General features: G+C 38.9%; 2 protein-coding genes, 1 long non-coding RNA gene and 1 pseudogene across 3 annotated transcripts; 3 read left to right on the top strand and 1 right to left on the bottom strand.

Moving 5' to 3' along the window:
* The first annotated feature begins 435 nt into the window (after positions 1 to 435).
* LOC115573398 (myosin-6) lies at positions 436 to 13,889 on the top strand. Its single transcript, XM_030404180.1, has 37 exons — positions 436 to 636; positions 884 to 1,027; positions 1,141 to 1,297; positions 1,390 to 1,417; positions 1,931 to 2,036; positions 2,133 to 2,225; positions 2,299 to 2,362; positions 2,440 to 2,538; positions 2,644 to 2,747; positions 3,199 to 3,337; positions 3,460 to 3,578; positions 3,692 to 3,841; positions 3,983 to 4,153; positions 4,258 to 4,567; positions 4,707 to 4,783; positions 4,874 to 5,079; positions 5,179 to 5,302; positions 5,929 to 6,065; positions 6,168 to 6,423; positions 6,525 to 6,767; positions 6,860 to 7,036; positions 7,151 to 7,296; positions 7,411 to 7,501; positions 7,610 to 7,999; positions 8,098 to 8,224; positions 8,440 to 8,558; positions 8,655 to 8,851; positions 9,082 to 9,265; positions 9,815 to 9,980; positions 10,065 to 10,189; positions 10,274 to 10,582; positions 10,673 to 10,876; positions 11,029 to 11,325; positions 11,903 to 12,007; positions 12,121 to 12,216; positions 12,656 to 12,790; positions 13,764 to 13,889. The coding sequence occupies exons 1-37, from the start codon at positions 436 to 438 to the stop codon at positions 13,782 to 13,784; spliced, it is 5,817 nt and encodes a 1,938-aa protein (XP_030260040.1). The 3' UTR covers positions 13,785 to 13,889.
* On the bottom strand, positions 13,431 to 43,097 carry LOC115573402 (uncharacterized). Its single transcript, XR_003982265.1, has 7 exons — positions 43,046 to 43,097; positions 34,128 to 34,214; positions 33,806 to 33,881; positions 23,092 to 23,234; positions 17,059 to 17,159; positions 16,605 to 16,747; positions 13,431 to 13,857 (listed from the first exon to the last, which is right to left on the bottom strand). It is a non-coding gene; the product is annotated as an uncharacterized LOC115573402 (long non-coding RNA).
* On the top strand, positions 19,334 to 30,052 carry LOC115573401 (myosin-7-like; annotated as a pseudogene).
* LOC115573397 (myosin-7) lies at positions 38,241 to 50,049 on the top strand. Its single transcript, XM_030404179.1, has 37 exons — positions 38,241 to 38,449; positions 38,536 to 38,679; positions 38,773 to 38,929; positions 39,027 to 39,054; positions 39,140 to 39,248; positions 39,357 to 39,449; positions 39,554 to 39,617; positions 39,814 to 39,912; positions 40,003 to 40,106; positions 40,968 to 41,106; positions 41,604 to 41,722; positions 41,808 to 41,957; positions 42,074 to 42,244; positions 42,336 to 42,645; positions 42,784 to 42,860; positions 43,004 to 43,209; positions 43,329 to 43,452; positions 43,533 to 43,669; positions 43,998 to 44,253; positions 44,340 to 44,582; positions 44,674 to 44,850; positions 44,973 to 45,118; positions 45,200 to 45,290; positions 45,385 to 45,774; positions 45,905 to 46,031; positions 46,108 to 46,226; positions 46,312 to 46,508; positions 46,635 to 46,818; positions 46,934 to 47,099; positions 47,186 to 47,310; positions 47,401 to 47,709; positions 47,822 to 48,025; positions 48,125 to 48,421; positions 48,587 to 48,691; positions 48,778 to 48,873; positions 49,371 to 49,505; positions 49,934 to 50,049. The coding sequence occupies exons 1-37, from the start codon at positions 38,249 to 38,251 to the stop codon at positions 49,952 to 49,954; spliced, it is 5,820 nt and encodes a 1,939-aa protein (XP_030260039.1). The 5' UTR covers positions 38,241 to 38,248; the 3' UTR covers positions 49,955 to 50,049.
* The last annotated feature ends 10,416 nt before the right edge of the window (positions 50,050 to 60,465 follow it).

Below are 60,465 nucleotides of genomic sequence, written 5' to 3' on the forward strand. Positions count from 1 at the left end.
AACCCTCGTCCATATTTGGCAGAGAGGCTTTGTTTAAAAGGAGAACTCATGGTGAAACCCCCAACAGGTCACCATTCTGTCTTAAGGTAAGGTACAGGGACAATGGCTTATAGATCAACAACTGCACTTAGATATTACAGCATTACCTGTGTTGCTGTGAGCTGCAGACTTGTCTCATCCATTCTTTCTTTCCTCAGGACCATTACACCTCAGTCTCCTCAGCAGGGATTGGAAAGGTAAGTGCATCTGAAAAATGAAAATTGGTTTGATTTAAAAACATTTTAGGGCAATATATAACCAATGTAATACATTGATTTAAAAAAAACTGACTTTACACTGGCATATGCATTCTTTATCCTGCAATTACCTTAAGATAAATAGGAAACAAATGTGAATTTCAATTGAGATCCCTTCTTTCTGTAGACACTGTGAAAAATGGGTGACGCTGCCATGGCAGAGTTCGGGGCAGCAGCCCCGTACCTGAGAAAGTCAGACAGGGAGCGTCTGGAAGCCCAGACCCGTCCCTTTGACATGAAGAAGGAGTGCTTTGTTCCTGACACTGATGAGGAATATGTTAAGGCTTCCGTTGTCAGCCGTGAGGGGGACAAAGTCACTGCTGAGACTGCAAAAGGGAAGGTCAGTGAGCTGGCAGGCACAGCTGCCCTAGATGCAACTGGTTTTCTGACTAAGACACAGTGGTAATGCAAGGGATTATTCAGGTCCATTTGTCCTTCAGTCATATGTAGCAGGGAAGCAAAACAAAAAAGCCAGAGACTCAGAGGCACAACGAGCTCATTTTTCTTCTCACTGTGCATTCATAGAAGTAGCTAAAATTCTGAATGATTAATAATTGTATATTAATTCTGACTATTTCCATTTTCAGACTGTCACAGTGAATGAGTGTGATGTACACCCTCAGAACCCGCCAAAGTTTGATAAAATTGAAGACATGGCTATGTTCACCTTCCTCCATGAACCCGCTGTGCTGTTTAACCTCAAAGAGCGTTATGCAGCATGGATGATCTATGTGAGTTGGAAGCTGACCTTCTATAACCTTCATCTATAAACTGCATTCTTCATTCATATATCAGAGGCTAATACAATCGTACATTGAACAGTTATCATTTCTCATTATCATAGACCTACTCGGGGCTGTTCTGTGTGACCGTCAACCCCTACAAGTGGCTGCCAGTCTACAATCAAGAAGTGGTTGTTGCCTATAGAGGAAAGAAGAGGAGTGAAGCTCCTCCTCATATCTTCTCCATCTCTGACAATGCTTACCAGTACATGCTAACTGGTAATTTACCTTCAATTATCGTATAATCATAGAAATGCAAAGCAGAATTTTACCAAATAATCATCCAATGTCTACTTTCTTCTCTCTCCCAGATAGAGAAAATCAGTCAATTCTCATTACGTAAGTTATGCTCATTTGACTCTTTTATACATCGACTTGGAATTATTTCATGCTATGAGAACTTCCAAAAGTGGCAACCTACAGCCTTTCATGGAAGATGTTGTTTTTGCCGATATATGTTAATAAAAGATTGGACTCAAACACTTGACCATGAACAACAACTATGATCATGGTTTTAATGACAAAAAAAACAAAAAACGTCATAATTAAACAACAGTGAGTATACATTCTTTTGGGCAGTTTTAACACATGTGATTATGTTACAAGCAGGACATTTATGCCATCACTACTGTATTAATTTGCAACTATTTTTATAGTTTCATCAGGCCAAACACCGAACAACGAGCGTTAAAAAGGATTAATATTATAGAGAATAGGATAATAACAGTCTTTGTGGTGGCAATGTAACTTAATTTTTGTTGATTGATCAAATGCCTAAAAAGGTGTGTGATATGATGAACTGTATGTTGCCAACTTGTATATTTATCAAAACAATACATTTTTTGACTTCAGTGGAGAATCTGGTGCTGGTAAAACTGTCAACACCAAGAGAGTCATCCAGTACTTTGCCAGTATTGCAGCTGCTGGCGGGAAGAAGGATGTAGGCTCTGAGAAAAAGGTTAGAATACATATCAAATAACTAAATAGACCCTAAATGGTACATTTCTTTAGTGTGTACAAGTTTCCATGAATGTTGCACTCCTGTGTACTTTAGGGTACTCTGGAAGATCAAATCATCCAAGCTAACCCAGCTTTGGAGGCCTTTGGTAATGCCAAAACCATCAGGAATGACAACTCCTCTAGATTTGTGAGTATCTGTCTGTAATGAAACAGCCCTCTGTGCCATTTCGATTGTAATGTTTTGTTGTCATACATTTTAGGGCAAATTCATCCGAATTCACTTTGCAGCCAGTGGAAAACTGGCCTCAGCTGATATCGAGACATGTAAGCAGTCTTTTTTCTAAACTTTTCATCTTCGTACTGATCACCTTCCAACTTACATGATGCAAATGTCTTTACAGATCTGCTGGAAAAGTCCCGTGTCACCTATCAGCTTAAGGCTGAGAGAGATTATCACATCTTCTATCAGATCCTTTCTCAAAAGAAACCTGAGCTGCTTGGTAAATAAAATGAATTGATCTTTGGACCACTAATAACTAGTAGTTGCAATGTTGCCTAATCACTATCAAAAAATCATTATCAAAAACATTCTGTTTGCTTTCCAGAGATGCTGCTTATCACCAACAACCCCTATGACTACTCCTTCATCTCCCAAGGAGAGACGTCAGTAGCCTCCATCAATGATGCTGAAGAGCTGATGGCCACTGATGTTAGTAGAGACGCAGAATCATGTATTCATATAATTATTTCAACAGCCACTTACATGACAACTTAAAGTAAAATGTGTTAATGTGTGGCAAATTGAAATCCATCTAACTTAAAGATTCTATAGTTAGACATTGTACAGTTTGCTGAAAAATAAGTGTTAATTAATGCAGTTGAATAGCCAGATCTATTGCTATTGTTCCAAATGTTATTTTGTATTTAGCTGTTGGTATAGCATTGTAAAACTTAATGATGTCACCTTGTAACCCAGTATGGCTGTCTCCCTAGATGAGAGTGAAAACTATTTGCTTGGTCTGGATTAAAGGTCTGATGTCAGATTGTCATTTATGGTTTGATGTGGAATCCTGGTGGCTCAGAGAGCACACACTCTACTCTGTAGCCTGATATGATACAACAACTTTACAACATAATATAATACCCCTCTTCTCATTCAGGACGCCTTTGATGTTCTTGGCTTCACTCAAGAGGAGAAGAACGGCATTTACAAGCTGACTGGTGCCATCATGCATCATGGTAACATGAAGTTTAAGCAGAAGCAGCGAGAGGAGCAAGCAGAGGCAGATGGCACAGAAGGTGAGAGAAACTCTCTGGAATATAATATGATACACTGGATATAAAACATCAGGATGTAAGGCATTTACCATGATGTTAAGCTTTTTTGAGAAAAAATTTCACATTTACATGTATTTATTCAGATGCTGACAAAGTCGCATATCTGATGGGGCTGAACTCTGCTGACCTCATCAAATGTCTCTGTCACCCAAGAGTCAAAGTAGGAAATGAATGGGTCACTAAGGGACAAAATGTCCAGCAGGTAAGAATAGAACTTGAGAGTTAAATTCATTACAGGGTATCAAAGTTCAATTGATGAAGTGGCACAACAAGTGCTATTTACTATAACTTTTACATATTTATATTTTTCGTTAGGTGAACTATTCTATTGGTGCACTGTCTAAGTCGGTGTACGAGAAGATGTTTCTGTGGATGGTGGTGAGAATCAACCAATCCCTGGACACCAAGCAGCCACGCCAGTACTTCATTGGTGTGCTGGACATTGCTGGATTTGAGATCTTTGATGTGCGTTTCTTACACTTATGTTTATATAATTTATGCATATTACAGGCAAAGATATGTATTCAGCTCCATTGTTTTTAATATGCAGGAAAAAAAAGTTCTGACTTTGAAAATGACTTAAACTTTTGTTAATTTACATTACAGTTCAACACCTTTGAGCAGCTTTGCATCAACTTCACCAATGAAAAACTGCAACAGTTTTTCAACCACCACATGTTTGTGCTGGAGCAGGAAGAGTACAAGAAAGAGGGCATTGAATGGACGTTCATTGACTTTGGTATGGACTTGCAGGCCTGTATTGACCTGATTGAAAAGGTGAGAGACTATGTCACGTTCAGCGATACATAAAGATTGATTTAAAATGGTATGATTTTTGTTTTTGCTTTTGTTTTTCTCATTTAAAATACTTTTGCCCTCAGCCCATGGGTATCATGTCCATCCTTGAAGAGGAGTGCATGTTCCCCAAAGCCTCTGATGCCACCTTTAAAGCTAAGCTCTATGACAACCATCTGGGAAAATCAAACAACTTCCAGAAGCCCAGAGTTGTGAAAGGGAAACCAGAGGCCCATTTTGCCCTGATGCACTACGCTGGAACTGTTGATTACAATATCAACAACTGGCTGGTGAAGAACAAGGATCCTCTGAATGAGACCGTTGTAGGACTATACCAGAAGTCTAATCTTAAGCTATTATCTTTCCTCTTTTTAAATTACGCTGGATCAGAATCAGGTAAGAATAAACTGAATGTACAACATTAACCTCCACTGAGAATGTAAATATTTTATAAAGTTTGTATCAGAACGATGACACAGTTCTTTCTTGCTGCGTCTGTTAATGCAATCTAATAAATTACACACTGGTTTATTAGCTGATGGTGGAAAGGGCAAAGGAGGAGGAAGCAAGAAGAAGGGTTCTTCCTTCCAAACTGTGTCTGCTTTGCACAGGGTTAGTAACAACACCTAATTATGTGTGAATCGCTATCTCATAGGGAAACCTTAACTGGGTGTTAAACACAGAATTGAATTACCTCCACAGGAGAACCTGAACAAGCTGATGACCAACTTGAGGTCTACTCACCCTCACTTTGTACGCTGTATCATCCCCAATGAGACCAAGACTCCTGGGGCCATGGAGAATCCTCTGGTGATGCACCAGCTGCGCTGTAACGGTGTGCTGGAAGGCATCAGGATCTGCAGGAAGGGCTTCCCCAACAGGATCCTCTATGGAGATTTCAAACAAAGGTACTGTCTTATAAGAGCCATTTTTAGCCACATACTTATAACTACAAAAGGAAAAGTAAATGCTGTTTTCTAAGATATTGTTTCTTTTTTTTTTTCCAGATATCGAATCCTAAATCCTGCTGCCATTCCCGAGGGCACATTCATTGACAGTAAGAAAGGAGCTGAGAAACTTCTTGGCTCTCTGGATATTGACCACAACCAGTACAAGTTTGGACACACAAAGGTAAGTAATACAAGAGAAATTCTAAAGCACATGTATCATGAAATTCAAATCTATATCCAGTATAAAGTTGTAGTAGCACAAGTAAAATAATCATCAAGTTAGTAAAGCCACTGACTTAAGAACAATGCCAGTTATATGGCAGTATTTATCTTAGGTTTGTGAACAATAGCTAATATCAACCATAATGTAAAGTGACTTGTTAAACTAGACCCAAAAGGCTGGTAGCAACAATTGCACTGAGCCTAGATTGAAGCCAATAGCTGCTTTTAACAGTCTTTTCATTTCAAACTGAATTGCGAAACACTCTGTAAAGTTTCAATGTTAGCTTTATAGATTAATCATTGAGCATCCATCTGATACTTAATAATGATGATGAGACATTACTGTGATAATGGTTTAGAGGGATATGTCTTGAATTAATGGTACCTTGACAGGTCTAAAAAGTGGTGGAGTAGGCACGAGTTTCCATAATCAGATGTTTAAGGGCGTCTTTACATCCATTAATGCATAATTATGGGAGTAGAAATGAAGCATGTGCCCGTTTGCCTGTTTCCATAATGACTGAGAGAGAGTTTTACGCATCTGCCACTTGGTGGATATTTACATGCCATTCCATGCTCCTAAAGGTGTTCTTCAAGGCTGGTCTTCTTGGACAACTGGAGGAGATGCGGGATGAACGTTTGTCACTCATCATTACTGGAATCCAAGCCAGAGCAAGAGGTCTGCTGGCAAGAATGGAATTCCAGAAGATTGTGGAAAGGAGGTCAAAATAATTTAAAATAAAATAATACCAAGAAAATGATAATAATTGGCTGATATGGTTTTGTGTTAAGTGTTAGTAATAACTTTGGTTAATCTCTGACAGAGATGCATTGTTGGTGATCCAGTGGAACATCCGTGCCTTCATGGGGGTCAAGAATTGGCCCTGGATGAAGCTGTTCTTCAAGATAAAACCTCTGCTGAGATCTGCTGAGGCAGAAAAGGAGATGGCCAACATGAAGGAAGAATTCCTGAAGCTTAAAGAGGCTTATGCAAAATCTGAAGCTCGTAGAAAGGAGCTAGAGGAGAAAATGGTCAGTCTTCTCCAAGAGAAGAATGATCTGCAGCTCCATGTCCAGGCTGTAAGTCCAACAGCAGCATTCTTAATTTTTTGATGTAATTATTTTACAATACAATATATCACATAGACATTAATCATACATTAATGACTATTTCCTTTTAGGAGCAAGATAATCTTGCAGATGCTGAAGAAAGATGTGAAGGGCTGATCAAAAACAAAATTCAAATGGAGGCAAAAGCCAAAGAGCTGACAGAAAGACTGGAGGATGAGGAGGAGATGAATGCTGAACTAACTGCTAAGAAGAGGAAGCTGGAGGATGAGTGTTCTGAGTTAAAGAAAGACATTGATGACTTAGAGTTGACTCTGGCTAAAGTGGAGAAAGAGAAGCATGCCACAGAGAACAAGGTACGACAACAACTTTACTATTCATATAGTGCATGTTTCTAACCTTTACACTTTTCATTCATCATTTTTAACACTTATTACTCATTTCACAGGTAAAGAACATGACTGAGGAGATGGCCGCTCTTGATGAAATCATTGCCAAGCTGACCAAGGAAAAGAAGGCCTTACAAGAAGCTCATCAGCAAACACTGGATGATCTGCAGAGTGAAGAAGACAAAGTCAACACTCTGACCAAGGCCAAGGCGAAGCTGGAGCAGCAAGTCGATGATGTAAGAATTCTACTGCTTGTCATCTCCACCCAAGTGTGATATGTCTAGTAAGATCATATGTTTCTTGCATATTGGGAAAAATAATTTGTGACTTCCTGTAATGGTATTGCCCAGCTTGAAGGTTCACTGGAACAAGAGAAGAAGGTGCGTATGGACCTTGAGAGAGCAAAGAGGAAGCTGGAGGGAGACCTGAAATTAACTCAGGAGAGTGTGATGGACCTGGAGAATGACAAGCAACAACTTGAAGAGCATCTGAAAAAGTAAAAACATTATTCTACTAAATACCAAATATGTCTAATACATGACACAGCTGTACAGATACAAGACAAACAGATGACCAGCTATTCTAATTCCAACTGCTGTTTTCATTGCAGGAAAGATTTTGAACTCAGTCAGCTCAACAGCAAAATAGAGGACGAGCAGGCCATAACTATTCAGCTTCAAAAGAAACTGAAAGAGCTCCAGGTAATCACCATTTATGTTTAGTATTGTTAAAAAAATTGGAAAAAAATAACAAAACAAAACAAAAAAACCTCTATTTTAAGTGGCAACTAAATAATTCTGCCTTTAAAGGCCCGCATTGAGGAGCTGGAGGAAGAGCTGGAAGCAGAGCGAGCTGCCCGAGCCAAGGTGGAGAAGCAGAGAGCAGACTTAGCAAGAGAGCTGGAGGAGATCAGTGAGAGGCTGGAGGAGGCTGGTGGAGCAACATCTGCTCAGATCGAGATGAACAAGAAGAGGGAGGCTGAGTTCCAGAAACTCCGCAGAGACCTTGAAGAGGCAACTCTGCAGCATGAAGCCACCGCTGCAACACTCAGGAAGAAACAAGCTGACAGTGTTGCTGACCTGGGAGAGCAGATTGACAACCTGCAGAGAGTTAAGCAGAAACTGGAGAAGGAGAAGAGTGAGCTCAGACTGGAGCTGGATGATGTTGTTTCCAATATGGAACATATTGTGAAGATAAAGGTTGGCTAAACAGACAAACTATTTCTTTCTTAGTAGTTAGTGGTACACCAATTTTAGGTAAAATGAGTGTAATTATATATTTTTTATTTTAAATCTAGACAAATCTAGAGAAGACATCCAGGACTGTGGAAGATCAGATGAATGAATACAAGACCAAATTTGAAGAGGCTCAACGCTGCATCAATGACTATAATATGCAAAAAGCAAAACTCCAAACGGAAAATGGTATATTTCTTACTTTAATACAAATTGATATCTTCTTATGTGTGTGATAGCTGAAAGTTTAAATATATATATGTGTATATATATATATATATATATATATATATATATGATATATATATACACACACACACACACACACATATATATATATATGTATAAAAACAGCATTTTTGAAAATATTAACTACTTTGTGACATCTTTTGCCAAAATACTAGGTGAGCTCTCAAGGCAGCTGGAGGAGAAGGATTCTCTGGTTTCTCAACTGACAAGAGGAAAAATGTCATACACTCAACAGATTGAAGACCTAAAGCGACAACTGGAAGAGGAGACCAAGGTGAAATTAATTTAAGTGACAGCACCGGACAGTAAATTTGTAACTGATGTACAGTCTATTACAGTGTCATTAATTCATATAATTTATTTTTGACAGGCAAAGAATGCCCTGGCTCATGCAGTGCAGTCTTCTCGGCATGACTGTGACCTGCTCAGGGAGCAGTATGAGGAGGAGCAGGAGGCCAAGGCTGAGCTGCAGCGCAGCATGTCCAAGGCCAACTCTGAGGTGGCTCAGTGGAGAACTAAGTACGAGACTGATGCCATTCAGAGAACCGAGGAACTGGAGGAGGCAAAGTAAGACAGTTTGAGGTCCAAATTTATGATTTGCTATGTAAAGAGACATTCTACTTCGTCTAGCAGATCAGCTTTTTGTTTGTGTTATGTTCCTACTAAAATGTAAGACGAACAAAAAGTTTGTCTGTTAGATGATCAAGCAGCCAGTCATATTAGTTGAATTTATAATAATTTATAAAGGAAGTACAACTGCGGGGAAATTAAATCATATAAATAACTGCTTTCTAAAGGAAAAAGCTGGCTCAGCGTCTGCAGGATGCTGAGGAGGCTGTTGAAGCTGTGAATGCTAAATGTTCCTCTCTGGAAAAGACCAAACACAGGCTGCAGAATGAGATTGAAGATCTCATGGTGGATGTGGAGAGGTCTAATGCTGCTGCTGCTGCTCTGGACAAGAGGCAAAGAAACTTTGACAAGGTGAAGTACTACATTTTAAGTAGTATTTAGGTTGGAAAAGCAACAATTGGTACTGTAGAATCTGAACATTAGGACAAGCAAAAATACCAAGATTCATTTTTTAGTTTGACCTCTTACCATGATATTTTAATAATTAGGGGTTGTTGGTGGCACAATGTGTAGAATCTGAAAAAAATCTAACCTTGGTGCCACCCAGTGGTAGCATTGGAAATATACTGAGATAGACTGCTGAGACAAATGGTCTTAAGGGCAACACATTGCACCATTTTCACCAGCATTCAAACCTTTCCTCAAACATAAACTAATGTCATTGGTAAAAGACACATGGCACTGGCTTTTACAGGGGACTGTAACTCTCCATTACACAAAATATGTCTATTTAACACCTATTGAGCTGGCTTGGTGTAAACCTTTTACTTTCTCCACCTCAGAGGACTGTTTTCAATAATGGGAGAAATTCACATAAAGATAACTCCTCAAAGCCTGACGTATTTTTTTTAATTCAGCTGGCACGTGTACACTTATTGCTGACCTGTCTTTTCACTGCAGGTGCTGTCTGAGTGGAAGCAGAAGTATGAGGAGTCTCAGTGTGAGCTGGAGAGCTCCCAGAAGGAGGCCAGGTCTCTGAGCACTGAGCTCTTCAAACTGAAGAACTCTTATGAGGAGTCTCTGGATCATCTGGAGACAATGAAGAGAGAGAATAAGAACTTACAGGGTAAGGTGTACTGCCAGTTTCTGCAGACACACTTTACAAATTAAAGTGTAAACCATCTTAATCACAGTGCTTGACCTTCCACAGAGGAGATTTCTGACCTCACTGAGCAACTTGGTGAAGGTGGAAAGAACATCCATGAACTGGAGAAATTACGGAAACAACTGGAACAGGAGAAGAATGAGATTCAATCTGCTCTAGAGGAAGCTGAGGTGCAGGCTTGCTTAGATGAATGAATTTTCTTTTTTAACACAACTGTCTGCTGTTATCTATAACTGTACCATCCTGTCCACCAGGCCTCCCTGGAGCATGAAGAGGGTAAGATTTTAAGAGCACAGCTAGAGTTTAATCAGGTTAAAGCTGAAATTGAACGCAAACTGGCTGAGAAAGATGAGGAGATGGAGCAGTGCAAGAGGAACCTGCAGAGGACAATTGACACCCTGCAGAGCTCTCTTGAGGCGGAGTGTCGCAGCAGGAATGAGGCCCTGCGTCTGAAGAAGAAGATGGAGGGAGACCTCAATGAGATGGAGATCCAGCTCAGCCAGGCCAACAGGCAGGCAGCTGAGGCCCAGAAACAACTTAAATCGGTTCATGCACATCTAAAGGTAAACTGGAAAAAAATTGCTTTCTTTGTAAGATGTTTCTAATTCCAACTCATTATCAATATAAATGTGGTTATCGGTCATCCAATTAAGGATTGCCAAATTCAGCTGGATGAGTCTGTTCGGGCCAATGATGATATGAAGGAAAACATTGCCATTGTTGAGAGACGCAACAACCTGCTTCAGGCTGAACTGGAGGAACTGAGGTCAGCTCTTGAACAAACTGAGAGAGGTCGTAAACTTGCTGAGCAAGAGCTGCTGGATGTTAGTGAGAGGGTGCAGCTACTGCACTCACAGGTGAGGCCTAATCATGTATTGCATACACCACAGATGACTGACTGTTATTCTTGGACATTACACAAAGAATTCAAAAGCTTGACTATTTCTATGTGTAGTAACAGTTAAATACATGTAATAATTTTCTCAACTCTCACGTTTCAAATATGTAGAACACTGGCCTGATAAACCAAAAGAAGAAACTTGAGGCTGATGCTTCCCAGCTTCAGACTGAAGTGGAGGAAGCAGTGCAGGAATGCAGAAATGCTGAGGAAAAGGCCAAGAAGGCCATTACTGATGCTGCCATGATGGCAGAGGAGCTGAAGAAAGAGCAGGACACCAGCGCTCACCTGGAGCGTATGAAGAAGAACATGGAGCAAACCATTAAAGACCTGCAGCACCGCCTGGATGAAGCTGAACAGATCGCCATGAAGGGAGGCAAGAAGCAGGTGCAGAAGCTCGAGGCCAGGGTAAGAAACATTTTCCAACATACAAATATCACGTGTAAAAAAAATGGTTATGACCAGCATTACTTTTGTATTTTTAAAGCTGCACTTCTTGTACTGCAAAACAAGCTGATAACCCTGATACATTACAGCCTTATACATTTGTTACGGGTTATAACAGCCTTTGTGTACACCCAGCAGACACCGAACAACATTATTATCCAATCAAGGTTTTGTTTCAAAACGCCCAACAAAGACAGTCTGTTCATCAATCCTTTGCTTTTTAAACCTGGCTTGGGCTCCACCAAATCCTGAGCAAACAATGATGTTTAATTAATTTACTAGATGATCCAATTTATACACCAAATAGTCATTGACTTTGTCTTGATTGCTATAAAACCAAAACACTGAACAAAAAAGCCCAGCAGAACTGCAGGGTGAATTGATCATTTTCTTGGAGTTTGCCCCCTTTCACATCTTACAGTTATTTTAATAAATGTTACAAAATATATTGAATTCATATTTGGATGGAGTGAGAGATTTGAGCTGAGCTCATTATGGATTGGTGAATTTCCAGAAAATAATCTTTTGATGTTCTCAGGTGAGGGAGCTGGAGAATGAGGTGGAGTTGGAGCAGAAGAAGAGCAGTGAAACTGTGAAAGGAATCCGTAAATATGAGCGACGCATCAAGGAGCTCACATACCAGGTTTATACCAGTATACAGTATATACAGAACTATATAAGCATCATAAATATGCAAATTGAGATAATACTTAATTAAACTTGAGATACTCTTTCCTATTCCTCTGATTTATTCAGACTGAAGAAGACCGCAAGAATACCGTTCGTCTGCAGGATCTGGTTGACAAGCTCCAGCTGAAAGTTAAAGCCTACAAGAGAGCTGCTGAGGAGGCTGTAAGTGTGGGCTAAAAGTTGTCTCTGGTCTGTTACAGGGGTTCAGCCTTCATTCATAATTTACTTCCCTTTCAAGAATGTTACCTGAGGCTTAAAAAAAGCAACTTTGTAATCCATGATAGTTCATAGCAGCAGTTCATATCACATATTAACATTACACAGTCATACTTTGTCTATGCAATAATACAACCTTACATAAGTGGATTTGAGTTTGACCCTGGAAACATGTCGGCCTCCCCTTTGACTTGTTTTAGACCTAGCTGGTAAACTACAAACCAATGCAGAGTTTTTTAAATAATACAAAGAGACTGTGGTTCTACTGTAGCTGTTTCTGCACCTTCACTCGCAGACCATGTGGCCTGAAGAATTTCCTTAGAGGTTTGTCCCCTAATGTAAAGTTATATCATATTTTGGCCTGTCTTTATGTTTAATTCTGTAGGAAGAGCAGGCCAATACTCATCTGTCCAAGTTCCGTAAACTGCAGCACGAGCTGGATGAGGCTGAAGAGCGAGCTGACATAGCTGAGTCTCAGGTCAACAAGCTGCGTGCCAAGAGCCGTGATGTGGGCACAAAGGTGAGAGGCTACTTTAGATTTCAACACAACAGTTAATATACACTCTTACTGCCTTTAGAACTACTGCACACTTTTTTTCTTTATATATCCTCATAATTTTCATATCAATTCAATGTAATTCATTTTTATTTTATTCGTAATGCATAGCCAGTAAGTACAGAACTGCTCATCATTTTATTGGGAATAAATAAAACAGACCTGTTTTTGCATACATCATTTTATTTTGATATTTTTAAATGGATTCGGTAAGTTGTATCAAAGTCATTTAATAGGTTAGTAGAAATGCAATCTTTATCTCTCGGAGGACACATTGATAATTTAATTATGTTGATCTGCAAAATGATTGCTTAACATTTGACAATACAAAGACATCAATAAATGCTGTCAACCAGTCCAATTTAGTTTATCTAAACTAAATATTATTCATATTTCCAATTATAAAGACACAAAACACTTTGTCAGTTTCTCAGATAAATCTTGTTAGAGCATTTACTTTGTGTTTGTATGTGTACCTGCTTGTGGACAGTTTGTACTGTATTATTATATTATTAGCCTTTATGCAGTGACTGGAGCATGCTACTGTAACGCTGTGTCTGTATACAGCCTATTGTAAAAGATAAATGATTTCATATGATTTTTGAAAAAAAGTAGCTGTCAGTAAGAGAAAATAATGCTACATTGTTTGGATTCAACCAATCCTAGACAAAAAGATGAATTTGCAAACATTTCAAATTATTTCTTTATAAGCTTACGTACTGTACAGTAAATTAATGCTAAAAAAGAAACTTATTCATGTACAATTACTGTCACGATCAGTTACTTGTCCCATGAGCGATTTGTAACAAATTAATCATATTCCACTCAATTCTGTGCAAAATCTAGTTCCCATGTATACCTTGTGGACACTAGATGAGTCTTGAAGGTTATCTGTCACTGATTTCTCTTTCTTTGTCTTTATCATTCTTCACCACAGAAAGGACTAGAGGAGGAGTGAAACTCACAAACAGCCACCTAAGACCTTTGGGATGACTTATGATGTTGTTCCTCTTGTCTTCAAAGTACTGTAACTGTAGAATAAAGCAAAGTGCATTCAAATTAACGTGTAGATACTTCTTTTATTTTGGGCAAAAGGGAGACCTGTCATATAATGTTTAAGTCAATATGGTAAATTCAAAAGCTTTCACTTTATTACCATTGAAAAATATCACCCAGTGGATAGCTGCATCACCAGTATATCAAATAATGTCCGATGAAGTCATGAGAAGGGTGAGCTAAAAACAAACACACACACACACACACACACACACACACACGCAGGCACGCACCTACGCACAAGTGCATGCACACACATGCTCACACACAAACACACACACACACACTTGCATTTCAATAAAAAACTAACATAGTGACAATGTGTTCAGCCAATCAATATCTGACATAAAACTTATTTAACTAGCTATCTATGGGTCACAAATGGAGAAGGGTTATTCATGTAAGTCTGCCACCTTGACTATTTATTGTTGCAGGGCTGCTTTTACTGTCAAGAAACCCATTAATCTTGCTAGTGTCATTACGTGCTAGTTATTGATCATAAGTATCTAAGTTGGTATATTTAACTATAAGTTAGTAAGTTATTTTTCTTTTTTTTCTTTCAGTACATTAACATGAATCCAACATATTTGCACTTAATTAACACAACAATAACTAAATAATTATAATTAAAAAAAATCTTTCTACCGATTAATAGTCTACCCATTATTTCATGCAATCACGTGAACAAGATAACATAACCATATGCTTAATTACTGTGTGGCCCATAACCATAATGACAAACTTCTAAGTTAACCAGGCATTATTCAAATATATTGACCAGTTATTTGTATTATAAAAGCGGACAGATATTGTTATGAACCACAATGGATCGTAACATAACTTACTATGCAAAAGACCTTACACCACCAGAGACATTGCAAAGGGTGTGGCTAACTCACCTAACATTAGCCTTTACCCTATACATTAGTGTAGGTTGAATATATTATATTATATTATAATAATATTTATATCAGTTTCATATGCATCAGAATTGTATGAATAAATAGTGTAAGAGCTCCCGACATAGAGCCGACAAGTCCCCCCGATATATCCCAGAATTAAAACAAAGGGAGATTTTGTTCTCTGTAAAACATCAAATAGTGGATACATCAGGTTATAATAATATATGGACAAATATTGGCACTTTTCTAGTATTGTTAATCAGTTAGCAAAGGCCCATTCCTGGGGAAACATGTATTCCTCGCTATTTAAAAGACACTGACATTGTGATGCCTTTTTAAAAAAAAACAGTAGATGAATGCAAAACATCTTTCCTTTATGGTGTTTTATTAGATTCTGCCATTACCAGAAAATATATTTATAGGTTTTTGCCAAATGTTATGGGGTGTCATGATAGTCTCCGCAACATCAACAGATTGTTGATATCCAATTTATGAACAAATTTCAAAAAGGCTTAGAAACAACAAAGTATGACATCTCTGTTTTATAGGTTTGAAAAATAGCAACTTTTTTGTAGATGTAGCTGTAGCTTTTTAATGGAAGTAATATTCAACTAATGTGACTAAAATGTCGAAAGACCCTGGGTCTGTGTCATCATCCATTCATTCAATTATCTAGTTTGATCCGGCAAATGAAAAATGGGTGAGAATTTCATGTTTTTGTCTTTCTTTATCCATCAAAGATTAAAAATTAATTTTAATAATTGTAAGGACCACACTATAGTACTATCTACCTGTGTGTTCAGTTACATATTGGAATATTAGATTAGACACATTCTTTAAAGGTGCAAAGAACGAGTCTGAAGAAAGATAGTTAATTGTTTAGTCTCATTGAAACTGATGCTTTTGGTTGGTAGGTTGGGCCTGCACTTTGCCCTTTAATGGTGATACAGTTGAGAAGAGGTTTTTATATTACTCAGCATATACATGTTCACCAACACCAATGCTCCAGCCACTTCCGGCTGTTGATAATTCAATAATGTTAATGATCAAATTTCAGCAGTATTTTATCAGAATGATGTAATCTTCCCATGTCATTGTTCTACAAAAATTCTGTCAGCCAAATTATTGATTCAGAGCAAGCTGACAGTTACTTTAGTTTTAGATCACAAATATGGCCTAATCAAATCAAATCAAATCAAATCAACTTTATTTATATAGCACCTTTCATACATAAAAAAATGCAACCCAAAGTGCTTTACATTAAAAGAAAAGAAAATGAAACAAACCCCCGTAACATCCCCACTCCACGCACCCTCATTCATGTAACACATACACATGTACACACTCCCCATACACATGATACATACACCCCTCCACCCCGCCACCCCCCCGCAAGATACAATGGAATATGGCTGTATGCGTAACAGTGAAAAATATTTCAAGTGATTTCAACAATAGCTTACTAGCCATTTGCCATACTGTATTCATATACATATATCGATTACATACAATTTATTAATTATAATTAATTTCAAACCATGCTGCCCAGCTACATTATGTAACATGCAGTAAAACAATAGAGCGCCGGGTCTTGACTATTGCTTAAGATAGCACATGCAATCTTTATACACTATGAACAGCTTTTTACAATGAAATAGATAGAATGAATTGAAATTTTAACAAAATCCAGTTCAAAGAAATAAAAAGCAGATTTAAAATGTGTGTTTTTATGGAATGTGGAAAATAAATGTATTTTAATCAGCATTGTTCACACTTAACATGCCTGCTAGGTAAATCTAGCTGAATTTGGCTTACCATACCTGATTCATCCGCAGCAGCAGGAGGGACTGAGGCTCCAGTTGTGCTGCTTGGCAAAGGGAGCCTGGTGATGGGTGGATATCAACTTGACACTCATCTCACACTGCATGCTGACCTTGATCTCACATGGTCAGTCCTTAAAGGGCTACAGTAATTTTAAGATTTTAAGATTATAAATACATTGCAAAGTGTTATCTTTTGTTATTCACATAGTAACACAGACAAAACTATGCAACTTTTATTCTGTCCTGCTGACCCTTTGAGCCTTAAAAACCTTTTATCATTATTACATTTGTGCTATAGGCTCCTGTGTGTCTACTTAAAATGAAGGACTGTGATATTTAGAAATACTTTAGGATTAACAGACACCACCAACAATAGCATATCAAGGTGACACCATTTGTTCTTTCCATCAAAGATTTAAGCTGCCAACAATGCAGCATACAATGGCCCCACCTTTGAGGAGTTTGGTTACAACTCTGTGCCCATACACCGAAAAGGGGATGAAATCCAGGAAGGGAACTGAAGGCAGAAGATTCCTGCAATGATTTAGACAGCTGAAAATGAAAATGAGTCAAGCAATTTCAAAGTAAATTCTGATCAACTCATGCAAGGTCCATTGTAAAATTGGTCAGTACTCATTCTCATTTTCAACAACATTTTAATGTATGGCCTACTTTGTTAAGGGATGACAATGGATAGCTGGCTATCTTCCATCCATCCATTTTCTTTGTTTTCTCCTTGAAGTACTTATATGTCTTTTCGATTAATGTCTCATTCATTAGATTGCCTAAAGGCTACGGTCTCCCTACCACATCTTTTCAGATGGAAATCAATTTTTAAAACTGCATGGATTCAGAACACAAAAAATTACTATAAATTATCATATAACCCAATGGAATTAAGTTGTAATGAAAAAAAAAACAAAAAACGATGTAAACTTGTCCTCTAGAAGAAAGGAGGGTTTCTTTTGGTAAATTTGCACCTGTTACCCTTCATCCATTTTGACATTGGTGACTCTGCTCTTCAGCTATACTGCTGCCCTTCTCAATCAGAGAGAAAAAATCCAGGCAAGAATTTCACAGGGTTATCTTTGTCCTCAAGGCCAAAAGAAAGGGAACAATGCCATGACGACACCATGAGACAAAGGGTGTAGACCTTGCTGGGCAGAACAGTGATGAGTGATAATTTAAAGTCCCTGACCTTAGCTCTCACTCAACAACAGCTGCAACACTTTATTGTCTCAGCTGAGGATACAGAAATGCTTTCATCACCCTTCACATGACTGACCTTCCCTGAACTTTATCTTTTTGATTAAGAATCTTAACAAAGCCAGATCTATTCTCAAAGCAAGAACAAATTAGTTTTATGAAGTCATTAATCTTTCTGTTCTATCACCCGACTGGGATTTAGAATAGACACTAAGTTGACCAGAGCTGTAGAGAGAAAATAAATAATAATGGAAAATGAAATGGATCCTGTTGATTCTCAGTAATGCTTTAACATTGTGTTTTCACATGTAAATATGAATCTAAATACATTGTTCTAACCCCAACTATGTTTGAATTTTTCCTGTTTTTTAGTAGTGGTTATCAAAAATTGCAGATGCTAGAAAACTAAAACAGATCATTTGCCAAGAATCATCCCTCTAAAGGTTGAAATATACAGTTTAACACAGGAAATGTCTTTGACATCAGTTCATTAAATCCATCATACACACAAGTCATTAATTTTAAAAGTATATGGTTTAAGGTAAACATATAAATGCCCTTTAAAATTTTGAAATATTAAATGTTGAAAATGTGAGTATTTTTTTGGTAAAAGTTACCAATATATAATCAAAGCTAAATATTGAAACTATGAAATCACGGCAAACAGATCTAACTGAAAAAAGGTCATTAGGTAGTAAGAAATAAACACAACATATGTACTATAAACCTATTACGATTTGTATAAAAATAAAATAAAAGTCACTTGATATCAAGCCTGTCCCTGATCTCCACCTCTTGCCCTCCCCTTTCTTTGTACCATCTATTGTCCTAGCCTTGTTTGTCACAAGGTGAAAGCAACAAATAGCAGCAGGATATTCTGCCCAATTAGAAGAACGCTTTTTTTAATGTGCCACCTTTCTTTAAAAAATCATCCCATATTTGGCGCATAAACAACCTTTATTAATGGAGGGATGGCTGCTGTCAGCTATGGAGCTCATCATTTTGCTTGATTAAAGGTTGGGATTTAAAGGTAAGCAAGACATTTATATCAGTGGTAGGTAAAAGAAATGTGACAAGACATTTGCTGCCTTGGCTGTAACATGTTTTGTGTATATCATATTATTTGCAATGACATATTGTTTTGCTTTGTTATTGGGTTTTAATAGCAATACCTGGCTGACTGATTGACCCTGGTCACATTTGGACTCCAAACCCAAGGTAAGAGTCACTATTGACTATCTGAAAAGTCTTTAATCTGGACTATAGCACCTGCTACATCAGAAGGGAATAACACTTAATTGTTGCTATTTTATGTACATGGTATAAATCAAGGGATCAAGGTAATTTGCATAACATTGAGAGTTTGCACAGATGGTGATTGTACTAGCTACATTATTATTATTATTGCATGTGTTATACTTATGGCTTATGTAATGCATTAAAAGTAATCAAAATAATGTTGATATCTTTATCTGATATCTATCATCATTAATAGCTCACCATTTGTAAATCCATAACAGCTTGAAAAATGGGTGATGCTGCCATGGCAGAGTTTGGGGCTGCTGCTTCTTTTCTGAGAAAGTCAGATAAGGAGCGTTTAGAAGCCCAAACCCGTCCCTTCGACATGAAGAAGGAGTGCTTTGTTCCTGACCCAGAGGTCGAGTACGTCAAAGCTACCATTACCAGTCGTGATGGTGACAAAGTCACAGCTAACACTGAATTTGGAAAGGTAAATAAATTATTTGCAGGAGAGTACTAATTTACATGTTTTACAGGGGCATTTGATTCATTTTGATGTGACTGTAAAATGTGCATTTTTTCCCCCTAGACCGTCACAGTGAAGGAGTGTGATGTACACCCTCAGAACCCGCCAAAGTTTGATAAAATTGAAGACATGGCGATGTTCACCTTCCTCCATGAGCCTGCTGTGCTGTTTAACCTCAAAGAGCGTTATGCAGCATGGATGATCTATGTAAGGCAATACAATGTGTACATAAAACCTTGTCTACATTGATAAAGCACTTAATAATTTAAGTTAATAAGCAACATACTTATGATTGAGTAACACATGATGTTATCATCCTATTATCTGTACTCCTCTTACCATGCAGACCTACTCTGGGCTGTTCTGTGTGACTGTCAACCCCTACAAGTGGCTGCCAGTCTACAACCAGGAAGTGGTTGATGCCTATAGAGGAAAGAAGAGGAGTGAAGCTCCACCTCATATCTTCTCCATCTCTGACAATGCCTACCAGTACATGCTGTCAGGTAAATAATCTATTTCAACTGTCATCTTGTTAAAATACTCAATTTTGACATCATTCCATTTTTTTTACTGATAATTTGGAAAATCTCTCTCACTGACAGATAGAGAAAACCAGTCAATCCTTATCACGTAAGTCACACAGACAACAAAAACTTCTTCAGTATCTATGGGTTATAGGTGTTGGCCTAAATATCTCTGTCTTTCTTCTGCTCAGTGGAGAATCCGGTGCTGGAAAGACTGTCAACACCAAGCGTGTCATTCAGTACTTTGCCAGTATTGCAGCTGCCCCTACTGGAAAGAAAGATCTAGCTGCAGAGAAGAAGGTCTGTATTACTGAATATATTTCTGAATATTTCATAAAGCGTAATTTCACTGCTTTACTTCTACACTATGCAGTTTTAATTGTCTATACTTGGCACTGAACCTGCAGTTGTTTCTGTATTTGACAAAATCAGGGTACCCTGGAGGATCAAATCATTCAGGCCAACCCTGCTCTGGAAGCCTTTGGTAATGCCAAGACCATCAGGAATGACAACTCCTCCAGATTTGTGAGTGTCTGTGGAATTGCAAATGGTAATTTCTGAACTGAAGTGAATCAACTGAACTAACATCAGCTTTCTTCCTCTTAGGGTAAATTTATCCGCATTCATTTTGATAACCGAGGAAAGCTGGCCTCTGCTGATATTGAAACTTGTAAGTAATAAGGTTTATATAACACATTAAAGGTATCACCTATCAACTTATCAGTTTAAACAACAACAACCTATTTCTCTAACAGACCTTTTGGAAAAGTCTCGTGTGACTTTCCAGCTCAAAGCTGAGAGGGACTACCACATTTTCTACCAGATCTTGTCTCAGCAAAAGCCTGAACTTCTGGGTATATATCTGACATAAATGACATTAACAAGAGCCATTAACAAGAGCCATTACCACTGAGAGTTATTACTGTATTTGAAGGTTATTTTGTAACATATTTTTTCATCCCTCCTTAGAAATGTTGCTTATCACCAACAACCCCTATGACTACGCCTTCATCTCCCAAGGAGAGACAACAGTAGCCTCTATCAATGATTCTGAAGAGCTGATGGCCACTGATGTGAGATGAATTTTCAAATCCCAGTCTGTAGAAATCAATTTTCATCACACCAAAAATGCATTTTGAGCTTTTTTTCCCCAGGATGCCTTTGATGTTCTTGGCTTCACTCAAGAGGAGAAGAACGGCATTTACAAGCTGACTGGTGCCATCATGCATCACGGTAACATGAAGTTTAAGCAGAAGCAACGAGAGGAGCAAGCAGAGGCAGATGGCACTGAAGGTGAGAGATGGTTCTCAATTACAAACAAAAGAAAATACAGCTAAAGGAATCAGGGATATAGGCATGACATTGACATTGACAGACACTGATGACACTGTTGAATAAGTACCACGATGTCAACAGATGCTGACAAAGTTGCATATCTGATGGGGCTGAACTCTGCTGACCTCATCAAAGGTCTCTGTCACCCAAGAGTCAAAGTAGGAAATGAATGGGTCACCAAGGGACAAAATGTGGCTCAGGTAAAAGAAAGCGATTTTTTTGTATAGATGATCAAGCTTTAAATAAGTCTAGTAAGATTTACTAGGATGTTTATTTGGATTTTTTTGTTAGGTAAACTATGCTATTGGTGCACTGTCTAAGTCCGTGTATGAGAAGATGTTTCTATGGATGGTGGTGAGAATCAACCAATCCCTTGACACCAAGCAGCCACGCCAGTACTTTATCGGTGTGCTGGACATTGCTGGATTTGAAATCTTTGATGTGAGTTTAAAAATAACACACAATCTGTATGAAGTAGTTTTTGTTTGAGGTGAAATCATTGAGCCTGGTCTTACTGTGCATCATTTTATTACAGTTCAACACCTTTGAGCAGCTTTGCATCAACTTCACCAATGAAAAACTGCAACAGTTTTTCAACCATCACATGTTTGTGCTGGAGCAGGAAGAGTACAAGAAAGAGGGCATTGAATGGACTTTTATAGATTTTGGTATGGATTTGCAGGCCTGTATTGACCTGATTGAAAAGGTAAAGTACCTAAAACTACTGTCATTTAAGTATGTTACTGCTTTGTTCATTTCATTTTTAAAACAGTTACGTGACATTTGTCTTTATACTATGATGATCTTACAGCCCATGGGTATCATGTCCATCCTTGAAGAGGAGTGCATGTTCCCCAAAGCCTCTGATACCACCTTTAAAGCTAAGCTCTATGACAACCATCTGGGAAAATCAAACAACTTCCAGAAGCCCAGAGTTGTCAAAGGGAAACCAGAGGCCCATTTTGCCTTGATGCACTACGCCGGAACTGTTGATTACAATATCAACAACTGGCTGGTGAAGAACAAGGATCCTCTGAATGAGACCGTTGTTGCACTGTACCAAAAATCTACTGTTAAGCTACTTTGTACACTCTTTGCAAATTATGCTGGAGCTGATTCAGGTTTGTATTTAGAAAGGAGACAGAATCTTAGTTTGAAAGTTTTATCATTGTAACATGTCAAAGAGTTATAGAAAAGGTAAACATTGAACTGTAAAATGAAGAAGCTTTAAAGGTAAAAGCTAAATTTGACATGTATCCTTATTATTTGTTTTTCTGAGTGTAACCTGCACAGTTTAAAACTTTCTTAAACATATATTCTCTATATCTTTTCTTTTGAAAATCTAATGATTCACATTGTATTTAGCTCAAGAGTCTGGTGGGAAGGGCAAAGGCACCAAGAAGAAAGGCTCATCTTTCCAAACTGTATCAGCTTTACATAGGGTGAGATCAATATCATACAGTGTGGGACACATTAGCGAATTGACAGGTTCTTTCTTAGATTTAAGACAATATCCTCAACCATATGTCATTATGCTGTTTATACTGATAATGGTACACCTAATGACAATGGCAAATGGCAACCAATCCTGTTATCTTGGGTGCACTTACAGGAGAACCTGAACAAGCTGATGACCAACTTGAGGTCTACTCACCCTCACTTTGTACGCTGTATCATCCCCAATGAGACCAAGACTCCTGGGGCCATGGAGAATCCTCTGGTGATGCACCAGCTGCGCTGTAACGGTGTGCTGGAAGGCATCAGGATCTGCAGGAAGGGCTTCCCCAACAGGATCCTCTATGGAGATTTCAAACAGAGGTTTGCATATGATGAAAAATTATTACTCTAATTTATATCAAATTAGAGGAAAATACATCAAGTCTCCAAGACTGGGGTCAACCATGACTGGCTAAAGCAGGTTCAGGCTGACTTGTCATAGATTGTCCAAGTTTCGGGCACTATGCTGATAGGGTGGACACCATTCTGCAAAAAGATATGCCCTTATTGAGAGCTTGACAGTGAAGACCACTGTCTAACATATTGTTCCACAATCTCCAAAAGGGGTTAAATTGTGTCTAGATCTGATGACTTTAAAGGCTCGAACATATGATTCACATAATTTTGATATGGACCAAACCATTCACTTAATCTTCATGCCCTGCATGCATTTGATATATTTTTCTACTGTTTTTGTTTATACATTTTTTTCTTAAGAGTTTGCTATTTTATATAACATGAAACTAAAATAATTTCTTATCTGCGTTACAAAGATACCGAATTTTGAACCCAAATGCTATCCCTGAGGGACAGTTCATCGATAACAAAAAAGCTGCAGAGAAGCTTTTGGGCTCCTTGGACATAGACCATACCCAGTACAGACTGGGGCACACCAAGGTAAGCATTGTTGATATACATGTAATGTATATAGTATAAAGCAAATGCCTCGATGTGATAAGGAATTGAATAGGGTGAAAGTGTACTTTTGGTTGTTGTCACAATATCTGTGATAGGTCAGAAAAATGTGGCTATCCTAAGTAAGGCATCAGTCTTCAGTCTTCAACACACATACTTACACATGTCTTCACCTGTGTGTGTTGTGCTTGCAAATGTTGATCTAATCTGTTGTCAAAAATCAGGTATTCTTTAAAGCTGGGCTGCTTGGTCTCCTGGAGGAGATGCGAGATGACCGTTTAGCTTTAATCATAACCAGGATCCAGGCAAGGTCAAGAGGTGTTTTGGCAAGAATTGAATTCCAGAAGATTGTTGAACGCAGGTACATGCACGATCAAATGCCTGATGCATACAGAAGCAGATTCAACATTTGCATTAAATAACAAGTAGAGTACCACGAAAAAATTGACTCAAAATACAGACTTAGTGTTAAGGAAATAAATACTTGTATTACTTCAATATCTTAATCAATCAATACTCACAGGGATGCACTACTAGTGATCCAGTGGAACATCCGTGCCTTCATGGGGGTCAAGAATTGGCCCTGGATGAAGATGTATTTCAAGATTAAACCTCTACTGAAGTCAGCAGAAACTGAGAAGGAGATGGCCAACATGAAGGAAGAGTTTACCAAGCTAAAAGAGGCTTATGCAAAATCTGAAGCTCGCAGGAAGGAACTAGAAGAAAAAATGGTCTCTCTGCTCCAAGAGAAGAATGATCTACAGCTCCAAGTCCAGGCTGCAAGTCTAAGCATTGTTATTTTGATGTCATGATATTAAAGTACATACTGTAAGAATGAGTATAAATAACAGAAACATTAATCGTGTATATTACTGCTGATGATATGTTATCAAATTAATGACCATTTCAATTTAGGAGCAAGATAATCTTGCAGATGCTGAGGAAAGATGTGAAGGGCTGATCAAGAGCAAGATTCAGCTGGAAGCAAAAATCAAAGAGTTAACAGAAAGACTGGAGGACGAGGAGGAGATGAATGCTGAACTAACTGCTAAGAAGAGGAAGCTGGAGGATGAGTGTTCTGAGTTAAAGAAAGACATTGATGACTTAGAGTTGACTCTGGCTAAAGTAGAGAAAGAGAAGCATGCCACCGAGAACAAGGTAATGAAACACTAAATATGTGAAATCACTCCAACGTGTCCCAATGACCATTTGTCCTTGATAAAAAATGTTTTTAAGAACTCTGCTGGCCATAGGTTAAGAACCTGACTGAGGAGTTGGCAGCTTTGGAAGAAATCATTGCCAAGCTGACCAAGGAAAAGAAGGCCTTACAAGAAGCTCATCAGCAAACACTGGATGATCTGCAGAGTGAAGAAGACAAAGTCAACACTCTGACCAAGGCCAAGGCGAAGCTGGAGCAGCAAGTGGATGATGTAAGAACATAGAAAATGAGAGTGTGTTTGCATGTTTTTAAAATTATTGAGAAATGTGTATGTGATAATATAATATATATTCAATGTTATATGTAATTTATATAATAAATTGAAAGCTGGAGCAGCAAGTCGATGATGTAAGAATTCTACTACTTGTTATCTCCACCCAAGTGTAATATTTCTAGTAAGATCATATGTTTCTTGCATATTGGGAATAATAATGTGTGACTTTCTGTAATGTATTGCCCAGCTTGAAGGATCTCTTGAGCAAGAGAAGAAAGTGCGTATGGACCTTGAGAGAGCAAAGCGGAAGCTGGAGGGCGATCTTAAGTTAGCTCAAGAGAGCATCATGGATCTGGAAAATGACAAGCAGCAACTTGAAGAGAGGCTGAAAAAGTAAAATTAAACCTGCTCTGCACATATGTATTCAAAGATTTGTGTCTGTTGGTACATTTTACCTCTTTCTATCCACAGAAAAGATTTTGAAATCAGCCAACTCAATGGCAAAATAGAAGATGAACAAGTAATGAGTGCCCAGCTCCAGAAAAAACTGAAGGAGTTGCAGGTAATGAAAATAAGATAAAGATGTAGGGATGTGACATTTAGATAATACAAAAAAAAAAAAATCCCCTTTTATGTCATAGGCCCGGATTGAGGAGCTGGAGGAAGAGCTGGAAGCAGAGCGAGCTGCCCGAGCCAAGGTGGAGAAGCAGAGAGCAGACTTAGCAAGAGAGCTGGAGGAGATCAGTGAGAGGCTGGAGGAGGCTGGCGGAGCAACATCTGCTCAGATCGAGATGAACAAGAAGAGGGAGGCTGAGTTCCAGAAACTCCGCAGAGACCTTGAAGAGGCAACTCTGCAGCATGAAGCCACCGCTGCAACACTCAGGAAGAAACAAGCTGATAGTGTTGCTGACCTGGGAGAGCAGATTGACAACCTGCAGAGAGTTAAGCAGAAACTGGAGAAGGAGAAGAGTGAGCTCAGACTGGAGCTGGATGATGTTGTTTCCAATATGGAACAAATTGTGAAAGCCAAGGTAAAATACCTAAAGTATGAATATGTTTTTCTATTAGTAAAGTAGTTTATGTGCTGTTGTTAATATTACTTGTTTTCAGAACAATTTGGAGAAAATGTGCAGGTCTCTGGAAGACCACATGAATGAATATAAAGCAAAGTCAGAGGAGGGACAGCGTTCCATCAATGACTTCACCATGCAGAAAGCAAAGCTTCAAACTGAGAATGGTAGGCATTTGATTAGAAAAGTGTATTTTGTGTGGAACATAATAAAACACTAATTGTATTATTTTATCAAAACTAGGTGAACTTGCAAGACAGCTTGAGGAAAAGGATTCTCTGGTGTCTCAACTCACCAGAGGAAAACAATCCTACACTCAACAAATCGAAGACCTTAAGAGACAACTGGAGGAGGAAATCAAGGTAGCACACACATTCTAATGAGATGCTCATTAAGTGTAGATGAAATGTTGTACATGACAGGCATTGAGGTATGCTTTCATTTCAGGCCAAGAATGCATTAGCCCATGCAGTGCAGTCTGCCAGACATGACTGTGAACTGCTCAGGGAGCAGTATGAGGAGGAGCAGGAGGCAAAGACTGATCTGCAGCGCAGCATGTCCAAGGCCAACTCTGAGGTGGCTCAGTGGAGAACTAAGTACGAGACTGATGCCATTCAGAGAACTGAGGAACTGGAGGAGGCAAAGTGAGTAAAAAAATGTTTTGGTTCAAACAACACTGCATCATTTAAAAGCAATGAACCCGAATAAAATTCACTGTAAATTATCAAATCAATACTTCATACTCAAAATCCAGAAAGAAGCTGGCTCAGCGTCTGCAGGATGCTGAGGAGGCTGTTGAAGCTGTGAATGCTAAATGTTCCTCTCTGGAAAAGACCAAACACAGGCTGCAGAATGAGATTGAAGATCTCATGGTGGATGTGGAGAGGTCTAATGCTGCTGCTGCTGCTCTGGACAAGAGGCAAAGAAACTTTGACAAGGTTGAATTACAATAATGTTGCTCTTCTCGATGTAGAATTAAAGTATAATGACCTTTAAGCAGACATATTATCCTTAATATAAAATCTGAACATCTCTCAGATCTTGGCAGAATGGAAACAGAAGTATGAGGAGTCTCAAACAGAGCTGGAAAGTTCTCAGAAAGAAGCCAGGTCTCTGAGCACTGAGCTCTTCAAACTGAAGAATTCCTATGAAGAATCTCTGGAACATCTGGAGACCATGAAGAGAGAGAACAAGAATCTGCAGGGTAGGATTAACATCAGTAACAACAGTATACTGCAGTGACTGCTCTCTTGACTAAACCATTGATCATTTTGCCTTCTTCATTCTCAGAGGAAATTTCTGACCTCACTGAGCAAATTGGTGAGAGTGGAAAGAGTATTCATGAGCTTGAGAAGATTCGAAAACAGTTGGAGCAGGAAAAGTCTGAGATACAACAAGCCCTGGAGGAAGCAGAGGTATGGTGAATGTTCTCATGCTGGACTCACATCGGCTTTTGTTATGTGGAAATAACTAGTTACCTATTTGATTTTCAATTTTCATGATAGGCTTCACTGGAACATGAGGAAGGGAAGATTCTCAGAGTTCAGCTTGAGTTCAACCAGGTGAAGGCTGATATCGAGCGCAAGCTGGCTGAGAAAGATGAAGAGATGGAGCAAGCAAAGAGAAACCAACAGCGAACTGTGGACACTCTTCAGAGCTCTCTTGAGGCTGAAACTCGCAGCAGGAATGAGGCCATGCGTCTGAAGAAGAAGATGGAGGGAGACCTCAATGAGATGGAGATCCAGCTCAGCCAGGCCAACAGGCAGGCAGCTGAGGCCCAAAAACAACTTAAGGCTGTCCATGCACATCTGAAGGTATGTACTTTATCAAAAAAGGATACCCAGTAATTATCCAATAGGAGGCTCTTACCTATTTGCTTAGTTAAATCCAGATGGCAACTTTTTTTTTGGCCAGGCAGGCAATTGATTTAACCTGATTTACAATGAATATTGCACCCTTCCTCAGGATGCTCAGCTCCAGCTTGATGACTCCCTGCGAGCCAATGATGATATGAAGGAAAACATTGCCATTGTTGAAAGGCGCAACAACCTGCTTCAGGCTGAAGTGGAGGAGCTTAGGACAGCTTTGGAGCAAACTGAGAGAACTCGCAAACTTGCTGAGCAAGAGCTGCTGGATGTTACTGAGAGGGTGCAGCTACTGCACTCACAGGTAAGACGCAGGATTATTGATAAATTCTTTGTTTTAGATTCACTTTTTTACAGTTAAAATTCCTCTCTATTTATGTCAAACTAGAATACTAGCCTGTTAAACCAAAAGAAGAAGCTGGAGGCTGATACATCCCAGCTTCAGACTGAAGTAGAGGAAGCAGTGCAGGAATGCAGAAATGCTGAGGAAAAGGCCAAGAAGGCCATTACTGATGCTGCCATGATGGCAGAGGAGCTGAAGAAAGAGCAGGACACCAGCGCTCACCTGGAGCGTATGAAGAAGAACATGGAGCAAACCATTAAAGATCTGCAGCACCGCCTGGATGAAGCTGAACAGATCGCCATGAAGGGCGGCAAGAAGCAGGTGCAGAAGCTCGAGGCCAGGGTGAGTATAAATTGGCTCTGTGCATGATCTAAACAACAATAAATACCTGTTTGATGCCAGTTGGTTGATTTTTGTTATGACTGCATCCTTCATCCTGCAGGTCAGGGAACTTGAAAATGAGGTGGAAGGTGAACAAAAGAAGGCCAGTGATGCTGTAAAAGGAGTAAGAAAGTACGAGAGACGCATCAAGGAGCTTACCTATCAGGTAACTACTATAACATTACAAATCTGGCAAAACAGACCAGATTCACAACAAATGTGACACTCTTTCAGGTTGACCACCTCAAGCTTGTTGAGATCAAGTATCTGTAGATTACCTTTGGCCGGAGTTAAATGTCAGAATATTACATTCAGAATTAAGACACATATCCATTTTTATTTTGTTGTTTTTACACGATTTAGACTGAAGAAGACCGTAAAAATCTAGCACGTCTTCAAGATTTGGTGGACAAGCTGCAGCTAAAGGTCAAATCCTATAAGAGGGCTGCGGAGGAGGCTGTAAGTAATGTTAAATTCAAATGCCAATCATGTATCTCACCAGTGAAAATAAAAATTTTCTGAGCAGATATGTAATATGTAACACGTGGTGTGATTCTTCTACAGGAAGAACAGGCTAACAGCAATCTTACGAAGTTCCGTAAGCTTCAACATGAGCTTGATGAAGCTGAAGAGAGAGCTGATATTGCAGAGTCTCAGGTCAACAAAGCTTCGCGCCAAGAGCCGTGATGTGGGGTCAAAGGTCAGTATACACATAGTGCCCATACATTTAAAAACAAAAGATCATCTCATTGCTGTTTCCACACACAGAAAAAAATCTGTTGCCTTGCAATGTGAATCATCTGACTTATATACTGTTCAACAATGTGGCACTGGTCTTCCACTGATATCACTGTTGTCTTCTCGCATCTTTTATTACCACATTTAAAGTACTCCTATCAAGTGGCGTAAAGGGTGAAATATGGTTGAAATAACACATGTGATAAAACATTTATTATTGTATTTTCTGTCTTTTTTGTTTCAGAAAGGACTTGATGAAGAGTGATGCTCATTCAAAAATGAGCATTTCTGAGGCACCTGTTGCCTGTGTAGTGGTGTCTCCCTAAACATGTTTTTTTGTTGTTGATTAGAATAAATGTATGTGCATCTGAAACAGTTTCTAGACTTTTTATTGAATTTTCATTCTCTGCATTGACAATTACACAGAAATCACTTTACTTATTTCTAAAATGAATAAAGTCAGTAAATTACTTTCTGAATAAAAAAGAGAAATAAAATAAATTTAACACTAGTATAATGCTAAGTTGATCTTCAAGTGGGGCTGTCAAGCCATTAAGCTTTGTGATTGATTAATTAAAATTAATTGCATAAGCAATAATTGGAATAAATGGACATCCCTAACTTTAAAAGGAGATGATATTTTAAGCTTGTACATCTTGCATGGCTAAATAATTCCTTGCAGTATAACTTGCACAAACCGATACTCCTGTCAACAGTTCCCTAATTGAGCTTCATTTTCTGCTTAAACTTTGGAATAGACTGCAGGAAAATCGAGGACTTTAACGTCATCCACCAAGTTTGGCTTCTGGTGTCTTAAGAGTGAAGTAGCTCCTTTAAGAACAGGGCTGTTTGTAGAGACAGTGGCTGGCTGAAGTAGGACTTTTCCATTCAGTCAGCTAAGCAGCGTTGAGTTATCTGCCTCCATCATGTTTACAAAGCTGCAATGGAACTGGTTCAGTGATGTAAGGTTAAGGGGTGTCATAAAGCACAATAAATCTGCATGACTTTTTCTGTAATTAATTAATGGAAATGAACATGTTTTTTGACAGCCCTAATTTCAAGAAATGTATTTTCCTTCAGCTACAAAGTATTTTTTTTCAATATGAAAAAATATAGTAATACTAATACTCGAGATAATAGAGAGGGGGATGACACACAGCAAAGGGCCACAGGCTGGGACTCAAACCCGGGGCTGCTGCAGTGAGGACAAAGCCTCTGTGCATGACGCCTGCTCTACCCAATGAGTTAATGGGCACCCCTATTTACCTTATTTTTAACAGAAATTCAAAGTCCAAGATGAGCACATCCAGCTTTCACTGTTCTGAGCGAAACTTCCTGTCAAGCATTTCTGCCCACTAACTAGCTAGTAGCCAGCTGTCTTATCACCGCAGTTGCTCGAAATCACGTAATAACACACTGCTTACTACATACTCAATCAGTATGTACTGCACAATGCCTACCAAACGAATGATAAATATGTTATTACCAGCAGACTGTTCACACTAAAGTATAATGAAGCATATGTCTTCTCTGCATCACAGGACTGCTTTCACAAACATAAATCAACATCATGTCACCCACTCAATGTTGTATTTCCCAGTATTATTTCAAGGCAAACTAGAGAAAAAAAGGAGGGACCCTTGATGATAGAGGGGTCTGTAAGCGACTAGCTAGGCAGTTAGTTTAGCTAGTTACCACTGTAGACACTTACAACACCACTCAACTACAAAAACAGTGGAGCATATTTTCCTCATGTGCAGTAAGCTGACTCAGAAATCTTTGCAGTTTAAACGCACTACATACAAAATTTGACATCATTGTTACTACAAATAGTACGTAAGAATGCAATGTTCATCTATGGGCCAACTTTCACTTCACTAACCCGTGTTCAAAAATAAGGTCAATTGGTCGCTTGGGATTGGAAATAAACAAATCAGTGTCTTGTTATCTAATGAACTGCTTACCAGTGTGTTTAATAATTCTAACAATGTGTGTGGTAAGTTTATGTAAAAAATAGGAAAAAAAATATTTATTATAAATTCAACTATATAACTAATCCTGATCCTAAACTCTAAAAAATACGGAAGAGGATTAGGGCCACATGTGAATTTTTTTTTTACTTCTGACTTTAAAGTCAGAATTCTAAGAAAAAGTCAGAATTCTGAGAAAAAGTCAGAATTCTGAGATTAAAGTCAGAATTCTGACTTTTTTCTCAGAATTCTGAGATTAAAGTCAGAATTCTGAGATTAAAGTCAGAATTCTGAGAAAAAAGTCAGAATTCTGAGAATAAAGTCAGAATTCTGAGAAAAAAGTCAGAACTCTGAGATTAAAGTCAGAATTCTGACTTTTTTCTCAGAATTCTAAGAATAAAGTCAGAAGTCTGCACATTTAAATTTGTTTTGAGTTCTGACTTTATTCTCAGAATTCTGCCTTTTTTCTCAGAATTCTGACTTTAATCTCAGAATTCTGACTTTAAAGTCAGAACTAAAAAAAAAATTCACATTTGGCCCTTATCCTCTTCCGTAAAAAAAGGGGTCTACATATAGCTGATTAATTAATTTAGTCATTCATGTATTTTTTATTTTCTTTTTTTTCAAAAACATAATTTATGGGACTAGATAACCCATAACCTGAGAACAACTTTGTCAAATATGCCGAACTGATTTAAATAATAGGTTTCGAAAGAATACAAGATGGGGAAATACATCTTTTTTAGATGTATTATTTGTATGTTTATAATTTAATTCTGTATGTTTGCCAGGGACTTGGTAAACATACTAATGGTGACATCTTACAAGTATCTGGGAGTTCACCTGAACAATAAGCTGGACTGGACTGATCACACTGCAGCTACATATAAGAAAGGTCAGAGCTACGGAAGAGGATTAGGGCCACATGTGATTTTTTTTTTTAGTTCTGACTTTAAAGTCAGAATTCTGAGATTAAAGTCAGAATTCTGACTTTTTTCTCAGAATTCTGAGATTAAAGTCAGAATTCTGAGAAAAAAGTCAGAATTCTGAGATTAAAGTCAGAATTCTGAGAATAAAGTCAGAATTCTGAGAATAAAGTCAGAACTCAAATTTTTTTTTACATGTGCAGACTTCTGACTTTATTCTCAGAATTCTGAGAAAAAAGTCAGAATTCTGAGATTAAAGTCAGAATTCTGAGAAAAAAGTCAGAATTCTGAGATTAAAGTCAGAATTCTGAGAATAAAGTCAGAATTCTGAGAATAAAGTCAGAACTCAAATTTTTTTTTACATGTGCAGACTTCTGACTTTATTCTCAGAATTCTGAGAAAAAAGTCAGAATTCTGAGATTAAAGTCAGAATTCTGAGAAAAAAGTCAGAATTCTGAGATTAAAGTCAGAATTCTGAGAAAAAAGTCAGAATTCTGAATTTTTTCTCAGAATTCTGACTTTTTTCTCAGAATTCTGACTTTAAAGTCAGAACTAAAAAAAAAAATTTAACATGTGGCCCTAATCCTCTTCCGTACAGAGCAGACTCCATCTGTTTCTCCATCTTTTTTTAGGAACAGACGTTTTCAATCCCTCCCTGAAAGAGCTGTTTTAACACAGAGTAGCACTGCACAGATAAGATCTTTTCTGTATTAAACCAACAAACCAAGAAACTTGAAAGTAATTCTTTTTAGTTGACTATTTACCTAATTACATAACCTTTTGAGTTCACATGTGTGCTTAAACTCAACATCTGGAACTATTTGATGAGGATCTGGGGTAGCCAGCATGAGCAACATGGCTGCCTACAGAGCAGTACTGCCAACATTGTTTGTGTATAAGAAGAACTATCAGAAGTTTCAGAAAAAACAGAGCAAAAAGCCTGAACACATACATGAGATACATAGCACAATAAAATACGAATCTTACCAATTACCTCTTTAAAATGTGTAAACTGTAAGCTGTAAAAATTGCAAGGAAGTTGCAATGGAAGCATAACCATCTACAAATGTTTTTAATTCTTATTGTGGACATATAAAACTTGACATTATCCTGGTGTGAGTCAACCTATGCTTTTAATATAAATGTATCTGATAATGTTTACCTCCATTTTGAAACCATTAAAGACTAAAACATCTAGACATATATACAAGTCAAGTTGAAACCACTAACCTTCATATTAGTAGTGGAAGTCAGACTTACTCGAGTAACAAGCAAATCTTTTCAAAGCCAGCTGAGGGAGGGCCATCTGGAACACAGAAAACAGGCAGACTTGGCAAAGATGTCTTAATGACAGCAGATACTCTTGATTTTGTGTATCCAGGGGTCCTTCAAAATCCTCCAAGATAAACCAAGACATAAAGAAAAAAATTCTTATCAAAATGTGACACTGAATTTAACCTTTATCATTTTTTTGAATAAGCAGATTTTTCAATAGATCTGAAGTTTTGCATCAAAAAAGTACACAATAAAAGCTTGAAATCGTCAACTGTACCTTTCCATCATTTTGCCATGTCCTGGTCTTATCCTTATCAGAAGACAAGCAGAACTCAGTACAAGTGTCCTGATAGAGGTCCACAGTCTGAGTAAGAGGGGAGAAGACAATGCAAGAGAACAATCAACTCCAAGCCTCTACCATAGATCAACACCCACTTAGATGTGACCTTTCACAAAAGCAAAGAACAAATACTAACTATAGCTATGTTGGCTCAAGTTTCAAACTTAAGTGAGGCAAGGTGCCTCAAACCTTCCCTTGTGCGTTCATGTGATTGTAAAGTCAGAGACACAAGTGGTGTGAACAGCTGGGAATGAGACCTTTGATGAACGGTTGAGTGCCCTGCTAGAGCATTGAATACACTGAGGGATAAGAAAGGGCAAACAGGGACAAGATCCGATGAGCTAGAGTCTCATAGAAAAGACACCAGTTGAGGTAATGCTTGTATCACTGATGAGCATGTTTTTTAAGGTTTAATTTTTACCATAGTATTTCACTGTACCTAGGTTAAAATTCTGTGTCACGGCAAAATAAATAAATAAATAAATGAAAAAAAATTATGACCTGGTTGGTTTGCCTCATTTTGGACAGAGTATGACACACCTGAGTTGTTTTAAAATTTCCTATGAACACAGATTAATTTACCCTATTCTTGTATATAGATGATTGAGTATCAACATTATACTACATAGAGTTCATAGAGTACATAATTGGGTTCTAGTGGGCCTTTTCACCTGTTGCTGTGGGTCAAAGAATAAATAAAAATCTGTCCTGACTACCTGCGTCACAAGCTGTCCCCAAGCTGTCCCCAAGCTGTCCTCTGAACCATCAAGCCCCCAAAGGCAGCCAGCAGGAATTTCACAAGTTATCTTTGTGCTCAAGGATAAAGGGAAGAAAACAATGTCATGCCAATAAAGGCAGGCCAAGGGCACCCGCAGCAGGCAAAATTTGGATATAAGCCAAGAGTCTAGGTTACAACATCCTGAATTTGTTTCAGGGCAGAAACATTTTTCTAAAAAAACAAATGACGTGCAAGATTTCACCTGGCATGGCTGTCTTTGTCATCAGTGTATCAATGTGTGTGTGAAAGGGTGAATGCAACAAGTGTTGTAAAGTGCTTTGACCGGTCAGTTGACTGGAAAAGCGCTATGGAAATGCAAGTCCATTTTACAATTTACACACACACACACACACACACACACACACAATATTTGTCCCAATAGCATTTACTGTTCTGGACTTCTGTGACGTCCTATTAATTCTGTCCTTACGTGAGGTTCAGTGGCCATCATATTGTTGATTGCAATGGAACAGACCAGGTAAACTTTCATAAATGACACATTACATACTGTCAAATTACAAAAAGCAATATGATTTTTCAGATCCAGATCCAACCCAACATGGATTAATAATCAAAACAATGCCTGTGTAGATAAATACACAGGTACAATAAAACCTGTGTTGTTATACTTACTTGATACTGCAAGCTAATTAACTCTTCCAAATGCAGAATGCTAGGAGGAATAAATACTTCATTTTTTTTTTTCACTACTAAACAGTGGTAGCAATTAGTGGTTTTATCAGTTCTCAGGACAAAGGATATGTTTCATTTTACCCCAGGTTTTTTTTTTTACCTTTTTTTTGTTGTTTTATGCACTATAAATATATGTAATACAAAAGGCCTTAACCACAATGCTATCTTAACAAGAAATAGAGGGTAACTGTACTCCACTCCTTGCCACGTCTAATTACCTCAGTTAGTGCGAGGGCTACATGTACCTTGAGCCTTGCAGATGGCATCTGTATTGACATTCTCGGAGTACATTATCAGTGAAAGGTCCGAGCATTAGTGTTTTGATTTTAAAAGAAAATAGTTAAAGCTACTTATTATTAAGGTGAAGAAAGATTTTGCCTATTTCTTGCTAATTAAAAGGTGCAATCTCAATGGGTAAGTTTAGGTAAATGTGAACATATCTTAGACTGCATAGTCTCTGAACATTTTGTTATCATCAAAGGAAAGACAGAAAAGATGCCAGGTGACTAGGGTTAGAACAAGGTCATAGATCTGGGAAAAGTGATGAGTGATAATAAAGGGATTTCACAGCTGTGACCTCGGCCTTGTCTTGCTTCTCTGTAGACAACAGCTGCAACTCTTTTTTCTCCCTCTTGAAATGTATTTCACACCCTATCACTTGACAGGCTATTGTTGAACTTTATACGTGAGATAGTTGACGTCCCATAAATCTGGCTTGCCTTCTATCCTACTTTATTTAGTTCAAGAAGAGAGACAGTCTATGGTATAGTGTGTCCGCCTTGACTATGACAGACATCATCATAAAGTGCAGTAGATCTATCTTCTTAGCAAAAAAAGGGCATTATTCATTCTGATTAATATGTTTCTTCATGAGATTTTCAATGCCAAGAATATAAAGAATACATGCCTATTATTCATTTGGATTAATATGTTTCTTCTTGAGATTTTCAGTGCCAGGAAAATAAAGAATACATGCCAATTATTATTGTTATACAGCATACAATACAGTAGGTCAATCCTATCATATGTAGACATAGATTAATTTATTGAATCAGGTTTGAATTAAGCTTATCACCAAGTGATAGCAGTTGGAAAATACATTCTATTTTCTATAATCATGCCCACCAAGGTTTGTCCCTCATGGACTTATGTACTACACGCAACAGACAAATAAAGTTAAGATAATTAGATTTCCAGCATTATGTTAGCTAATGCTATATTAATAGTTCATTCTTTTCTAAAAAAGTACTTCATATCACTTGGACTAAATAGCATTACTTGATGGACTGTAGCCTGTCCCTGCCCCCCCCCCCCCCCCCCCCTACCTCTTGCCTTCCCCTTTCTTTGTCATGTCCTGTCTGACGTATTAGTCAAGGTGAGAGCAACAAATAGCTGCACTAGGCTCTACCAAATTTGGAAAATGCTTTTGTGATAGGCAACATGGATGCCATTTCTCTGATATTCATCCCCATATTTGGTTGACTTACAACCTTTATTAATAGAGAGGTAGCTTGGTGTTAGCCACTGGATCCATCATCTCACTTGACAAAGGTTGACAGTCAAAGGTAAGAAAAACATCTACTTTCCAAACTTTGTTTATTAAATAATGACATAATATGACTTTTGGTTTACTTCTGTCCACTTAAAATAAACAGCACAGATTTCAATTTCCCGTGGAGCAACACATCTCTGGTAAATTTCTTAGCTGATTTAAGTGAAAGTGATTTTATTTTTATTTTTCAATTAGGTTAAGCTATTTATTATTGACAGCCTCTTGCTTTTTGGCTGTTACGCATATGTGTGCTACTAATGAATGCCTTTTCTGATTCTGCCATTTTGTTTTTTCTTATGTTCATGCTCATGCAAATAACCTCTGCATGTCTCTAGAACTCCAGATAAAAAACAATAACTTAAATAATACAGGTTGTTAATCAATCAAACAATCAATAAATCTTAATTTGAATAGTGCCAATTCACAGAAAAAGGTATCTCATGACACTTTCCAAACTGAGCAGGTCTAGACCATACTCCTTGATAAATTTATTTACAGAGACCGATTCCCCGAATGAGCAAGCAATTGTCGAGAAAAAACTGCTTTTTAACAGGCAGAGAACTCAAGCACAACCAGACTCAATGGTGGCCAGTCATCTGCCCCAACCTATTGGGTTGAAAGAGAGAGAGAAAAGGAGAAGGAGGGAGAGAGAGACAGAAGTAGAAAGAGAGAAGTTAAAGGGGGGAGAGAAAGGGAGGAAGGGGTGAGGGAAAGTGAAAGAAACTGTGGTAGAGATGGGGGGCGGGGTTGATACAGCAGCCACATTAGTAATAACAGCTTTACTAAGTGATATCTGAATAAGAAACATCAAGTAACCCTGCATCCTGGAAGTGCAGCATTCTAATAAGGGTAATAGGGTACCATAAGGTCTTTAAGACATGTTGGAGCGTCGCCATTAAGGACTTTGTGTGTGAGGAGGACTTTGTCTTGTGTGTGTTTTGCTTGAATCCTAATTGAATGATCAGTGGATCAAATGTATGTGTGGAAAGACAGCTACAGGCTATAACAGATGTTCTTTTTTTAAAAGGTTAAAAAATGGGTGATGCCGCCATGGCAGAGTTTGGGCCCGCTGCTCCTTATCTTAGGAAGTCAGATAAGGAGCGTCTAGAGGCACAAACTCGTACATTTGACATGAAGAAGGAGTGCTTTGTTCCTGATCCGGAGGTTGAGTATGTCAAGGCATCTATCACTAGTCGTGATGGTGATAAAGTCACTGCTGAGACTGAATTTGGAAAGGTAAGTGCATTATATCAGTTCAAATTAATTCTAATGAAATCTAATACAAGTCAAGAGTACAACAAGAGTGGTATCTCTTTCTGCAGACCGTCACAGTGAAGGAGTGTGATGTACACCCTCAGAACCCGCCAAAGTTTGATAAAATTGAAGACATGGCGATGTTCACCTTCCTCCATGAGCCCGCTGTGCTGTTTAACCTCAAAGAGCGTTATGCAGCATGGATGATCTATGTAAGGCAACTCACTGATCAATGAATAAATTACCTTGAATCATAAGACATTTCATCATCTGAAGCCCCTATCCTAAACTCCTCAATATGGCAGACCTACTCTGGGCTGTTCTGTGTGACTGTCAACCCCTACAAGTGGCTGCCAGTCTACAACCAGGAAGTGGTTGTTGCCTATAGAGGAAAGAAGAGGAGTGAAGCTCCACCTCATATCTTCTCCATCTCTGACAATGCTTACCAGTACATGCTGTCAGGTAAATAATCTATTGCAGCCTTCATCTAGTTTAAATATTAAATTCTGACATCATCACATTTTTCACTGATAATTTGGAAAATCACTCTCACTCACAGATAGAGAAAACCAGTCAATCCTTATCACGTAAGTCACACAGACAACACAAACTTCTTTAGTATCTATGGGTTATAGGTGTTGGCCTAAATATCTCTGTCTTTCTTCTGCTCAGTGGAGAATCTGGTGCTGGAAAGACTGTTAACACGAAGCGTGTCATTCAGTACTTTGCCAGTATTGCAGCTGTCCCTGGTGGGAAAAAAGATCCATCAGCTGAGAAGAAGGTCTGTAAAATTATTTCTTCATGAGGTACAACTAAAATATCAATATAAGTCATAGTTGTTGGTGGTTTTTATGTCTTAATTTGTTAACGCTTTATTTACCAAAATCAGGGTACCCTGGAGGATCAAATCATTCAGGCTAACCCTGCTCTTGAGGCCTTTGGAAATGCCAAGACCATCAGGAATGACAACTCCTCCAGATTTGTAAGTGTCTCTGACTGCAGTGAGGCTACTTGATTTGTATTTATTGAGACTTCCCCTTTTTTTTATACATTAGACGTACAAATTAATTCTTCTTTTTCATTTAGGGGAAATTCATCAGAATTCATTTTGACAACAGAGGGAAGCTAGCCTCTGCTGACATTGAAACTTGTAAGTAAAGCTAAATCCATCCATCGATTTCCTTAGGCATGTATTTTGAACACAGGCATTTTGATTTAGAAATGTGTTATTCTTATATGAAAATCAAAGAGTGATAATCTTCCAGTCATTTTAGCTAAACCTACATTGACAGTAAATTATTTCATATTTTTACATTATAACATCACATATGTTTTACCTCCAACAGACCTTTTGGAAAAGTCTCGTGTGACCTATCAGCTCAAAGCTGAGAGGGACTACCACATTTTCTACCAGATCTTGTCTCAGCAAAAGCCTGAACTTCTGGGTAGGTGTTATACATGTGGTGTATGTTTATTATTGTACTGCATCATGCATTGTGAAATAAAATAAATATTTTCTATGTCTATGTTTTTAGAAATGTTGCTTATCACCAACAACCCCTATGACTACGCATTCATCTCCCAAGGAGAGACAACAGTAGCCTCTATCAATGATTCTGAAGAGCTGATGGCCACTGATGTGAGATGAGTCTTAACTAAAAGTGAAACTCTCACCAAAAAGCAACCGAGGCTTTATTTGCAATTGAATATGAGTCAAACCCTCGTGTAAATGCATAATTACGACGAAAGAGGCACTTTTAAGATTTACCGTAGTTTCATTTTCGGGCAAGCTAATTTTCAATGGAGTGCATGGGGCACTTGCACGCTAGCATCAAAATCGCTATTTTTAAAACTCTGAGAAGGCTCAACACAACATGTAACTTTGCTCGTAGTATAACAAGGGTCTCTACACATGAACACGAGCATTGAGAACATTGTTTGTGTACACAGAGTTTACTAAAAAGAAGGTTTCTGAACTATTCACCGTAGGAGCTGGATCTCTGGCGCATCGCCGTCATGGCAGACAAAAAGTGTTGATCCCTGAGTGCGACCTAACAGGCAGGCTTGAGGAGCAATCCACCATTACTCTGCTGCCTGTTAGGTCGCACTCAGGGATCTCGGTTCACAAACAATGTTCTCAATGCTCGTGTTCATGTGTAGAGACCCTTGTTATACTACGAGCAAAGTTTCATGTTGTGTCGAGCCTTCTTAGTGTTTTAAAAATAGCGACTTTGATGCTAGCGTAAAAGTGCCCCTGCTTCCCATTGAAAAGTAGCTTGCCCAAAAACGAAACTACGGTTAATCTTAAAAGTGCCTCTTTCGTCGTAAATATGCTTTTACATGAAGGTTTGACTCATATTCAATCGCAATTAAAGCCTTGGTTGCTTTTTGGCGAGAGTTTCACTTTAAAACAGAAAACAAGCTTGGAGCAAACTTTAGTCAAAGTCCATTTATAACAAAATAAGAAAATACTATCATAACATCTTATAATTGTATTCAGGATGCCTTTGATGTGCTGGGCTTCACTCAAGAAGAGAAGAACAGCATTTACAAGCTGACTGGTGCCATCATGCACTATGGTAACATGAAGTTTAAGCAAAAGCAGCGAGAAGAGCAAGCAGAGGCCGATGGCACTGAAGGTAACGGAGGCTGGTATATATATACTTTTTTAGAATAGACCTTTTTATTGTCATTGTTAAAAAGAACACAACGAAACTGTGTTTGTAACAATATTGTTCAGCAACATCCTAAAATACTGGTATTCTATAATATTCAAAAGCAAAAGTATATCCACAATAAGAATACAACTCTATCCATAGAGAAGCCAATAGACAGACCTAAATAAGCAGTTGTTGTTGAATCAGTTAATAAGCAAATGGTTAAAGTGCAATGACTGTCTACCCAATAGACAGAATAAGTTAATACCTAATAAACAGCTACCTGTTCAAACAGTTATAGTGGGGTGAATGAGTGAATAAATAAATCAATAGTTGTTATACAGTAAATAAATAAGTTAATGCATAAGAGATGTCAAACATTTAGCAGTACTAAGGTCCATATTGCACATGTACTCTTGTCTGGTGGGGTGAGGAGGTTTCGAGAGTTACATTGTTGTTAACATATTTACTTTTTTCAGATGCTGACAAAGTCGCATATCTGATGGGCCTTAACTCTGCTGACCTCATCAAAGGTCTCTGTCACCCAAGAGTCAAAGTAGGAAATGAATGGGTCACCAAGGGTCAAAATGTAGCCCAGGTAATGAGTTAAGGCTAACCTTCTCAGAAAAGTCTGATTTAGATTCAAAGTTCAATTTAAAATATATCAACTGTTTTCTTTCTAGGTGTACTATGCTATTGGTGCATTGTCTAAATCAGTGTATGAGAAGATGTTTCTGTGGATGGTGGTGAGAATCAACCAATCCTTGGACACTAAGCAGCCCCGCCAGTACTTCATTGGTGTGCTCGACATTGCTGGATTTGAGATTTTTGATGTGAGTTTGGAATGGAATGAAAGAATCATGAGCAAGAGTAACATTTCTGCTTAACATTTGGATGAATGCATGAGGTCATTTCTGCTTACAATTAATGTTTTTTTTTTTTTTTACAGTTCAACACCTTTGAGCAGCTTTGCATCAACTTCACCAATGAAAAACTGCAACAGTTTTTCAACCACCACATGTTTGTGCTGGAACAGGAAGAGTACAAGAAAGAGGGCATTGAATGGACGTTCATTGACTTTGGTATGGACTTGCAGGCCTGTATTGACCTGATTGAAAAGGTGAGTTTTGGAGTTTTGAAATCTAAATGCCAAAAATGAAAAAACATAGCTTTATTTTGTATATTTTATATTTTATATTTATTTTACTTAGCCCATGGGTATCATGTCCATCCTTGAAGAGGAGTGCATGTTCCCCAAAGCCTCTGATACCACCTTTAAAGCTAAGCTCTATGACAACCATCTGGGAAAATCAAACAACTTCCAGAAGCCCAGAGTTGTGAAAGGGAAACCCGAGGCACATTTCTCCCTGGTTCACTACGCTGGAACTGTTGACTACAATATCAATAACTGGCTGGTGAAGAACAAGGATCCTCTGAATGAGACCGTTGTAGGACTATACCAGAAGTCTAATCTTAAGCTATTATCTTTACTCTTTGCAAATTATGCTGGAGCAGAATCAGGTAAGAATAAACTGAATGTACTACATTAACCTCCACTGAGAATGTCAACATTCAAGAACATTTGTATCCGAATGATGACACAGTTATTTCTACTGTGTCTGTTAATGCAATCTAATAAATTACACACTGGTTTATTAGCTGATGGTGGAAAGGGCAAAGGAGGAGGAAGCAAGAAGAAGGGTTCTTCCTTCCAAACCGTGTCTGCTTTGCACAGGGTTAGTAAAAACACCTAATTATGTGTGAATCGCTATCTCATAGGGAAACTACAGATTGTGATGTAGACTTAATTTTACATTGATATGCATCACTATGATCACCTTAACTGGACGTTAAACACAGAACTGAATTACCTTCACAGGAGAACCTGAACAAGCTGATGACCAACTTGAGGTCTACTCACCCTCACTTTGTACGCTGTATCATCCCCAATGAGACCAAGACTCCTGGGGCCATGGAGAATCCTCTGGTGATGCACCAGCTGCGCTGTAACGGTGTGCTGGAAGGCATCAGGATCTGCAGGAAGGGCTTCCCCAACAGGATCCTCTATGGAGATTTCAAACAGAGGTTTGCATGTGATGAAAAAAACAAACAATCAAAAACTAACAATGAGAACAAATGATTGACTTGAGAATTTGTTGTTCTCGCAGCAACTAAACATTTCATCTTTTGTATCTGTGCCAAAGATACCGTATTTTGAACCCTAATGCAATTCCTGAGGGACAGTTCATTGACAACAAGAAGGCTGCCGAGAAACTGCTGGGATCTCTGGACATTGACCACAACCAGTACAAACTGGGGCACACCAAGGTCAGTAAATCCATGTAATTTAAGAAAAAGGATTTAAAAATAATAAATATACTATAACTGACTAGCCAATCTATCCCAAGGTGTTCTTCAAAGCTGGACTTCTAGGTCAGCTTGAGGAGATGCGAGATGACCGACTAGCCCTGATTATCACCGGCATTCAAGCGCGGTCACGAGGCCTTCTGGCACGAATTGAATTCCAGAAGATTGTTGAACGCAGGTACCTGCTCACAGCACGGCCAAATTCTGTTTGTCTACTATTATCCATATACCCCCTGAAGTAGTTTTACAGTCAGGACAACATACACCGTTGAGACAGAAAAGAAAAACTCCACAAACAAAGAAAAAGACTATCAAACTGTGATAAATGGAGGAAAAACAAACACTTTACAGTACAAATGCCATTTCAATATCAAGCACACAAGAGCATTCTAAGGGGCTGGAATTTAATCAGGGCAAATGGAAAAGCACATTTTTCCAAGCAGATTACAGGTAGATTTCCCCTACAAGAGCAGGATTTAACGACAATGATAATCTGTTGGTTGCAGGGATGCATTACTTGTGATCCAGTGGAACATCCGCGCCTTCATGGGAGTCAAGAATTGGCCCTGGATGAAAATGTATTTTAAGATTAAACCTCTCTTAAAATCAGCAGAGACTGAGAAGGAGATGGCCAACATGAAGGAGGAGTTTACCAAGCTAAAAGAGGCTTATGCAAAATCTGAAGCCCGCAGGAAGGAACTAGAAGAAAAAATGGTCACTCTGCTCCAAGAGAAGAATGATCTGCAGCTTCAAGTTCAATCTGTATGTTTAAGACATGTTAGCATCACAAGAAAATGTAAAATCAAACAGTGTCAATAAGTAAAAATTTGCCTTTTCAATAACAACAGGAGCAAGATAATCTTTGTGATGCTGAGGAAAGATGTGAAGGGTTGATCAAGAGCAAGATTCAGCTGGAGGCAAAAATCAAAGAGTTAACAGAAAGACTGGAAGATGAAGAGGAGATGAATGCTGAACTCACTGGTAAGAAGAGGAAGCTGGAGGATGAGTGTTCTGAGCTGAAGAAAGACATTGATGACTTAGAGTTGACTCTGGCTAAAGTGGAGAAAGAGAAGCATGCCACCGAGAACAAGGTAACAAAAAACTAAATGTTGTGTAATCACTTTGTGGTTCCTAAATAAGATCTGTGCCTGAGTCCTTGATAATATTTTCTGCTGATAATAGGTAAAAAACTTGACTGAGGAAATGGCTGCCATGGATGAAATCATTGCCAAGCTGACCAAGGAAAAGAAGGCCTTACAAGAAGCTCATCAGCAAACACTGGATGATCTGCAGAGTGAAGAAGACAAAGTCAACACTCTGACCAAGGCCAAGGCGAAGCTGGAGCAGCAAGTGGATGATGTAAGAACAAAGTATCAAAGTGTTGGCGTGTTTTGGAAAAAAGAAATAAAGTAAAATATTTTACCACTGAATGTGAGTGTGAATAAATTCAACTGAAATGCTGGATATAACACCCACTACAGCTTGAAGGATCTCTCGAGCAAGAGAAGAAAGTGCGTATGGACCTTGAGAGAGCAAAGCGGAAGCTGGAGGGCGATCTTAAGTTAGCTCAAGAGAGCATCATGGACCTGGAAAATGACAAGCAGCAACTTGAAGAGAGGCTGAAAAAGTAAAACTAAACCTGCTCTGCACATATGTATTCAAAATTTTGTCATTGGTTGTGGTACATTTTACATCTTTCTATCCACAGAAAAGATTTCGAAATCAGCCAACTCAATGGCAAAATAGAAGATGAACAAGCAATTAGTGCCCAGCTCCAGAAAAAACTGAAGGAGTTGCAGGTAATGAAAATAAGATAAAAATGTAGAGATGTGACATTTAGATAATACAACACCCTGTAGGTATTTAATGCAAAAAATCACTTTTATTTCATAGGCCCGGATTGAGGAGCTGGAGGAAGAGCTGGAAGCAGAGCGAGCTGCCCGAGCCAAGGTGGAGAAGCAGAGAGCAGACTTAGCAAGAGAGCTGGAGGAGATCAGTGAGAGGCTGGAGGAGGCTGGCGGAGCAACATCTGCTCAGATCGAGATGAACAAGAAGAGGGAGGCTGAGTTCCAGAAACTCCGCAGAGACCTTGAAGAGGCAACTCTGCAGCATGAAGCCACCGCTGCAACACTCAGGAAGAAACAAGCTGACAGTGTTGCTGACCTGGGAGAGCAGATTGACAACCTGCAGAGAGTTAAGCAGAAACTGGAGAAGGAGAAGAGTGAGCTCAGACTGGAGCTGGATGATGTTGTTTCCAATATGGAACAAATTGTGAAAGCCAAGGTAAAATATTTAATGCATGATATTTATTTTTGACTTAATGGTTGATTAATATCTTATGTTGTTTGTCTCAGACATATTTCATCAATTCTGAAGTAGTTTATATGCCATGCTTAATGCTTTTTGTTTTCAGAACAATTTGGAGAAAATGTGCAGGTCTCTGGAAGATCAGATGAACGAATATAAAACAAAGTCAGAGGAGGGACAGCGTTCCATCAATGACTTCACCATGCAGAAAGCAAAGCTTCAAACTGAGAATGGTAGGCATTTGATTAGAAAAGTGTATTTTGTGTGGAACATAATAAAACACTAATTGTATTATTTTATCAAAACTAGGTGAACTTGCAAGACAGCTTGAGGAAAAGGATTCTCTGGTGTCTCAACTCACCAGAGGAAAACAATCCTACACTCAACAAATCGAAGACCTTAAGAGACAACTGGAGGAGGAAGTCAAAGTAGCACACACATTCTAATGAGATGCTCATTAAGTGTAGATGAAATGTTGTACATGACAGGCATTGAGGTATGCTTTCATTTCAGGGCAAGAATGCATTAGCCCATGCAGTGCAGTCTGCCAGACATGACTGTGACCTGCTCAGGGAGCAGTATGAGGAGGAGCAGGAGGCAAAGACTGAGCTGCAGCGCAGCATGTCCAAGGCCAACTCTGAGGTGGCTCAGTGGAGAACTAAGTACGAGACTGATGCCATTCAGAGAACTGAGGAACTGGAGGAGGCAAAGTGAGTAAAAAAATGTTTTGGGTCAAACAACACTGCATCATTTAAAAGCAATGAACCCAAATAAAATTCTCTGTAAATCATTACAATAAAATAACAAAAATATAATACTTCATACTCAAAATCCAGAAAGAAGCTGGCTCAGCGTCTGCAGGATGCTGAGGAGGCTGTTGAAGCTGTGAATGCTAAATGTTCCTCTCTGGAAAAGACCAAACACAGGCTGCAGAATGAGATTGAAGATCTCATGGTGGATGTGGAGAGGTCTAATGCTGCTGCTGCTGCTCTGGACAAGAGGCAAAGAAACTTTGACAAGGTTGAATTCAAAATACAGACAATACAGTAATGTTGCTCTTTTCAATGAAGAACTAAAGTATAATGACCTTTAAGCAGACATATTATCCTTAATATAAAATCTGAACATCTCTCAGATCTTGGCAGAATGGAAACAGAAGTATGAGGAGTCTCAAACAGAGCTGGAAAGTTCTCAGAAAGAAGCCAGGTCTCTGAGCACTGAGCTCTTCAAACTGAAGAATTCCTATGAAGAATCTCTGGAACATCTGGAGACCATGAAGAGAGAGAACAAGAATCTGCAGGGTAGGAGTAACATCAGAAACAACAGTATACTGCAGAGACTGCTCTCTTGACTAAACCATTGATCATTTTGCCTTCTTCATTCTCAGAGGAAATTTCTGACCTCACTGAGCAAATTGGTGAGAGTGGAAAGAGTATTCATGAGCTTGAGAAGATTCGAAAACAGTTGGAGCAGGAAAAGTCTGAGATACAACAAGCCCTGGAGGAAGCAGAGGTATGGTGAATGTTCTCATGCTGGACTCACATCGGCTTTTGTTATGTGGAAATAACTAGTTACCTATTTGATTTTCAATTTTCATGATAGGCTTCACTGGAACATGAGGAAGGGAAGATTCTCAGAGTTCAGCTTGAGTTCAACCAGGTGAAGGCTGATATCGAGCGCAAGCTGGCTGAGAAAGATGAAGAGATGGAGCAAGCAAAGAGAAACCAACAGCGAACTGTGGACACTCTTCAGAGCTCTCTTGAGGCTGAAACTCGCAGCAGGAATGAGGCCCTGCGTCTGAAGAAGAAGATGGAGGGAGACCTCAATGAGATGGAGATCCAGCTCAGCCAGGCCAACAGGCAGGCAGCTGAGGCCCAAAAACAACTTAAGGCTGTCCATGCACATCTGAAGGTATATATTTCATTCAAGAAGATATCTTGATACCTATCTCAAGTTATCCTGGACATATTAGGTTATTAGTGGGTTTAATTTGATTTCAAATTAATGTCAAACTCTTCCTCAGGATGCTCAGCTCCAGCTTGATGACTCCCTGCGAGCCAATGATGATATGAAGGAAAACATTGCCATTGTTGAAAGGCGCAACAACCTGCTTCAGGCTGAAGTGGAGGAGCTTAGGGCAGCTCTGGAGCAAACTGAGAGAAGTCGCAAACTTGCTGAGCAAGAGCTGCTGGATGTTACTGAGAGGGTGCAGCTACTGCACTCACAGGTAAGATGCAGCAATTGCACCTGACACTGTCCTTTCCTATAATTTTGAATTTACTAAGAATATCTATAATGAAATTTTATATTAAATGCATTCAACCAGAACACCAGTTTGCTAAACCAAAAGAAGAAGCTGGAGGCTGATACATCCCAGCTTCAGACTGAAGTAGAGGAAGCAGTGCAGGAATGCAGAAATGCTGAGGAAAAGGCCAAGAAGGCCATTACTGATGCTGCCATGATGGCAGAGGAGCTGAAGAAAGAGCAGGACACCAGCGCTCACCTGGAGCGTATGAAGAAGAACATGGAGCAAACCATTAAAGATCTGCAGCACCGCCTGGATGAAGCTGAACAGATCGCCATGAAGGGCGGCAAGAAGCAGCTGCAGAAGCTCGAGGCCAGGGTGAGTGCAAATAATTTGAGAAATCAAATGAAGAATCTCATGAAATCACTCACGATCAAAAGCTGACAATATATTAAAAATCTATACCCACGAAGGTTGCTTACAACCTAAAGCCTATACAACATATAAACCTACAAATAAAAATCTATATCATTCTCTCAACAGATCAGAGAACTGGAAAGTGAAGTAGAAGCTGAACAAAGAAGGTCTAGTGAGTCCGTCAAGGGAATACGGAAATATGAAAGACGAATCAAAGAGCTGACCTATCAGGCAAATTTCAATTCATTTTACAAAATTGCAGTACACAGAGTGTAATTTCTACTAAAAATTACAATAATCTTGTTCTTTGTTTTCAGACAGAGGAGGATCGTAAAAATCTTGCCCGTCTGCAAGATCTGGCAGACAAACTGCAGCTAAAGGTCAAATCCTACAAGAAAGCTGCAGAAGAGGCAGTAAGTACTCTAAGTATTTTAGAGAAACTAATATTATAACGTATAAAACCTGTCCAAGACCACAGCACATGTGTGCACATTCAATACCATGGCTCTTCTCAACACAGTAAAAGCTCTGCAGTAGAGCAGGAAAATATGGGCAAAGGTAACATTATGCCTTAATGACATAATGACAACCTGGATGACTGAGAACCTTCATCAGCACCTTAATGACATTACTTTACAACCAAATTTCTCTTCAGCACAAAAATTTGGAGTCAACCAACCAGCCATTGAGAAGTTGTATTTGAATTGCAGCCCAGTGGTGGTATTGAACCAATAACATTATTGAAATATTTCATACCAAAATGTTCAGATTGCATGTAATTGAAAAATATATTACCAGTCCTGTCAGCTGGGTCCATGCTTTTCAATATATGTTTTATTTCATAAGCTGATATATAAATACAAAAATACAAGTCAGGCACCAATGAGGATATTGTGTTTCTATTCTACAGGAAGAACAGGCCAACAGTAATCTTACCAAGTTCCGTAAGCTTCAACATGAGCTTGATGAGGCTGAAGAGAGAGCTGACATCGCTGAATCACAGGTCAACAAGCTACGGGCCAAGAGTCGTGATGTGGGTTCAAAGGTAATTTATTAAATGTTTTCCCTTTGTGTAGGGCATACTACATGCACCTGTTTTCAGGCAATTTGTATTGTAGTAAATATAGCATAATGCTGCTGCAACGCAGAGGATGTTTTATGGTTAAAATTACACATTTAACAAAACTTACGGTATATAATGCTCCTTTCTCTTGTCTGATCAGAAGAATACAATAACAGAGAAAGCACTAAAGAACTGTTTATGAGCATGTTGGTATATTGCAACCAGACCCCATTAATGCCACCTCTTAGTGCACAGAACTTTATAACAGGACAGTAAAACCACAGAATAAGGACAGTAAAACCACAGAATATAACGATTTTGATCACAAATGATAATGCATTTTAAAATAATATTTTAAAAAAAAGAAAAAGAAACTTGTTTGATTTTTTGTTTTGCTTTTCTCATTTTAGAAAGGTCACAACGAAGAGTGAAGCTCAAGGAATTAATTGTTGTTTGTCTGAGGCACTTCAATAGTGTCTCCCTAAGCATGTCAGTTCAGTAGAATAAAATCAATCTGCATCTCAAATTGTGCCTTGGTGTTCCTTTCTCACATCCCCAAATATTAGTAAAAAATTTAATACAATCTCAGGATAGTGATGACACTTAAGTTAATCATTACTATTTCATAATTAAAATGCATGTCCCAATTCAAATTGTTGGTTTAATAACACAATTATAAACTTCAGATAAAACAACAGAATGTAGCCACATAAACCTGTACATATCATCGCACATTTCAAGACAAACCTGATTTTTGACGAGACCATAGGTCAGTTTGTTAATGATTGACACACCCAACATGCCTTACAATTAACAATACACTATTTTGCTTAATGAATTAAATTATATTTTAATTCAAACCCTACCTTTTTGCCCTGTAATGCACAATGTCCAGTCCTCATCAACAGAGCCTAGGCTAATACATAGGAGTCTTCCAGTTCTCAGGGCAAACACACCTACCACTAACTTCACTGTCTGAATGGAGTCCAGGAGAAAGGGCAAGACAAGGGAAGGACACATGGAGGAGGGTCTAATACTTAACACCTCCTCGAGTGACCCTCAGAAAATAACAAGCATTCTATCAATAGCGGCCTCATCTCAAACTGCTGTTGGATCAGATTTCAAACTTAAGAGACACAAGGTGCCTCACACCTACCCTTGTGTGTACACAGAAGTCAGAGGTACAAGGACTGTGGACAGCTGGGAATGGGATCTTTGATGGAGGTATGACTGCTCCTCTAATGCCAGGAATAGATGAGGGCTAAGTAAGGGAGTTCAGAATTCTGGTAGGAAGGCATTATGACATTATGTAGGTTCCCTGTATAGAGTGTTACCCAGGTTCAACATGGTTCACTGATAAGGTAGTGGTATATCAGGGCCTGCCTAGAGTATGACGTCCTTCTGAACGTCCATGCTATACCAAGGAAAATGTTTTGTACTAATGGAAAGTACAAGTAGGCGGCTGTAGCTCAGTGGGTAGAGCTGGTTGACTGGTGATCAGAAGATCACTGGTTCAAATCCCAGCTCCCCAGGGCGGGACTGAGCTACAAGTCGAAGTATCCTTGAGCAAGATACTGAACCCCGAAGTTGCTCCTGATGTGCAGTTGGCACCTTGTGAAGGCAGCCACTGCCATCAGTAAGGGTCCTGCGATGAGCTGGCGACTCGTCCAGGGTGTACCCTGGCCTACGCCCATAGAGTAAGACTGGATTTGGCCCCAGTAAGCCCCGCAACCCCTTAGGGGGGAAAAAAGCGGCAACATCCCGCGACCCTCATGGATAAGCGGAAAGAAAACGGAACGGAACGGAAAGTACAAGTAATACTTAAAGAAGTCATATCATGCCTTTTGGGTTTTTGCCTTTCCTTTATTTTGTTATGTAGCAGTTTCTGTGCACGTTGTGTCTACAAACTGAAAAACACTAAAGCAAAAACCAAAAGGAGTTACACTCTCCCATGGAAAACGCTGCTCCTGCACTGCCAAAATGCCTAGTTTGAATTCAAGCCTTTACTTTTGTAACTTATGGGCATAACAGGCATTTTATAAATATATATTTTTTATATATATCCTAAAATACATACGGCTGTACAACAGCAATGGTTACCAGCTGCCGCAGTGTTATTTTAGATCACACTTATAAATGCTGTATCGTAGGCAACTGGACATGTTTCAGTTTCTTGAAGATGTTTCACCTCTGTGTGGGAGTGTCCTTACAGAGTTGTTAAGAACGGGTGTTAGCCTTGCGATCAGAGTCGTTGGGGCCACTTCTTGTCCCAACCAGCCTTCATGTGGGCTGTTAGAGCTAGGTGAGCCCAGGTGTGAATGGTTGTTAAGCTGTCTACAGAGGGAACTCAGTACTGCATTCTAGGTGGGTGATAAGTAATGTTGTAGGCTACCTCCTGTTTCAAGGCGGTCGTTGCAGTTTGACATAGATGGATTATTTAGTTCCTCCTTCAGACCATCTACATTCTCTGTCTAAGATGTTTACATTGTTGTCCTCAAAGTGATGACTTTTCTCCTTCAGATATAAGTGGACAGCAGAATCTTGACTGGAGGAGTTGGCCCTCCTGTGTTTCATTCATGGAGAGGTTGTTTTGTCTCCCCAATGTACAAATCTGGGCAGGCCTGGTTTCATTGAACAGCATACAATACAACACTCTGTTTATGCCTGGGTGTTTTGTCATTAGAATGCACAAGTTTCTTCCTCAGTGTGTTGGTAGGTCTGAAGTGAACGGGTATATGATGTTTATTGAAGAGCCTCCTGAGTTTCTCAGTTTATCCCACAATAATGACGATGTTGTTTGCTTTTTTCCCGTCTCCTCCTCTCTGTCTGCTCTGAATCCTTAAAAAGGTTTTGACAAAGGTCCAGTTTGGGTAGTCACAGGTTTTAAATGATTCCCTGATGTGCTTCTGTTCCTTCTCCTTGAGTTCCCTCCTCAGACAGCTTAACAAGCATTCACACATGGGCTCATCTAGCTCTAACAACCCACATGAAGTCTGGTTGGGTCACAACCCACAAGTGGTCCCAATGATTCTGAAACTCAGATCTCATCCTTATCTTTAACGACTTTGTAAGGACACTCCCACACAGAGTATAAAAGCCTGCAACACCCCTCCAGTTAGTAAGGAACAGAAGAAGACTTTGAATGAGAGGTGAAACATCTTCAAGAACTTAAACACTTCCAGTTGCCTATGATACAACACTTAGTCTTCCAATAATGCAACGCTTAAATTAACATCCATCGAGGTTCCTGTTTCACCTAATGACATGCACATCTTACCACTGCTTTAACCAAAACTGTAGCTGAGGAGAATGAGCAATTGAACAGGAGTAGCCTACCTGGCTGGCTTACATGAAGACTGTGTTGTATACTATAACAGTGGGTCACTGAAAATATAGTAACAGTAAGAACAACAACAGACCCATGCATAATAAAGCAGCTCAGCTTGTAGGAACAGTATAGTTTATAGAACTGAAAGCGCACAAAATATTTAAAGAGAAAAAAACGGGGGCACTGCAGAAAAATCAGTTTGAGCATGCCTATGTAGCCATTGTGGTGAGATCATAGGACAGAGGCGAAAGCAAGAGAGGAGGAGAGAGTTTTTAGGTAGCCTGTACAGATGTTCAGCATGCAAGTTTAATTCACGTGTTTGGGGGTTGGAGTGCACTGTATGGGATGTGAATTTCTACAACATTTTGTGCATACATGGTTTACCTTGTAGCTATGTTGTTATAAAAAAAATGTGTTCAATTAAATGAAGAAAATATAATGGACATATTGAGTTAATATACTTCAGTTGTGTCTCTCTTTGGCAAAGGTGGGAAAGTTCACTGTCCATGGTGAGAGCCTTCCTTGCTGGCTGTGTGCCATTCTTCTATTGACTGGCTACACAGTTGATGCAGATAAATCACACGCTTTACAGATACAATACAGGCTACAGTGTTTTACCCTTCCTAAAAAAAAGCCTGGGTCTATTTTAATTCAGTGTCATTAGCCCTAAGAAAAACTGAACCAGGGATAATTAGATTCTAAACAAGATGTTATTGAGAAAATATGTCAATCTTCACAAGACAAAAACTGGTATAAAAGATGAAGTAACAAAAATCTGTTCTCGATAATACTTAACTTTTGAGTCTTTCTCTTGCAGTTGTTTATATTACATTTAATTATGTTGTTTTTCTCTGTTTCAGTTATACTGTCAATGATCGTCTTTCTGTTGCTTAATCACCTGTTGCTTCTTGTCTATGTAAAAACACTCCACTCCTCTGCCCTGCGTCATTCGCTCTCCACCTAATCATCTCTGCTGTGAAGGCAGCCAGCAGGAATTTCACAGGTTATCTTTGTGCTCAAGGATACAACGCCATGCCAGAAGGCATGGACAAAGAGAGAAGCAAGGATACGGTCAGCTTCTGCAACTTTATTAATCCAACATAAGCCTGTTAGCCTGATATCACATCTGCTCCTCAATGTGACTTATAACATATGTTACCAAATGATGCTGCCTTCTTGTTTCCATTCCCATAGCCACATTAATTTCATGTGTATGGTGAACAACTGAGATGTATTTTTTATACCTTGCTTTCACAGGAAACACACAACCGATCCAGTAACACTCTTCCTTTTTTTAGTTTGAAAAAGTTTTTTTAGACATCAGGGGTCGACAATATAAATGGCCCGGTGGCCCGGATGTACTTTTAAAACTGTCAGGGCCACCAGAACGCTCCAAGCAATAAAATACAAGTTTTATGTGAAACAGTTATTTATATATTTATTAAATAAAGCAGCCTAATGATTTTTTTTTTTTTCTTAAATCGTGGTATCGAGTATCGAGAATCATGGAAATTTACTAGCATTGGTAGAAAGTTCCAGCCTTGATAGCTAGACCGCAGGAATTAACCTATGGCTAAGCCCCGCCCCCAAACGCGATGAGCCAATCACAGTGCGCATTGCTAACCCAATACACTCAGACATTCTCTGCTTCCACGTCCATTGAAATGCATTGCAGTTAGTCAGTTTTCACTCGTTTTTATATTTTACGTTTAAAATGGTCAAACGGTGTGCATGGGGTACATGCAACTCCGACACTAGGTATCCCGAGAGGCTGGGCGACGGGGTGTATTTTTTACCCTTTCCCAAGCCACATCTCAACGATGTTAACATCTCTAACGTTAGCTTAACGTTAGCTAACGTTAGCCTAACGTTAGCTTCCAGCTGCGTTGTACGTCATGTCACTTTGTTTGCCGGGAGTTCATTGGCCTGTTATGTGCCAGTTTTTGTACTTTGGCAGTCATACATCATTGTTAGCTGTTGTCCAAAGGACTCTAGTTGTACTAACGTTTGATCATGAACCATTAACGTTAATTGCATATTGAAGCACAACAATTTAGACAACTTTCTACCAAAACAACTGGGGAACTTTCTGATATTTTTTTTTTTAGCAAAACATGTAACCTTTTTACTCCTCTTAAACATAACTAAATATTCAAACTATTTACATACAGTGTCAATAGACAAGAGGTCAGGATGTTCAAAAGGTCATTGATTTGTGCTGATTTATTGTGAGTAATAACTCCTAATAAAATGCTATATTTTTGGTTTTAGCATTTTGTCAATAGAGGTTCCCCATCCTCACCAAGCTACAAGGACTGTATGGAGTAAGATCGCTGTCAAAAAGACGTGTGCATGATTCTAACATTCGTATTCGTAATGTTAAACATTTGTGTGCAAATAAAATTGTTGTACACAAAATTCTACTGTCATATACACAAGTCTGAGAAATTGTTTGGGTTAGGATTGTTTTTATGTGAGTATGAATCTAAAAGCTGTGAGTGCAAAGTCTTGTGAGCACAACTCTAATTTCTACGACTACGAAGTCCTCACTGTGAACACGAATTCAAGTTTTTGGGTAAGAGTAGAAAAGTGTTGAAATGACGTCACGTAGGTCACAGGCAGGTCACAGGAAAAGTAATCGAACTCCGATTACTCCAAACGCGCATGCGCTAAAGCCTTAGCTAACAGCAGTGGACTGGGTGGAATGGAGATGCCAGCATAGGTGAAGCATCACAGGTAGAGTCAATAACATGTATGTCCAGTATTTATTCATAAAATTGTACTATTCAAAATAATATGCAGTTCATGGACATACAGACTTACTGCTTTAGCTTGCAAGCTAACGACTTGTAGGTGACGCGAAATTAGTGCTACTATTACTAGCATTAGAAGTTGGCTTGTGCTAGTTAATTAGCACTGACCTGCAAAATATGAAATTATTAATTTGAGACATAATGTTGATCAACATATGACTTTATCGATAAATTGCGTCAATTTCTGTAAAACAGACAGTTGCTATAGACGCCGCTCTGATCAGAGGAGCACAGATGGAAAGAGGCTAAAAATGAACTATGCGGGACATTTGCCTTATGGTTCATTTTTGCGTTAATTAAACAGCTTCAGAGTAATAGTGCTGATTAAATTAACGACTTGTAACTTGTTACATGGAGAATGGAGCCTCCGACCCGGTGTCCCAGCTCTCATCTCTGCAGCACCGCGACACAAACGCGCCCCGTAACCCGTAATCTCTTGTTTATGACAGATACGACTACACAATATACACGTCATAATGTGTGTATGATAATCCATTGATCCACTGATTGATTTCCCGCTGGCTTCCTTGTAGACAAATGCACATGACCGAGAGGAGGGTTAGCAAAGAGGAACAGAAACCGGACTTATATGATGGACAGATTTATGTCAATTTAGCTTGCGAGCTAAAGCAGTAAGTCTGTAAGTCCATGAACTGTATATTATTTGAAATGGTACCATTTTATGAAATAAATATTGGATATGTACGTTATTGACTTTACCTGTGATGCTTCACCTGAGCTGGCAGCTCCACCCACAGTGCCGGCCCTGAGTCATTTGGTGCCCTAGGCAAGATCTTGGCCGCACAGAAACTGCATGTATGTATTCAAGATTTTATTTATTTTAAGTCAAAAATATCACACCAAATAAAAACCGAAGGAAGAAACAAGTGGTAAAAATACAATATAAATAAGGCACTGCACAAACATATTATTTCTCAGCCTCAGAGTGCCGTCTCTCTCTTATCTATTGTCAGCCAGTTTGCAAAACGACTTCCAACTCCTTCCATGGTGCCATGTGGGTATTGTGCTACTGGCTATCCTCATGAACCTTCAGCAAGTGGCTTGCATTGTTCCAGTCCTTTAGTCCTTCCTTATTTATTAAGTCTGTATTCTTTTGGAGAAAACATTTAGCAGCAGACGCAGTGCAAGCTATCATTTCTGTTTGAGTACATCAGCCAGCTTCTTTTTATTTTTTCAGCATTGACTAAGACTCTGTTACAAAAGTCATGTTGACATTCTCCCATCTTTGTTTTGGAAAATGTGTAGCTGCTTTTTTATTTGAACTGGTCCTCTGTGAACTAGTCAGAAGAGATGTCCAGTCAGCCTTTAGTCCTGATGCTGTGTCACTGGGCTCTGCTGAGGTAGAGGGACAGGAGCACCTGATGCCGTGTCACTGGGCTGGTGAAATATTTTAAAACTGCATCTGAAGAGAGAAGAGAAGTATATGTGACCGCTGCATGTTACATTTTAACAAAAAAAACAAAAAAAAAAACCAGATGCTTTATGGGTGCTATACATAATGAACATGTGATGAGATTCATTCAGTTTATTGTCACTGCAATACAATTAAGTCTAATCAGAGTACAAGTGCAGTGTATATCTATATCTATATCTATATCTACATCTATATATATTCATTCGCCTATGAATGATATGGGAAAGCTAAGATGTGGAGTATTAACAGTAAAACACTTTAACACTGATGTAAACTTTAACAAACATATATTGTGACACAATAAACTAAAGGCTTACAACGACCCTGATACAAAGGGGATGGAAAACTACTAGCATTTTAACTGACATACAAGCAGGAAAGACACCTGTAAAATAACACCTGAACAGGCCTAACGTTAACTTTCCAAACGTCCCTGATGAATTTAAGGTGGAGTAACATTAACGTTAACACATGTCGACTCGAACTATTTATTGACTATTAAACAATGCTGCTATTGTCCGAAGTAAGCTAGCAAGCTAACAACAACGTTAACTACATTAACTACATCATTAAACTATTAATTTCCTTTCTCTTCATCACATTGACGTTACTGTACCTCTATCTTCTTCACGTCTTCCTCTTCTTTCCTTCTTTTCTTACACTGGGCGCCGGATGGTTTCAGTCTTTTGGACCTTGTGGTTCCGCTACAGTTTCAGTAAATCTCTCTCTTGGTCTTGGGGTCTCGGTCCGGTCAGATTCCGGCAGCTCGCCTCTCGACCCGCCTCCCTCACAGAGGACAGGTACAGTGCAACATTTGGAGTGATCGAGGTTCGATTACTTTTCCTGTGACCTGCCTGTGACCTACATGACGTCATTTCAACACTTTTCTACTCGTACCCAAAAACTTGAATTCGTGTTCACAGTGAGGACTTCGTAGTCGTAGAAATTAGAGTCGTGCTCACAAGACTTTGCACTCACAGCTTTTAGATTCATACTCAAATAAAAACAATCCTAACCCAAACAATTTCTCAGACTTGCGTATATGACAGTAGAATTTTGTGTACAACATTTTTATTTGCACACAAAAGTTTAACATTACGAATACGAATGTTAGAATCATGCACACGTCTTTTTGACAGCGATCTTACTCCATAGAACTGGATCTACTGTAGGACAGTGGTGCCGTCCATCTCCAAAAAAGAGGTACCTCAAACGCGTGTTGGGTGCACACATACATGAACACGCACAGGTTCAATGCTATTTAGTCAATTCATAGTAAATCATTAATTTTTCCTTTTTTTTCTAACACTATTTTCTCTTCAAAATTTTAAAAGCATTTATGTTCCATGGCTACACAGTTTTAATTGTTTTACTTTTTTCAAATATTATGTGCTCTGTCAAGTGTACACTTTAGTTTGAATAATTTTTTCTGATTGTTGGTTGGTTTGTGACATTTATGTTTTCCTTCATTCATTTTAAACCATAAATTTGTATTTGCAGTGCCGCTAGAGGGTGAGCAACCACCCGTGCAACAGCAGCCAGAGGAAGTGCCAGATCATCTGGACCAGCATCCGCCACTGGAGCTGCCCTTAGGGGAAGTGGAGCTAGAGCTGCTACCATTAAGGACTTATGCTGGCTCAGAAGGAGGCTGAAATTGAGGATTTAAAAAAAAATCAGACTCTAACATCACTGACACCAGAACTCCTGCACCGCAGCAATATTTCAAACTATTTCCAGTACTGCACTGGCTTCAGTTACAATCAGTTCAACAACTTACCATTAACATATAAGAGGGTTGATCGAGAAATAAATCAAATGTCACTACGTCACCAACTTTTGCTGATTCTCATGAAGTTCCGCCAAAATTTAGACTTAACAGATCTGGCTTACAGATTTCAGATACCAGAACGAAGCGCAGGCACTCTTTTTAACTCATGGGTCGATTACATGTTTGATGTACTTGGTGAATTACCTGTATGGCCACATAGAGACACCACTATCTCCGAAATGCCAGATAAATATAAGATCAACTTTGGAACGACTCTAGCAATACTTGACTGCACAGAAGTAAAGATTGAGAGGCCAAGTTCGTTACTACTGCAAAGTCAAAGATTCTCGAACTACAAATCAACCAACACTCTGTAATCACTGATTGCATGTGATCCATGTGGCGCAATCATGTTTACATCGACTCTTTTTACTGGATCATTGTCTGACAAAGAAATTGTTAAGAAAAGCAAATTCCTAGAGTTGCTGAAAACGCTCATGTCTCATAGCTACCTCAACAAAGGTGATGGTGTTGCCAAAATAAAGAAATTCAAAATTGTATCGGGGAGAATACCCAACATCAGGTTGGGCAACATAAATCAAATTTGGTATGTTGTAAGCATGCTCTCAAATTTTCAGCCTCACATATTATAGGCTAGTTATCCTTCTGTGTTGAGCAAGGTATTTAAAATGTCAAAAAGATGGCTCATCTGAAATAGTTTTATTGTATGTGTGTATATATGTGTAAAGATTTTTTTGTTACTAGAATAGTTGTATTTGTTGATAATCTACTGTGATTAGCTCTAAGTGTTGCACATTTTGACCTCTGGGGGTCCCCCATACATCATTATGAGAAATGAAAGGAATGCACATTGCTTGAATGTTTTCAAATGGAAATAGAAATAAATGTATCAACTGTTAGCTGTCATAGTCTACTTGTGTTGATATGAATATGAATATTTGAACCATCTTTCCTCCAGATACTGTGCAGTGTGCAGACTGTTAGTGTATTATTTACCTGGTAACTCAAACCACATCCGATTGGAAGTTCCTTTCCCTGAACTGTCACCCTTGCAGCTGTCTTAATGACCAGGTAACTTATTGGGGCCCCGGCCATGTTTTTTATGACATCATATACCTCTGCTCTCACACCTGACTCTTTCCTAAAAAAGGCAGCAAGGTTGTTTTAGGTAATGTATTGCAAAACATGAGCTTCATAGTCACCTCACAATGTTACAGTGATACTTGGATATTGTACAGTACATGCAGCATCACAAAGATGAAACCATGCTGTTTCTCTGAGTTCATGAAGAGAATATGAATGAATGAAAATAAAACACACGGACTGTTTAACTGCAGAATAAGTACTTTGCCCACCACTGTGTACTGTACATGACATCAACCTATGATTACCTGTTTGGGTTGTAGGAGCAGATGACCAGCTTCTTTTTCCGTTTAGCCTTTGCTTTGGCAACAATGACGGACGTGATAGGTTGGCCGCTTGTGATCCGCTTGCCTCTCGGCCGATGCCACGGCTGGGCCTGACTTGTACAGGACAGCTGATCTCTCCCCCGCAACCGGTCAACATAGTGGAATAGA

Source organism: Sparus aurata, chromosome 21, assembly GCF_900880675.1.
Source record: "Sparus aurata chromosome 21, fSpaAur1.1, whole genome shotgun sequence".
Lineage (NCBI taxonomy): Eukaryota > Metazoa > Chordata > Actinopteri > Spariformes > Sparidae > Sparus > Sparus aurata.

Excerpts from the sequence above, each read along its gene's own strand:
- LOC115573398 (XM_030404180.1), top strand. The coding sequence starts at position 436 with ATGGGTGACGCTGCCATGGCAGAGTTCGGGGCAGCAGCCCCGTACCTG. Across the intron at positions 2,363-2,439 it reads CTCAGCTGATATCGAGACAT|ATCTGCTGGAAAAGTCCCGT; the intron begins GTAAGCAGTCTT and ends ATGTCTTTACAG. Across the intron at positions 3,579-3,691 it reads AGGGACAAAATGTCCAGCAG|GTGAACTATTCTATTGGTGC; the intron begins GTAAGAATAGAA and ends ATTTTTCGTTAG.
- LOC115573397 (XM_030404179.1), top strand. The coding sequence starts at position 38,249 with ATGGGTGATGCCGCCATGGCAGAGTTTGGGCCCGCTGCTCCTTATCTT. Across the intron at positions 38,680-38,772 it reads ATGCAGCATGGATGATCTAT|ACCTACTCTGGGCTGTTCTG; the intron begins GTAAGGCAACTC and ends TCAATATGGCAG. Across the intron at positions 48,874-49,370 it reads AGAAAGCTGCAGAAGAGGCA|GAAGAACAGGCCAACAGTAA; the intron begins GTAAGTACTCTA and ends TCTATTCTACAG.